General features: G+C 33.8%; 1 protein-coding gene across 1 annotated transcript; it reads left to right on the top strand.

Annotated features, from left to right (window-relative positions):
* The first annotated feature begins 36,932 nt into the window (after nucleotides 1-36,932).
* LOC140438602 (uncharacterized) lies at nucleotides 36,933-60,023 on the top strand. Its single transcript, XM_072528262.1, has 3 exons — nucleotides 36,933-37,360; nucleotides 37,646-38,225; nucleotides 59,937-60,023. Exons 1-3 carry the CDS (start codon nucleotides 36,933-36,935, stop codon nucleotides 60,021-60,023), a joined length of 1,095 nt encoding a protein of 364 aa, XP_072384363.1.
* The last annotated feature ends 12,066 nt before the right edge of the window (nucleotides 60,024-72,089 follow it).

The following is a 72,089-nucleotide window of genomic DNA, read 5'->3' as shown; positions in this document are numbered from 1 at the left end:
AGATAAATACTTACTTGAACATTTAGACTAATCTCTATGATCCAACGTCCATATATTATCCTAATGTATATCCTAATATCCCATCCTAATATCCTAATTTAAACGTCCATTATCCTAATTTAATAACCATGATCCAACGTCCAGAATATGTATATCCTAATATCCTAATTTAAACGTCCATTTAATTAAAATAAACCGTGAATAGAAACATAAACACATAAAAAAACTAAAAACGCACTTTTCGGCCTTTCGTCTCGGAAAACTTTTTGACAATATTTTTAATGTCCAATGTCGTACACACTTCTATGTTATTCTATAGATAACATTGCAGAAAGCAGAAACACATCTTACTACAATTGTTATTTGTTCTACATACGCCCCAATGTTTTTTCTCCATTTCATATAAGTTTTGAAGAGTTAATCCTTTTTTTAATGTTGTAGATAGTTTAAACAGCTTTTGAGAATATTTTATATGAGCTGCACCGGATTCATGTCTTTTTAAAATAATAGCTAAATGTTGCCAGTCACTTACCCCATTAATTTCACTAAGTAATTGTCGGCTGCTTTCATCACAACGGTAGCTGCTTTCAAAAGAAACGGGTACACTACTATATTTTACAAACAAAATCTTTTATTAAAAGGGTGTCTAAATTCATCGAATTCTCAACTAAGATTGAACATAAGACATAATAACCCATCTATAAACATAACCATAGGAACAATATTATAACAGAAACTTTACAACCACTTGCCTAAATTCTTGTAAAGTATCTACGTGTGAAATCTCAAATAACTGAAGTCCGAAAGCCGCCAGCCGCTTTGAATTAAAAAGTATTCCCGAAACTGCTTTATGACTGTACCTGCAAAAGGGCGGCAGTTCATAAAATAAATAATATTTTCTGACATTTTTTTTTAGATTAGGATGAAAAAAAGAATTATACATGATAAATGAAACGCATTTAAGTATTATCACGTACTGAATAATTATTATTGTTTAGAATATTAACGTTCACAGAATTATCTGAATCATCACTATTTAATTATTTTCGTTTTAAAAAAGTATTATCATCAGTGGACTGCTTTTGCCGCCCCTATTGTTGGCTGCCCATGTGCGATGCACACTTGGCACACATGGTAGCGGCGGCCCTGGATAACGTCAACGTCTAGGGTTGAGTCTCGTTAGGCTTGTTAAAATTCTTTAGCACAAAAAATCAAAGAAATCAAAATTATATAAAATAAAATTTTCTACATTTTTGTTTATGTACATTTATGCCGTAAAGTTAATAATAAAAGAGATAATTCAATAATTATTATACTTAGTCACTATTTTCCCCCTTAACTGGGAAAATATCGACCTCGGGAAAATAATTGCAAAGAAGAGATTGTGGGAAATCGCAATTGCAATAATTTAATTCGTTACCATTTTGTCGAAAAGTTGAAAATGGCGAAAATGATGAAAAAACGTCCTGTAAAACCAATCCCAGCAAGGTCTTACGCCCGCGCCTTTACCGCATGCGTAATACCTCAAATACTGATTTTAGCAGAAAAATGAAAGAGATCAAAAATGTTTAAAATATAATTCTCTACATTTCTGTTTATGTACATTCATGTTGTAAAGTTAATGATAAACGAGATAATTCAATAATTATGCTTCTCCCCTACTTCCACTGTTTTCCCCTTACGTTGGAAAATATCGACCACACGAAAAAAATTGTAGAAATTGTAGGAAATCGCATTTACAACAATTTCAGTCCGTAGTATTTTTGTGGAAAAGTTGAATATAGTAGAGATATTGAGCAAAAACGGTTCTCATGTAAATTCAAAATGCCAGCTACAAATAACTCGACGGCGGCGTGGAATTCAACGGCGATTTTAAATGTGCACTACTATTGACCCCCTAGGTTAGAATAATAAAACTTGGGGTAGCTTGGCATGCAATGTTAGGGCTTTATCTTTGTCTATCCCGACTAGACTATACAAATAAGTTAGGTGGACAGAGTAACAAATGTTGAGATGCTGAGAAGAAATGATAAAAAAGAAGGTAAATAATGAAGTTGCAAATACAATTAAGACCAGAACATTATAGTTGTCGTTCTAATATTTCAGATGATAATACAAAATAAAACAAGGAGCAGTATTTGAAGAATCTTTCCTGGTTGAATAATTTGAAAAAGCATTTAAAAGCAGCTTCAGAGCAGCGGTGTCAAAAGAATATGTAGTGTTCTTTTTTCTCTCTCTCATAAATACGATATCTTACGTTTGATAACTGTATTGTATATCAATTGGATTACCTTCTATACACGTGTGTACCTCGTACACTATCAATAATAAAGCAATTTCATTAAAATTGATTTTACACCACATTTTCAAAAATTCCTAAACACATACATAATATCAATTCCGTTTATTTTTCCAAATCAACAAATAATTCAAGTGACCCAATAAACCACGAAACATACCCGAATCCCCTCACAGTCTCCACCACTCGCAAGAATAATTCTCTTATATTTTCTTGTCCCTTTGCTCTAGAAAGCGATTAGACTGTGACGATCCTTTATCGATCGACGAAAATAAAGAGCGGTCTAAGAGTCTCGCGGTTTTTAATCTGATGCATGGAGAAATTAGAATGTGACCGAAGTAGGTTGCGTGATAGAAGGGCTTTGGGACACGGAGTCGATCGATCCATGGCAAGTGCGATGCCGGTTTATAACTAGCAGTTGTAAGGGTAGTTGTAAAAGTGAGCTTCTAGAGCAGTGGGTCCAGGTAAGTTCGATGTATTAGATAGGGCTTAAAGGCTAAAAAATCGCCGGACCCTTTCTGTTTGCTCTTGTCTAGGTGTCAAAATTATATAAACGTAAGATACATAAATATTATCTCTCAAACTCAAACAAATTAAAGCATGTCAAATTTAATATCTAGCTATCTAGAGTTAAAATGGTAAAAAATATATATAAAACAGGTAATTTGATAAAAAATATATCACATACTAATCAGATTAGATTAAGACAATACCGTAGGGTAAACTCTTGATTTAAAACAACTTTAGTAATTTAGGATAGATTAAAATTGCTTATTGGTCATTTATGACCAGATTGTAATCGTAAATAGACAGAAAAAAACATACTCAGCGTTTATTGAATTAGATAGTTGATTTAATTATTGTATGTATTCATTAATAGGGAGCTATAGATGTAAGAACATATTATGTTGTAGATTTTTGTTACCTTCTATCGTTTCATTATTATTATTCATTGTGCATCATTATACTTTACCTTTTTGACTAATACATGTTGATAATTCACATGTCATAACTTGAACAAAGAATGAAATCTTCTTCTTCTTTTTATATACACATGGCTGTCTGTTTTTTAATGTCCCTCCAGTAAGTTGTCGTTTCATCGTTTTCGTAATCTTCCTACTGATCGTCTTCCTATTGGGGAACCGTCTCTTGCCGTCTTTACTACTCTGTTTATTGTCATTCGGCTTATATGATCGTTCCATTCTACTCTTCTATTTCGTACCCAGTTCTTGATGTTCTCCACCTTGCATCTACGTCGGCGTCATATATCTGTACTTCTAGCTCTGTCCCATAGTGTCTTACCATCAATTTTTCTAAATATTTTCATATCTGCTGTTTCTAACATCCTTTTTGTCCTCTCTGTGCCAGGTCTTGTTTGTGCTGCGTATGTCATTATTGGTCTGATGACTGTTTTGTAAATTCTGCCTTTCGTTTCTTTCCCGATTTTTTTATTTCTCCATAGTGTTTCATTCAGGCAGCATGCGGCTCTGTTTGCTCTATTCACTTGATCTTCCACTTCAGATCTTCTCGACCTAAAATCTTGTTGTTCTTTTGCTAGTGTTATAATATAATTCAGTTTATTTGTTATCACTTTGGTTGTTAATTATAGTGTTGTGTTTAATAAATTAATTCCTCTGTAATTTTCCGAGTCCGATTTGTCTCCCTTTTTGAAGAGAGGTATTAAAGATGCTTGATCTCCATTCTTGAGAAATTCTATTTTGTTCTATAATTTTTTGGATTAGTTTTAAGAGTTGTTTGGTCAGATCTGGTCCTCCGTACTTTAGGTGTTGTTTGGGTATTCTGTCCTCTCCTGGTGATTTTCTATTTTTTAATTTCTTTAATGCTTCCTTTACCTCGTCCTCCTCAATATTTATTTCTTCGTTTGTCGTCATCTCTGGTGTTGGTGGTTCATTATCGTCAACTTTAGTAAATAGGGATCGAAATTAGTCTACCCATGTTTCCTTATGAATGTGTTTCATTTTTATTAGTTTGTTCATCTATTTTCTTTGTCCTCTGATCGTTCTCCATATTTCTTTTTGTGTTCCATAGAAGTCGTGTTCCATTTGTTTTAAGAAGCTCTGCAAGTGTTCCCTTTTTATTTGTATAACTAAAGTATTCGTTTCATTTCTGATTCGTTTATAGTGGTTGTATGCCTGTTGTGTTGTGTTCTGTATTAAAAGGTTTTTTTCTTTTCTTTACATTTTGTTTTCACTTCCTCTCTAAACCATGGTGTTTTATTTTTTGATATGTTAGTGTTCGTTACTTTCCTCTCTCCAATTGATTCTGTTGCTGCGGAAAATTATGTTATTTTTGAGTTTTTCCCAGCTTTCCTCGATGTTATCGTTTTCTAATATTTCATTCCCAGCGATCTTCTCTGATATTCTTTTCTTGTATAAGTATTCCGTCGATTCCGTATTTAGTCCTTCGACTTTGATTTATGTTTGTGTTGGCGCCGCTCTCTTGGGTGGGAAGTATTTCATAAGACTTATCCTGAAAGAATGAAATAATAAGCAGAACTATTTTGGCTGAGGCAAGAAGAATCAACTACGGGAAAATTAAGGACACGAAAAACATGGTAAGAAATAGAATATAATCAGCAGAAGCACGAATACAAATCCATTAGCACGAATAAAAAAAGGATATTTACACAAAGAACATTGCATCTGTCTCATTTTCAAATACCAGGCAGGTAGGTATTCAACAGAGATAGACACATTTTCTAGAATTATTATTGGAAGTCAATATTAGTAAAAACACAGATTTTTGTTTTTTTGTAGGTGCGTTACAAATCATTATGTTATTATGTTTGGAATCTTTTAGCGAAACAGATTGATATCCATCTTGTGAATGTAGATTTCGGTTGTTTACCATAGTAGTCCTTTCCATTTTAAACATTTGTCAGCGGTTTTCTATGCATTTTCAAAGAATTAGCGCCGCGCGCCGTAATGAAAGCTGATCAATGTTATAAAAAGTTGTTAAAAAAAGTTTTCTTATAAAACACATGTAGTGCAAATTCACAAAACTGGTACAAAAACAACCAAAAAGTGTTTTCTTTTATGCATTGGACTGAAATAAGTCCTGGTTGTGTCCAGTTGGTCTGTGTCGTCTTAACTGACAAGAACCACGTGTTAAAAACCGAGCAGAGAGACATGTAGTTCCTCAAGTATTAATTTATCCATTGTCATTGACCTAGAGTCAACACATAATTTAAGTTTGGAAAGATGTAACCCATATATGGATGTCATAGAAATCTAATTTCATTGTTAGCTTCAAGTACATAAGGCACTGAAGATGATCTGATTAGATCGAAAACGGTATGCTGCTACTGTATAAGTTTTGACTACACTTGTAAAAGTTTTAAAAAGTTTTAACTACATGTTTATTTTATATACCTAAATACAATGGTGAAGTGTTTTAACTTCTGTATGTTTTTTTAAATATGATGGTATACAGCCAACTACTGGGATTTTCCCATTAATTTTTACATTTCAATCTTGTTTATTCTTTTCTTTCACTACTAATTTGCACTCATCATCAAACCAATTATTTCTTCTTTTATTTTACATTTTGCCAACGACATTCTCGGCTGCATTGTTTATTCCTTGTTTAATTTTTTCCACTGTTCCTTTATTTTCTCCTTCATTTCCATGTTCTTTCATTCTTCGTTGTTTTTATTTTACATTTTCTAATCACTGGCATATGATCCGAATCGATGTTGGCCCCTCTGTGAGATCTAACGTCATTTTTCGATTATTTGTGTGTCTTTTTAATCAGTACACGGTCTATTTGATTTCCCTCCAGACTTCGTGATCTCATCTATGTTATTTTGTGTATGTCTTTATGTTTATATCTCGTGCTACTTATGTCCATGTTTAATGCCGCTGTTAAATTACATTCAACCTCTCTGAAACAATTTTCTTTGTCTATTTGGGCGTTGAAATCTCCTATAATGATAAATATATCTTCTTTCGGGATTTTCTCGTCGTTTTATTCTAATATTTCATAGAACTTCTGTTTTGTTGAGTCATCACTGTTTTCTGTGGGTAGTTATTATGGACAATTTGTTCGGTTTGCTATTTACTCTTATGTATGATATTCTTTCACTTATGGGATTCAATTCCATAACTGTATGTATCATTTCTCCTATCACCATAAAAGCCGTTCCTCCATATCCATCCATATCTCCATATCCTGTTTTTTTTTTCGCCAAAGTAGTTTCTATGTTTGCAACTGTTTACAAGTCTTTTAAAAGCCGCCAACTTTTGTTTCCCTTTCCTCTACACCAGATTAAAATAAGTTACCAATAGTTTGGGTAACTTTTTAGTTTGCAACTAGCTGTCTTTATAAAAGATCACTTAAATTGACAGAATGTCCTCAACCAACGAAGATATTATGCTGGTAATGCAAAATTGTAAATTTTGTTTTATCTTTCTCTGTATATATACAGATTTATTATATATTCTATATAATAAATACAGAGTATATGTAATATACTCTGTATATTACAGACTATAATTTATCTTTCTCTGTATTTCTAGTTCGTATAGCCACACTATCATTTTTCTTATTTTTTTTTATAAATTCTGTCAGTTGATTCCCATAAAATACTTTAGGAGTGATATAAATTCATTAAAGTCTCCGTTAATTCGCTCTTCCACACTGCCTCCATGTTTTTGAATGTTTCCAACTGACTAAGCATACACACCGATCGTGTCAATAACTTGCATTGACAACACAAAAATTTGTAATTTTTCTTTGGTGGATATTTAGCTTAACGGTTCGTGTATTCCAAAATATAATAAATTAAGTAATATACTGTTTTGTCTCATCCATGTGTTCCATAGTTTCGCATTTCTTCAAGAAGCACTGCTGTAAGGTAGCAACGTAAACTATGAATACTAATAAATATTGAGAGAGTAAACATTAATGGTACCTATTCAAAAAGATATCAATATGTGCGTTGGTAAGGATACCCTTGAAAGCTCTTCCGTTTATTAAAGATATAAGCGAGATACTGTTTTATAGCTTCTTGAGTATAAATTTATTTAATTTGTGTCAGTTTACCAAATTTATATTAAGGTTATCGATGTTTAAGGTTTGTGATATTTACTTCTTTTCGTATGTATTTAAAATCTTTGGTAGAAGCATATCATCATCATTGGTGCTACAGCCCTATAAAAGAGCCTCGATCTTCCCAAGTCTATTACGCCAGGCAGTTTTATCCATTGCCAACTGCTGCCAGTTTGCTGCGCCTATTTGTCTACCATCCTCATCTACACCCTCCCTTCATCTGAGTTTTGACCTACCCCTACTTCTATTTCCCACATAAGGATTCTTCTAGGAGGGTTGTTCCGCTGTGATCTTGCCAGATGTCCTGCCCGTCTTAGTCTTCCTTATATATACTCAGTCGTATACTGTATACATTAAACTATATGTTATATACATGTTTAAATTATTACTGTTAATCCAAAATTTAACACAAGAATAAAAATAACAAATAATGTTTATAAAAGGATCATTTAATTTTTTACTTTTAACATTTTTAATAATAAAAATTTGGGATTCACATTTCAATCGACTTTTAGCAAATGGCTAACAATACTGCAATAACAGCTTTCACTCTTTTAGTTAACTACTCATTTATCGTTTATCGTTCAAGACGGGAACATCAGAATATCAGAAATCTGAAATGAAGAAAAACGGTCAGCTCAACTGGCATTTAAAGCTGGTACCCCACACATATCTCTCTCACTCTCTCACTTCACTGCCTTCCTGCCTCTTGTCTGCTCTTGTCTTTCCGCAGCCAAAAGTAAAAGATGGCTGATTCCTCTTCTGGTTTATTCCTGCGAAATTTCCTCTACTAGTATTTTTCATATATATATTTAGGGATTCTACAGTATTCACTGCCTTCCCTCGCTCAACCGTTTCCATCTCTCTCTGTTGTTCCATTCTCCATCGTTTAGTCCTCTCATATTCATGGCGTCGTCTACTTCGTTCCTCCAGGATTTTCGGGGTCGTCCTCTTTTCCTCCTTCCTATGGGGCTCCATTCGGTTATTCTCTTTATCCATCTACTGTCGCTAGTTCTTCTTACATGTCCATACCACTTTAGTCTTTTTTGTTCTATATATGTTAGTATATCTGTTTCTATTGATGTTCTTTGCTTTATTTCGTCATTACTTCTCCTATCCATTCTTGTTACTCTGCAGCATCTTCGCAGGCATTCCATCTCTGTTGCTACTATCTTACTGCTGTTTTTCTTGTTTATGATCCAATTTTCAGCCCCATATGTCATAATACTTCGCACTAATGTTTTATAAATCTGCGTTTTTGTCTTCATATTTAGGTGTCTATCCCACCATACTGAGTTAAGTTGTCGGATTGCTGTTCTTGTTTGTCCTAATCTTTGTGTAATTTCTTCCTCTGTTGTTGCCTTTTTCGTGATTATAAACCCCAGGTATTTGAATTTATCCTTTCCTTTGATTGTTACGTTGTCATCAATCTGTAGATCTTCTATGTCTTCTTCACTTGTAGATAGGTACTCTGTTTTCGCGAGGTTAATATCTAGGCCAGCCTTGGTATATTCTTTTTGTAGTTTCTTCATCATGTAGCTGAGGTCGTCTTGGTCTTGTATAATCACTACTTGATCGTCTGTAAAACTTAACGTATATAGGTATTCGTTCCGTACCGGTACTCCCATGCCTTCGCATTTTCTATTCCATGTAGTCAAGGCTTTCTCTAAGTATATTTTGAATAGGGTTGGAGATGTGGAACAACCCTGTAGGAGCCCTTTTGTTGTGGTGAAGTCTCCTATGATTCTTGTTCCCATTTTAATGGACACTTTATTTTCTTTATACAGAGCTTTTGTAGCTTCTATGAGTTCCGTCTGTATTTCTAATTTGTACATTGCCTCACATAGTTCTGACCTTGGTACAGAGTCATACGCCTTTCTCGGGTCCACAAATGCCAAGTGTATATCTCTATTTTTAGCTTTTTTCTAAAAAAAAAACAGCTATTATCCGGTGTTCCTCTTCTTTTTCTTCCGTCTGGTTGGTATTCAAGTGCCTGTCTGGTTATATTATTTGGTCTTTCCTTAGTGGCATACAATCCATTTTCATTTCCATTTTTTAATAGGAGACCGACAGAAACGACTCATTTGTCAGATTCCTAATACAGAAATAAATTTTTAAGGGAAAATGAATATGTGTTTTTAGGTAAAAATATTAATAGAAAAACCGTATCACCCACTATTTACATTTTAATATTTAATATTTTTGGATGGGAGTAAACCAGACTTAACTGTAATGACAATTACATTTTTTATGTGATTTTGACTTTTCGATTTAAAATCCGAAAATAGTTTTCCGTCAAATACGTATATCATAATGTATTTTGCGATATATGTATACGATATATTTATTCTATACAGATCGAAGTTGTATCGTCTTTTTAGTACTTTTCCGTTCTGTGCAAATTAATTTTTCGGGAGTGTCTTTTAAAATAGTATTAATTTGTTTCAAAATACAGGTCGATATCCCAACAGCATCTTGACTTTCCGGATTTGAAAAACCTCAAAAACGCTCATGTATTTTCCGGTCAAAAAATAAAGAAGGACTAATACTGTCCGAGTTTGTATAGAAATATCTATTGTATTATCTGCCATTAGTGGAAAATGTCGACTCTTTTACTTCACTTAAAACTTGATCCAATCCCTATATATCTGAAACATACAATTTTTTTTATTGTATAATGGCTTTGGCATAGCCAATTAGCCATTATACAATATACAATATACAATTTAAGAGCTCATTTTATTTGTCATACAACTTCAAAATATTGATCAATTTTGATAGGACGTCACGGCTTTTTGATACCATTTCGTTGTGCATACGAATATTTTTGGCATATGCACCACTTAAAGCAGAAGCGATATTGTTTGTACGTAATAGGTGGAAGCTTAAAATATTGCTCATAAATTTAGCCGAGTTTTCGTCTTTTTTACCTTTTCGCCCAGATGTTTCGCAACCAAGTTACACTTGTCTTAAACTCAATACCGGCATAGGTCGGTAATTTTTTTTAATGGTAATCTTGTCTTCCAAACTCAAAGAACTTCTTCTTCTTCTTCTTCTAATGGCGCTACAACCCTTTGTGAGTCTTGGCCTGCTTAACAATGTTCTTCCATTCTGCCCTGTCGGATACTTTCCTTCGCCACTGCCTGATGTTCATGGTTTTAAGATCCCTCTCTACGTCGTCTATCCATCTTTTACGGGGCCTTCCTCTTGTTCTGTTTTCTTGGGGCTTCCATCTCTGGACTACTTTTACAGCTCGATTATCTGGCATTCTTTCTAGGTGACCAAGCCAGTTTAGTCTTTGTGACTTTACAAATCTGACAATATCTGCGCTCTGCATACGCGTCCAAATATCTTCCTTAGTATTTTGCGCTCAAATATTCTCAGTTGATTTTCTCAAAGAACTAAAGTTCAGTTTTATTATTAATTAACACACCTTCATTGTCTTACTTAATATTTCGTACCTAAGATTTCAACTTAACTTAATCAACACAAAACAATCATGTAGTACATATCTTGTTGTAATACTTCCAATAACCAATCGAATTGTGAATTTTATCTCGGGGCTGGTTTCTGAACGCCCGAATACACCCCGTAGCTCCGCGCCTGTGGAGCGATGTAGTCACCTGTGGTATGGAAATGTCAACACTAAAGTGAATGAAGTTTCAACAGTAAAGTAAAGTGTAAATATGAAATACCATTAATTATTTCTACATCATATTTCTGGGGAAGGCGGCGCCACTGTAATCCTCCCTTACCAGCCGTCACTGGTCCAGGTGTATATTAAAAATAAATTGAAATTTCTCTTATAGTGTTGGTCTCCGAACTTATTAACCTTGATTTCAACTATAGAAATTTCCGGTTTGTCTTTTAATCTATAGTTTATGATCCTCTTGGATAAGTATTTGCATATGTCACTTTTTTTACTAGAATTATAGTTCGCCATAACAATTCTTAACAATAGTTATTTATCTCCGAAACAAAAACGCCGTAACAGCAGGAAATAGAAAAAATAAAAATTCGAAGAAATAAAAAAGACTGGCAAACATAACCAAACAAACAATATCAAATAACAATTTATAAACGTTATTGCTTAAAAAGATTTTATAAATTTTTTTTTTGGTTACTTGTGTTAACGGATTGGAGTGGATTCAGAATCAATCAGTTAAATACAATTTTTTGTTTATTTTATATTTCGTCTACTAAATTGGACTTAATTTAAAAACAGAATCATTCCTCCAATGAGACATATTTTACGAGTTTTTAATCATATATCTAGTTAATGAAGTTTTGTAAAAAATTTGAACTCTGAATCCCTAAATAATAATTTAACATACATACAATAATTACAGAGCATTTTTTTACACAGAACTAATGTCACTCTTAAATTTAGGCAACACTGCCATTTGTAGCTCTCATGCCGGAGGTGACAGAACTTAAATACTGTGCCTGTTTCCCTCTATTCCATTACCTCGCATTTTTCTATGTAACACAAATGTATCACAAACTTAATAGTGGCTAACAAAATTATACTAAGTACATCTTGGCCACCCAATATTCGATAATATCCGATGAAATTAATTTTGTTACGGGGAATCCTTCTCATTAAACTAAAAAAGTATCAAATCATACCTTATACAGTCGATCTAATTTACATACCGTTGCACGTCATTATCATTGACAGAGATCAAAGTTGACATAGTTGCCAAAGTATAAAAAAATCCTGAATCGATTTTAAATCAAATAGTTCACATAATTTTTGCAAAAGAGCCTACCATCTCTTTACAACGACTATTTAAATTCTTACGTGTCATTTTTGAAATAAAACACACTAATTTTGTTCTAAAAAGAACAGATTTTATTAAATAGTATAAAATATAAAACAAGAGGTATTCACTTTAAAATTCAAAATAATAAAGTACAAAAAGTGTCAACACCGCAACTGTCAAATAAGTGTTACCAATTTATGCCAAAATGTCACCTTCGTTCGATTACAGTTACAGTGTGTTCCGAACAACGTTATAATGCATTTATACAAATTAAATGAAACATACCTATTATTGTGTAATTCTTTAAGTTAACATTAATAGAAATCTTTAAATATTATTTCTACGCATATATAATAAAATATGCCTAGTGGCTGTAATGCCAGTGTACTCGGCAAAGTGAATCTAAAAAGAACACACCTACCGCCTAAATATTTCCTGTTGGTATCCTGTTACCTCACGGGCTATGACGCGGATGACGTGAAACGGTAACTAAATTAGATGAAGTATATGCTTAACTTGAGCAATATGTCAACCATTCAATCTATTTCTTGCTGCTGGTTTTCATCTCTATTTAGGTTAAGTATTTGAGTTACCTTGATGAATTGAAGCCTCCGGTCGTAAAACTTGTCAAAGTGTCAAAATTATATAATGCAGAAACTATTGATTTAATTTAAAGTTAGAATGATAAAGCATGAGTAAGCACTCTTTTAATGTAATAACAATCATTTTGTGTGTTTAAAGGAGGTGAAATAAATAAATAAATAAATAATTTAAACATTAGATGTTTTAAAAATAAAATTTTGAATAAAACGGATATTATGCACATTAATTTTAAAACAATAGCCATTACTCAATTGATTTTTTTAACAAATTATGGAAAGAAAACTTGTCACTTAACAGGTTTTTCATGACTGTTGGTAAAGAAAAGTTATACTTAACAGGTTCAAATGGACTCTGAGTGAAAATAGAAAAACTATTTAAATTGACAAAAGTTGAATAACAGCAAAGGATTAGTATATAAGTAATATTGAACAAACGAACTTACAAATAGTTGTTCTGAAGCTATTTTCTTGTGGCATGTTAAAGTACATGGTACAAAATATTGTAAGTACCTATTGAAGATTTGCTTTTCAATGTATGTAATATGAAATTCTGATTTTGATCAAATTATTTTTAGTTTACATATAGTATATGAAAATGAATATCAGAAACAAAGAAATATACATTTAAATAAATTTAATATTCTTTTAGAACAAAAGGGTTAGATAACTTAAATAGAAATAATGACATATTAGCGATAGTTGTCAATCTATCAAATAGACATTTAAATGATGATTTAAATGCAACAGAGAGTTTAATACTGTCAAAGGGTCTAAATTTTGCTGTTACTCATCCATCAATTCCAAAATTAGACATAATAAGCTCAGTGGAGAAAATATCTCAATGTTTAGAGGTAATAGATTTTGACAAGAGCTATGAGTCATGCCGATACAGTACACAAGTTTACCTGTTCTTTACAAGGTCATAGCGCTTGTCAAAATCATAGCACACTACCACCTAGCATTGAAACTTCCGTGTTAGGGAATAAAACAATGATTGGCGCATCACCTAGTGATCGGGCGCATAACTATATATACATGGCGCTAAATTCAAAAGTTTAGTAATATTACCTAGGATTGTGAACTCATTTTAAAGTAAAGGAAAATCGATATAATCCTAAAATAACAAGAAAAATCCTTATCCTATACGATAATAAATATTTTTCGTATACTTTTTGGGTTTTCTTGTTATGTTGGGACTATATTTATTTTCCATTACATTAAAATGCCAAAGTGGTTAAATAAATTACAGAATAAAATATAGAATAAAATCTTTATTTATAAAAATGTTACAAGAAATGTTATATGTGTTACAAGAAATATTAATAATACAAGCCATGTGTAGTATAATTTAGTTTTCTTAATGTTGTGACAAGAACGGGTCAGTATTTAAATAATTGTTTTGTCATTCTTATCAAGTTTTATGTGAATAAAAGCCTAATTCTGCAAAAGACATTTTACTACAATTTTATTCGCATAAATTTACAATGGGGAAGTACTTTAGACCAGATAAACTAGAGGTTGGTCCAAACTGTCAAACTTCCACCAAAGAATTCAAACATTAGTAAGTATATAACATTCAAGAATTTTTTAGAAAGCAATGAATCTAAAGATAAATCCCTAGAAGGTAAAGATAAGTACATGCTTTTAAAAAATTAATCTACGATTACATAAGCGAAGCAATCAATCTGGAAAACCAATTGCTTTTTTCACACATACCCTCACAGATTCCGAATAAAAACATGCAATTGAAAAAAAAGCAAATGAGTTGAAGTATTTAAAAAAATGCAGACATTATCTGGTAGAAAAGCAATTCTAACCAATTACAGATTCAATCACTATTTGGTTTATATAGAATGACGGTATATATCAAATCTAACAAGGAGAACTAGCTTTACTTCACAAGAATTTATTAATTATCTACACTCTAAAGGAATATATTCAAGTAGAACAACACCATATAATCATGAAGAAAATGGTTAAGTCGAAAAATACAATGAGTTATATGGAAATTGGTGAATCTAGCATAGAAAACCAAAAATTTAGAATTCACTTAATGGAAAACTGCTTTACCATGTGCTCTGCACTATATAAGAAGTTTACTGTTGAATTGTTATATTACTGAATCAAGATAATGATGAAGGTCCAAATAACACACTAGAGAATTCCACTACTAAATAAATACCAGATGAGACAGAAAATTTACCTGTTCAAAAACCTGATGATAATGATGAACCAAGATTGGAAAATTCAGATTTTCATTCTAGCTGTAAATCAGCTGGAGCTAAAAATAAACCAAAATAGTTGCAATATTTTGTTCAAAAATAGGGACGGGTGAATGTAGTATAATTTAGTGTTCTAAATGTTGTGACAGGAACTTGTCAGTATTTAAATATTTTTTTTGTAATTCTAATGTCAAATTAAAGCCTAATAAGCAACAGACAGCCATCAGACATTCTGAGTTTTTTGTAGTACTTTCATCCTAATGCAATAACACACACTATCAGTGGTCAGTGAAAACTCATACAGTCTGGCGTTCTACTCACAGAAAGAGAGAACTCAAGGACCCTGCTAAGTTGGAAACAGAACAATTAAATGATTTAGTTCTAGAAAGAAGTTTATATACATTTATACTCATACTATATGTTATATATTTATATGATAATACTTTTATTCTTATAATCAGAATCATAATATGAGTTCCAGAAAAATATTCTGGTTATCAACAAAATTATGATTTTGATTAGATTAGCAAAATATTGCTTCTTGCAAAAAGAAAACCCAAGAATGAGGAATAACCGAATGATAGCAAATAGAAAAAACGAACAAAAAAAAAGAACAATGGATAAGGTAAATAATTTATTTCTAAGGTATGCTTAAAGTTTTCACCCAGAATGTAAGCTTTGCTAAAACCTGATATAGTAACTTTATTTGCTCAGTATAAACTCCAAACAACAGAGGATAATAATGTTTTTATGCCTGAAATGACAAACACAATTACAATCAACAGATTTTTTCACCAGTATGTCATCTTAAGATCAGACATCCCATCCCTGTCATCAACAGAATAGGAAAGATCCCTGTCAACACATTCAAATTTATTTATTCATAACTCTGAACGCCTTACCGCTGTCTATGTGGATGCAGGCTAATATACGGGACAAGCCGATTAAGTGTTACAACTTAGTGGTTAAGTACACAGTATTTTAAGATAATAAAATTAAATAATGTGAAATAAAAATATATTATGTACACAAACACATGCATGTACACATACATATATATATATATATATATATATATATATATATATATATATATATATATATATATATATATATATATATATATATAAATATATATATATATATATATATATATATATATATATATAATTAAAGATGTAATGACATTTTAAAACCTATAAACCCAACAGTTAGTTCTATGATTCTAAAATCCAGCACAAACAATAAAGATGGAAAAATAACATAACAAAAATAAAAAAATATGTAAAGTATTACCTAGTTACAATAAAAACATGAAGTATTTTACACAGTTAAGTTTCCAAACTCTATGGTACCAGTAACTCTTCTACTAATATTTATATATTTATTGAGGGACATATTAAATACATTTACATTTAGGTTGTTTAACAAAGATAAGTATCTATTCAGTGGGCTATTAGCACCATAGGTTGTTTTACAAAATGGAACATTAAAAGTACATAGATGAGGCAAACCATGGTATTATAATATGGTACTCTAAGACCAATCTCACTCACAAGAGAGGGACAGATCCCTCCTCATACTTAAAGCAGGCAAGCTCATAGACCTCTCCATGATAGTGTAGTCATGGTCTGCTAATCTAATCCAACTTTGAAAGGCGCACACCTGTAGAAATTTATGCCGAACCCTCTCTAAGGTGATGCTTTTTAAGATAGTTGTTGAACCACCACCTACAAATAATTCAAATACTAAGCTAAGTAAGACTGGTTTTATAATATATAATTTTAGGTTAAATTTATAAACTAATTTTATAGTAAAAGGTCAGATATAATGTGAATAAGAATATAGGTCAGTGGTATAATAGTTCTTACATGGTCCTGGTAAAAACAAACTCGGAACGGCTGTTCTCGTAATACCGCTATTTCCAACATTGACTAGGTATATCTTCCTCTTTAAAATGACTAGCGCATACACGAAAATTGTTATAAATAGTTTCTTTTGCAGCATTCTCTAATTAGGGCTCTTAACAGCATTCACCCATTTATCAAACATATCCATATAATGTCCTGGACTTAAAAAAGTAGTATCAAAGAATATACAATAGACGCTTAAGCGTCTATATTCTTTGGTAGTATCCATGCAATCTGGAACACATCTTTTTTGTTCAGTTCTTCGTGTCTACATTGTTATTCCATGTAATGTGTTCGATTCCATAATAAAAAATCGTCGAAAATTGTACGATTTTGCACTATTTATACAAAAAATTTTAAATTATAAAATAAATTATAAAAAATAAAACAAATACAAATATGGCGCCGTATTTGTCTAAACTCAACTTTGACTTGATCACAGCAAACTCACTCCGTGCAGGAACGAGACTAGCAGCGCCACCAAGCGAATGGGCGCCTAATCCGAACATGATTTGACCTTGGCTATCCCTGTTACCAATCTAGGTGTAATTTATCTATGGTCAAAATCCATTACCTATACCAACCCACGAAGAGGAAGAATACAGAGTATTATGTCGGTGATTATGTCAACTTGAATTGCAAAAGTCTATTAAAATTGAACAAAACATAAGCAAAGAGGAACTAAAGGCTATAACAACTTTAAAAAATGACGACTCCATAATAATCCTACCAGCAGACAAGGGGAATGCAACTCTGATAATGGATAAAAATCAATATGAAAACAAAATTAAAGATCTAATAATAAACGGACCTTATACAAAATTAACAAAGGATCCAACAAAGCCTTTGGAAAACAGAGTATATAGAACTTTATTAAAGTTTGATGGTTTAACAAATTATCAGAGAAGATTAATTACACCTCGTTACAGTAAGACTCCTCATTTTTATGGAGTACCTAAAGTTCATAAAACGAATATACCACTTAGACCCATTTGTAGTACCATGAATTCTCCTTGTAGTGAACTATTAAAATTTTTATTAAAAATTATACAACCATTTGCAAATAAAAATGACAGGTTTATAAAAAATACACTACATTTTTTAAATAAATTATCCAATATTGAATTTAATTCAAATTAAGACTTTAAAAATAGTCAAGAAAAAATTAGAGAGTGATGATACATTGGCAACTAGAACAAGACTAAACATATCAGCTATAATAGAGTTATTAACATTATGTATTGATAATACATATATTTTCAACTACATAACGAATTCTATAAACAAAATTTTGGTCTAGCAATGGGCTCTAGTATATCTGTATTATTAGCCGATATATTTATGGAAAATTTATGTCTTCCCTCTTTAGACTCGTTAAAACCAAAGGTCTTTTCTTTTTGGCTCCCTTTAGATTATATTCCCAATCACTAGGAGAACAGACTGCAGTATTCGTTTTTGAATGTTTTTCCATGAGGGCAAAATCCCTATCATAGGTAACATAGTAGGAGCTACCTGTGGAAAAACATGAAAAATTGTTTTGATCTTCAAGGAGCTAAAGCCGGAGATACACATGCCTGTTACTCTCACAATGGTATACCAATAGCTAGCAAGCACCAGCTACTGTCCACAAACTGACAAGTGTGTACGTTAACTGGGATGCAATCGCAAAGAATTTGATTTTTCTTGCTAGTAGCATGCTGTAAGATGCAAGGCGCATGCGTGAAGAGTCTTACTGGTATGTGTGAACGCACATTTCCGCTACGGGTATGCCAGTTGCCAGTAGCTATAGAGAATTGTCGGATTTGATATTTTGGTGACAAAAATCAATCGTTTTATTTTTAAACTTGTTGATTTAAAAAATGTTTCTATGAGGTGATGAAAAAACCATCAAATTTATTGCTATATATAGAGAATTGGAGTGTCTTTGGAATTCTAAATCATCTCTATATAAAAATAAAATAGCCCGTGACAATACTTACACACGCAAATCCCAAATTTTTCTCTTTTTTGAGTTCTGCTTCGGATTCATTATTAAATTTCTAAAAATATCTGTCGACATCAGCAAAATATTTGCTTGTTTAATTCATTCATTCAAGTACTTATGAAAACCTTGCCAGTATAGACAATCGAGCTATTGACATGCAAATTACTAGCAAATGTGTTTTGTGCTTGCCAGTTACTGGCCTATGTCAGCAACTGGCATGCTAGCTACTTTCCCAATTTACTGGCATGTGTGTATCCGGCTTAATAGATGTCACCAAGATCCCACGACTGTTCAATTTTTATTTTGGCAACAACACTTATCTGATATGACATAAAGTGTTTCTCGGAGGACATCAAATTTTTCAAAATACTTGTGACAACTGGCAACTTCATCCGACCCTCGTTTGGCAATTCCTTCGTGCCAAAGGAAAAAATACCCTTCTTCAGGTTGATTGCAGCAATGGATACTAAAATTATACCATCAAAGTTTTTTTGTAAAAGCAAAATCCAGTAGTCAATTTCGGAGTGGGCAAAGCCCGGTGGAAGGTCGAAGGTACAGCAAATTTACTAAGATGTAAATTGGAGCTGGAAGGTTAGATAATACAAGTGATGGAGTTTAAATATCTAGGCATCACATTATCTAGATACGGAAAGCTCGAAACAAAAGTTGAAGATTAAGTGAATAGGGCAGAGTCGCAAGTTGCCTGAATGAAACAATATGGAGAAATAAAAATATCGGGAAAGAAATGAAAGGCAGAATTTACAAAACAGTCACCAGACCAATAATGACATACGCGGCAGAAACACGACCTGGCACAGAGAGGACAAAAAGAATGTTAGAAACAGCAGAGATTGAAAAATTAATGATAAATCACTATGGGACAGAGCTAGAAGTACAGATATACGACGTAGATGGAAGGTAAAGAACATTGAGGAATGCGTAAGAAATATAAAAATAGAATGGAACGATCATATAAGCCGAATGACAACAAATAGAGTGGAAAAGACGACAAGAGACGGTTCCCCAATAGGAAGACGATTAGCAGGAAGACCACGAAAACGATGGAACGACAACTTACTGAAGTCACATTGAAAAACAGAGTCATGTCTACAAAGAAAGAAGCAGAAGAGAAAACTACTACATTTACCCATTCGCATGCCACTTACTTTCCATATAGGCAATTCCGGCATTAACGTACTCATCACACCAGGATGGGCTGTTTAGATACCTGGAATCTCAATGAATCAGTTTCAATCACATTCCACCCCAGAGGTGACGTTGATCTTTGTGCAACTTATTGAAACGATTACATTATCTTCTTAATTCTTAACCTTCGGTTTTTAAATTCTATTTGCGTTTAGGTATATTCATCCTTTTTTTAAGTTTGTCCAAAGTATAATTATATTTGATCATGTAGAAGAGAGTATCTTTGCCCTTTGCATTTCCTATATTTTGTTGGATCATTTCTTGTACTTACTCTCTTCTCATATCGAAAGAAACAAACAGATAAGATTAACAGAACATTCTCTCTCTCTCTCTACTGCCAAAAGTGAAAGATAGCTAATTGGCTGGATAAACGCAAGATTAACAGAACTAGTATACACCTAATTATATTTATAAAGGATCTTATGATTATATAATAAGATCCTTTATATATATATATATATATATATATATATATATATATATATATATAATTTCCAATACCACCCGGTACATACCCACTAGCATACTAGTAGTATTGAACAACAAAACATTTATCATCATCACGTAATTCAAGGTAGTTGTTTTTTTTTTCAAATTACAGAGGCAGGTAATTTATTCTTACCTTGGAATTTTGTTTTGATAGATATAATTTGTAATGATTACATGTATACGATAATGTATCAGCTGAACGTCGGTTAGATGTATTTATTTGGTAGTTCGTGTATCATTTGGTATTAACAACAATTGGGTCAACAATTCGTTTATCATAAATAAAATTTATACGATTGTGATATGGTATATTCCTAAAGTAGATATTATAAAATTGATCACATGTTATTTCTCTTCTTCTCTTCTTTTTCTTAATATTTTTGTTTCCTTTTTCCGTCTTTTATTTCTTTATTTTTTCTTTTTCCTTAGTTTTTTTTCCTTGTTTTCCTTGTTTTTCACTTTTCCCTATCCGTTTCTCTTTTTCTACATATGCTGCATCCTGCTCATCATCTTTCCTTTATTCCTTCCAATATTACAACAAAGAGTCATATAAAAAGTTAGTTTTTAATTCCCTTAACATGTATTTCTTATAGTTTGTTCTATTTTTCAAGTAGCATTGATATATTTCACATTACTCCCATGATCTTCTTGATCTTTCCCTCTTTTATCTTTCTTCATACTGTTACCTTATTCATCAATTTATTTTCTACTGTTTTGTGTATACTGTATTATTTTTCGCTCTTTCAAGTTATTTCCTAACACTGCATTTTCTGCTATAACCATGTTTTTCTTGCAGTGTGTTCTATTTTTCAAATAGCCTTGGTATACCAGAAGACAGTCCTAACAACATAGAACACTCGTTTCACTCTTAGGAATCCTTTAAGGCATTTTTACGGAGTTAATTACAAATTGGTTAAAAACATAGGTAACAAAATGTATACCTAACCTAGAAAACATTATGAAAATCAATGTGTTTGCGTGATAAGCGTCAATTAGCATTTTTTAAGATCATTATTAAGGCTGTCGCTCGCGGTCAATTTAGGAATAGTGTTATTAAGATTTTACGCAGCTTGTACATGAAGTTTAATAAGTTATTGATAAGATAGATCTCTTATATATTTTTAATTCTAATATTTGATGGAAATGAGGTCTGTCTCCTTCTTCGTTACATGTGTATACAGACTTGGATGCAGAACTTTTATTTTACACAAATCACTAGGATAGCAAGTCAAATCTCAATCTCATAATAGAACCTTTATAACTGATTTAATTTTTTTTATATTCAGTGTTCTTATAGTGCTTGTGTTTTTTAACATAGTCATTCTAATTAAGTCACATCTTATTTATCGTTTCGTTTCTTTTGCTAGTTCTTTTACCTTTGTACCTATTGTGTACTATTTACATATGGAACATTTACATATGGACATATATAACTGAAACATGGGCTTTAAAAGAAAATAGTCTACATGATGCAAAACTCCAAATGACTCAAAGAGCTATGGAACAGACAATGTTCTACATTAAGCTCAGCGGTCGCAGGCCCAATGAAGGAATAAGAAGACGAACAAAAGTTACAGATGTAATACAAAAGATTGCCATACTAAAATGGAACTGGGTACGACACATAGGAAAAATGGAAGACAACCGTTGGACGAAGCGAATTATTGAATGGCGACCAAGAGCAAACAAGAGAAGAAGAGCCAGATCTCAAACCAGATGGACTCATGACATTAAGCGAATAGCTGGTCACGAATGGATGCAAAAAATAACAAACACAATTGAATGGACACATCCAAGGGAGGCTTACAGCTGACGATGGATGGAATAGCTGCTGATGATGATACTGTATTATTTAACAAAATATCACGTTCATTGTTAATTTGGACGTAGATATAGCAAGCCACCGAGACATATATGAAGAAACATCCGAGGAAGCCGGAAAAGCTACAAACTCTGTAGGTGCATTAAGAAACATTGTATATTAGAAACAAGAATCTAGGATTGAAAACAAAACAAGAATTTATAAAATATGCACATAAAATAAGTACATACTCGATAGAAATAAGAGCTGATACAAAAAAAATAACAAAGGACCTATGAACAGCTCTGAGATGAAACCATTGATGTCCAAGATCTAGTGAGATAGGGAAAGAATGAAGAAGAAATTGGTGTAACTGCAGTTGCCAGTGGTAAAAGTGGACGTAAACTTAATTTCAAGATTCTCATCTACTCGAACCAAAATTTCATTTTCTTAATTAGGTATGATTTGTTTTAGACGATCACCCCGATTTTTAGTGAGAAATGACCCTGTTTTTGCTAAGCAATCAAAAATTTAAGTTTTATGATTTGTTTGCTTTCTGTCCACATACAATCCAGCCGAGTTGTCTGCCGTACAAAAATGATTGCTACTGATTTACAACATTTACAAACATTATTTCTCACATATCTTCTTTCGTTAATTAATTTTTGACGACGCATTTTAATCGAAAAAGTAATGACAGATTTAAAAAATATAAAAATAAACAAGCAATATTATTTCACTCGTAAGAAATGAAACAATTATCTATCTGAGAGCTCAAAGCTCACTTTTCATCTTAAACGATATAATATTTAAAATCTGCTGAGAATACAATTCATTATTATGATATATGTTTTTTTGATTATATTTCATGAAAAAATACAATTACTATTTAAATGGGAATAAGTCACAATTAAAGGTTAATATTAAAAAATATGTTTCTTAACCTTTGCGCTGCTCACTTTTAAATTGAGAATGGTTTGTCAGGAAGAAATGTTAATGATTTTTTAGCGAATGTGATTGCAGTTTAAGGCCAGAATTTCATTTTATGTGTGGCGTAAAAAAAATCATGACGAATATGTATTTAGGACGCCTAATTCCAATCGGCGTCGAGTTCAAAATTCAAAACTCACCGACGCCGATCAGAGTCATAGAGATTTTAGGCTATTTTATAAGAAATAGAGATGCTGCGTATAGGATATACCTGTACATTGTACTCGGTACGCTGATGTCATTCCCAACTGTCTTCTTTCTTCTTAGAGTGCCGTCTTCCTACGGAGGTTGGCAATCATAATGGCTATTTTTATTTTTGAGCTTGCTGCTCTAAACAAATCAATCGATCTGCATTGATACCAATCACGTCTTCAACGATGAGTTCTGCCTTCGGCTGTCTATAGTTCATAGATGAAGGGGATTTTTTATTTTCTAAAGCAGTGAATAGTCCAATAAGTGATAGTACAAGCTCCCACTGCAAGATCACTACGTTCATAACGTAGTTAATCAAACTCACATGTTTTCATACATTTTAAATTAGGAAAATATATTGATAGTAGGTTGCCAGTCAAAAAGGGGCCGCAAATATTTTCAATTCAATTAATAGTAATTAATTTTTTAACACATTCGCGAACAACCTATTTTTAGGTCTATCCAGTCAAACTGATTGTGGTTATACATGAAAGAAACATGCCAAATCCACAATTTTTGCGGGGGAGTATTATGATTGAACAAGGATTATAAAAAAAATTGTTTTGGATAATGTCACACATGTGTGACACTGATTTATAGTAATAAAAATTTAAGCATAACCCAAATGTCACAAATATGTGACATAAAAATGTTTACCTACTACTTATAAAAAATAATTTATTTCTTTAACATTAACAAAAATTAAAATTCCTTCCAATAAAAAATGAAACATAAGTTCTCCACACAAAGTGACGGTTGGTCATGAATAATTTTATATCGTTCATTTATTTTTTAAATAAAATACGCTGCCCAAGACGTATATACAATGTTTTTTATATCAAATTAAAGCTATTTTTTTCTTAATATGATGATATAAGGTTGCCTGAGAAAAATGGTCGTAAATTAGGGTTGTCAGCTATTAAAAACGCGAGGTATAGAAAAAAAAGATATAGTAAAATAGAGTTAGCGCACAACGACACTGGTTTGACAAGTGATAATATGTATATAATTATATATCTATCGATGCATGCTTTAAAAACTCACACAACTGACAGTCCAATCCAGTGGCGTTACTTGCTAGCTCTCGTTTAATTTATCTTTGATACTTGGCATTTTTAACAGCTAGCAACCGTAATTTGCGACCATTATTTTCTCAGGTAACTTTATATCATCATATTAAGAAATTAGCTTTAATTCAATATAAAAACATGCAAATAAATATTTCATGAACAGGGTATTTTATTAAAAAAAAAATTAACGAAATGAATTTTTTGTTCAAAAATTAATTGAATTAAAAATATTTGTAGCCACTTTTTGATTAGCAACCCATTATCAATGTATTCTCCTAATTTTAAACGTATGTAAAATGTGAGTTTGATTAAGTAGATTATGAACGTAGTGGTCGTAGTGATCTTGCAGTGGTATCTAAGTAAGTGTTGCAGGGTTTATAAACGTAAATTTTACAGACGAACCTGGCTTCGTGCACAGTATGCATTCAACCACTACGACTCCGCTATGCGTTATTACCACTGAACGTGTTAAAGCGAAACACCTATTTTTGGCTTAATTGTTTTTTTAATGTCAATTTTGTAAATATTAAAAGTTAAAATAAATATACAGTTTGATTGTTGAGGACAAAAAGTAGCATGATTTTCAAACTACTTGGTTTGGTCTAACTGAAAATAGAGTTTTTAAAAATCTTAGATGTACTTTTAAAATGTACACTTCTTATACCTATAATATTATACCTATCATAATATTATGTTGTTATTTTACAGTTGAGTTCCGATTTCTATGCTTACCTGTGACGGAGCTACTTTCATTGCGGAAATACAATAAAGTAGGTAACTGTAATTTGTATTAAATGTACATTAAATTACATAAAAATAATCATAGTTGAAGCAAGCCAGCGGCAACGCTGTTCCTTTGTGTTATCATAATCAAAAACATGTAAGCCAAGGCCGAGTAGAGACACGTGTATCCTTATAGTGACCCACTTTCGAGCTATCTAACGTTCCGAGTATTGCCGAACGGAGCTGATCAATACTTGAAAGCGAGTCTCAAACGCTACCCCTCCCCCCCCTCTAACGCGATCTGCGCTGTGCGTTCCGTTTGCTGCTCTCTTGGTTCTTTGTCCTTCCTTTGTTCATTTCGTTCGCTCTGCTTTAGCCGGACGCTGCTGTATTTGCTCGCTCATCAATGGTGTGAGGTCAACTCTGCAGAGCTTTAGTGTATCGGGAATGTTTTTAGGACTGTGACTTCAGTTTTTGTGCTTTTTGTTTTTTCTCTATTTTTTATTCTCCTAGAATTGGTAAGTACTCTAGTATTTTTTGCTTTTTTAATGAAACTAAGAGAGACGCTATTACATAACTTGAAATACTATTTATTCTAAAAAAGTTTCTACGTATTGAGTAACCAACGGTAAAACTGGTTTTTAAAGGCCAACGGAAATTGCTAATTTTTTGTCAGCAGTGCCGTGCAAAATTAAATTCTACAGATACGTTTGTTTCTTATTATTTTTAATTTTGTCAGATGCATGAAACAAAAAAATATAATTGTTTTCCATTTAAAATTTCTTTACTATCTCTCATTCTACTACTATTTTATTAGTTATTTCAGTGCACCGCTAAAAATTTGCAGAATACAATGTAATTTCGATCGTATTACTAATTACACATAAGCTTTCCTTATTTTGGTTCAGAAATTCTAAGCTTGGAAGAATTAACAGCTGAAATAATACCCAAATGTAAACGGAAACAATTATTATTGTGGTGAAGTGCACTTTTAATATGAAATAGACCAATTGCACTAATTAATAATATTTGCAAGTCATACTTCCTACTCGTTATTAATGGTATTTCTTTGTGCCGATGTTTATGCAAAGTGTAAATGGGAGCTTTACTAATTACATTAATAGATATTATCAGTAGGTAACCTTGTATGTATAGAACAAAGAACCAACATTTTGAAACTGTAGATGGTGACCTTAATAGACAATTATAACTCATTAAAGTAAAATTCTAAATTTAATTTGTTGCTAATTCCAAAGTATACATGTTTTTGAAGTTTGTACCCTCATTGTGTATTGTGTCAAATGTTTAATTAGTTTAATAAAATATTTTATCTTGTGTAAGGAGGACAAAGATTTAGTTATACTGGAATGATGCATATTTCTCATAAATAAATAGCAAGAAATAATCTATAATATATGATAATAAAGTAAAAATTCCATCTATATTAAAATCCATATTTTGATATATATGTTTGTAATTGTACAGGGCATCAGAATATTATATACACACAATAGAGGTTTATTTCCTTTTTTTATTATTAACGTTTTTTTTTATACTTGTGTAATTTTCAGTAATTATATTTACATTATATAATCACCCGAAAAGAGTATTTTTGGAAGTTAAGGTGGAAAGATTTTAATCGTATAATTATTTCATATTACACTTGTCTTCTTATCTTGTATCCAGTCTTGATCATCTTTGCGCTAGATTTATGGATGTAATTCATTATTGCAGTGCAGAAACATCTTCCGGAAATTGTCTATATGTTACGTCTGTGTGATAATCGAGTTTTGGAGCTGAAGAAGCTAAAATATGTATTGGTGGAATTTTATCCTTTGTTGTTTGTCTACTTTTGGAATCTTTGTTAGCCCTTTTTTCTTATTATGTACAAATTATGATTCCTTTGTAGTTTTTATCTACATCCAGTCTCACAGCTATTAAAACTTTCAAATATTCCCTTACCTACACACTTCATATTTTTTAACTCATTTATTTGTAATGAGGTTGTATCTTCAATTTAAAGCGGTACTGGACAGTAGGTACATATTCGTATCAAACTAACCTCTTTCAGCTGCTAGTCGATCGAATGTATAGATAACTTGCCGTTAATTGCCAAGTACTAAGTGGACGTAATTTTTATCGGTTGAATATCTCCTTCAATTGAATTACAGATAACGGAATACGGCATCATTGGCGGTGTACTAAAGCGACAGACGCTCCAACATCTTATTTTACAACCAGAAATTCGAATATATTTCGGGAGATTGTGTAAAAGGATACAGTAGAAAAATCAATTTTATTTTCTGTAACTTAAGTCTAATGTACCAAAACTCTTGAGAGTTGTTTGTACATATGTTGCTCTTTGTCCAAAAAGAACTATGGACTTTCGGGTCAATAGGCCAAGGGTCACGTAGTTAAAAGGGGATGTAGTCTTATATATTTAGGACATAAATACATGGCGTGTCATGTCACATTTGGGCCCTAAAGGTACAGAATTTGCAAGAATGCACGCCAGATAACGCCGAACTGCATGAGATCCACAGACATGGATACTGCTTGAGTACAATATACTATAGATTATTAGTTTCTGCCTAGTAAGTTAGTTTGTGTTTAATTGAATCCGAAATTATGATTAATTGGGGATCATCTTCCGTTGGAGACCTATCCTCCACTCTCCGTTTTGATAAGTTGTTGGCTCGATACTTTGTTTTGACAATTTTAGTTTAAAATACGTTAATTTTTCCGACGTGGAAATAGAAACGCCAAAATAAACTTATTTTGAACTAAAATTACGGTTAATTTTCATTAAAGATGGTAAGAAAATAGCTTCAGAACAATATAAACGATACCTGTATCAGCGGAAAGTCTGTAGGTATATCAAAATCCATTTTATTAAAATATACCAGTCGATGAAATTAACTAAATTTAAGACGTAAAGAACACAGGTCTATTAAAAATTGACCTTAGAAAATTGCAAAGTCAGTTCAGCAATTTTATTAATAAATATTGTTCCAAGATTGTAAGATTCGGTTTAATAAGAGAAGCAGTAGAATGATTTGTTGTTTCCAAGCACACAAATCTTAATATCTTAACATTGTGTATTAATTATGTAAACCTTGTTTGTATTTGCTTGCCTTGCATTTTTTTATTATTCAGAATGGTGCCAGTAGAAAGATAATTAGAATAATTACCATTGTGGAGTGTTACAGTTTTACCTTGAAAGTTTTCCAAAATATTAAATAAATGTCTAGCAATTACTATTCCAGTCTATATCTAGCATACTGCTTCGAATATGTATACCAGGTTGAAGGTTACTATATCCTGCCATGGATTTTTGTTGTTTTAATTAAATTTTCAACTTAGAGTGAAAATTACAATAGCATTGTTTAGATCTTTCAGTATTTCTAACTGCTGAATTACATTTTTTTTAATTTTGCTAGTATATTTCCATTGCAGAGTTAAATATACATACAACTACTTTTTTTAACTATTAGGAATATTTAGTGAATAATCCCTGGCTTGTATTGGATGTTTCTTTTATTTCTTTTGTGTTGGCACCAGAATAATATAAAAGTAGCAATAAATATACCCGATAAAGTTAAATATTTCTTACAAAATTTGTACCAACCTAGTTTCGAAAACTCTTTCTGTGTTTTGAAAATTCTTTGCCAATTTCAATTGAAAAATGATATAAAAAGAAGTATCGTTCGTACCTTTGTAAATATCCTTGTTGTTGGCACTTTTCCGATTACGCCATTCTAATTTTTTCCAGAATTCATATTCATGGTCGAGTCTAAACTAATTAACTAATTAAACGGACTTACCGTTGTAAGATGGTTACTAAAAACAAACAATAAGTTAGCAAAGTACGAGAAAGTTTGTTTAAATAGAATACTTTCCTAGAAATTTTGCTAAAAGTCAAAAACTGTAAATCAGTAAAGCCTCAAAAAAAGTTAAACTTAGTATATAAAACTAGGTACATCTAGTACATAAGATACATAAAGTAAACTCTACCAAGGAAATAAGAAATAAATATTATCGTTTCCCGCTACCTATCGAATTTGGGCTCAATTAGGAAATTCGTCAAGAGGGCAATGTACTCTGAGAAGCTTTGTTGCCAACGGTTTACGAGTTTCCGGCTCTTCTGGGAAATGAAAATCTGATCTACACCTGTTTTTACTTGTATTATTTTTGATTTAGAAGTATTATATCTTAATAGGTACTATATGTTTTGTTATGTACATAAAATGTACAAAAATCTTGTGTTTAAACCCTTTTATTGTGCAAATTATTTTTAATATTTTCTCGTATTTTCTCGATTCACTTGTTTTTTGTTATATTGTTATATACTCAATTTGAAAATTATTGATGGCAATTTTTAGGAGAGCTCATTTGCATTTTATGTTTTATTTGAAGTTTGTCTTCGAACTGTAATCATAATTTCTTCGTGATTAACTACTGGTTAATGCAAAGCAGAACAAGATTAACGTTTGGTTAAAAATGAACAAAACAGTGTCGTAAATTGACAGGTGGCAGGTGACGTAAAAAGAATATCTCTGGAGTTGGCGTGGTTGTTGTAACTTCGGGATAAACTTTTTTTTGTTAATTTTTAGGCAGATGTCAAGCATAGAAGTTGAACAAGGTTATCCGTTATTGTTCTTAGCACATTATGGCATTATTTCGAATAATTTTTTTAAGTGAATACTTCTTATTTACGTTTATCAAGGAATTTTAAGTTTTGATAAGGTCAAAAATGACAATGTCGTTGCTATAAATATTTTTGGTTTTTCTTAAATTTTTAATTCATTTTCGTGCCTTCAAGTTCTAATTGTTTCAAAAAGAATTCTAATGGCTAGCAATTAGGTACCTTGAGTGTTTGATTTCGTGGGTAAGTACATATTTTTAAGCTGATAATGAGTATAATATCCTTATCTATGATTAATATTCTAACACCTCATTAATTTGATAATGAATTAATTCTCACGTCGACGACACAAGTTTCACTAAAATGTTAAGATTAATTCATATAAATTAAATGATACGTATGTATGTGCAAAGGTCCTTAAAGGTAAAATAGAGGGCCGTAGAGGTGTAGGAAGAAAACAAGTTTTTTGTTGTTCTGAAGCTATTTTCTTGTGGCATTTTAAATTAATTACTATTTAAATGGGAATAAGCCACAATTAAAGGTTAAAATACGTTTATTGACGTTTCAATTTCCACTTCGGAAATCGTTCTCAAAATACAAACATTAGTAAATTGTGGCTTATTCCCATTTTAATAGTAATTAACAAGTTTTTTGGTTAAAAAACATTCGTGAATGGACACAGATAACAAATGCAGGACAATTATTCCATATTGCAGAAGATCGAGAAGCCTTCGCGATGGTGATCGCTAACGTCGGATAATTCTGTTATGTCACGCGAAGAAGAAGTATGTGCAAAGATTCATCGGACCAATTATATCAATCTCCTCCCACCGAAGTGCTTTTTCCTTTACTAAGAATTTGGCACGAGTCGTGCATTTTGTTTTCATAAGAATATTTTCACTCTATAGGTATCTACTTTTCTATTGTTTCAAACATGAACCTAATTTAGGATGCTTTTCCGCTAATATACTCATGTTTATGTGCAGTTTTTGATTGATAAAGCTATTAATTTAAAATGAGCAACAAATACAGATGCTTATAAAGTGTAAACTATTTGACAGGGGATATGTGTTTGTGGGTATATTTAACATTCTCAAGATTATCTGTAATTTTTAATTCGCTTCACTTTCTTTACAATGAAAAAATATGTGTCGGGGTCATTTTTAGGACCTATTCATTTTTAACCTTTAATTCATGCGTTTTAAAATGTAATGGTTGATGGAATTCTCTTGAAACATTTTCGATCCTCGAGATAAATACTTCTTGGAGGTTGTAGAAGAATCGATCGTGCATGTCAATTACCTATTGCGATTTACATAATTTTAAGTATTTTTCATATTTCTTGTGTAAATAAACTGGATGTATTTATAAGTGTTTGTATGTATTTTAGATTTTAGAGCATGAAGTAGTTCGTGATACATTCTCATTCTTCTGAAAACTAAGTATTTTAAATTTTTGTAATGTGGGTATTATTTGTATTTTATCGGGTTTAAGAAACAAGTGCAAGATGCGAACAAAAAAAAGTAAGCGATTCGGAATTTGAGCACAGCATCATTGCCGCATTCCAACAAATAGCATTGCGCAACACTGCAGCTGAAACAAAAGTGCCTCCACGTGTAACGGGGTCACTGAACTGCCACGTGTCGCAGAACAAGTGAGAAAGAACTAGGCCGTAACTCGTTCTCCATTCTAACCCGAATTAAAATCGGTAGATTCGGAGGGGAAATAAGGTGGCGAGTTGTGCGCACTGCGTCACAGCGTACTGCGCCGTATAGGGGACTCTGCCGACGAATCGCAGTGCGGGATAGCTATCCCTTCCATACGCGAAGCCTAGTCTCTGCTTGATATCCCCTCGTTTCTTAATCTTACGCGAGTAGTTGTGGCGAGTACTACGGTTTAGAGAGCGGTTGTGTAAACATTTTTAAATCTCAAGTAGTGTGGTAGTTTTACTGGTTTTAGTATATTCATAACTACTTTCACTATTGCAGCGTTTCGAGTTAAACTTTCGCGTTGTTAGAATTGTTTTTTTATTTAATTTGCATCTCGACCTACTTTCGCCACTTCCGCATTAGTCATTAGGCCGCCATTTTATTTCAACATTTTTGCTCGGTTATTATAGCGCGCTTTCTTTTTTTCGTTCCAGTGAAGATGTGATGAAACGGAATACTGCGAATTGTCTTGAGCAACTTTTAGTGGAACTTTGAATATTTTGTGTGGATTCGCAGCGGTTTTTCCAGTGACGTCATTACGTAACATTTCGTCATTCCAGTGTATCAAAGTTCGAGAAGATTCTATTCAATATGGGTGAACAGGGGAAAGATCTAGGCTTACTTTTTTTTAATATAGTCAGTCTTTTTCTCTCTCCTATTAATCCATGTTTTTCTACTGAAAATCAACACAAGAACTACCAACCAACCAACTTTGGACTTAACAACTTAGTGTAAATTTTGAAATATTTTAGGAATTCAATACAGGTTTAAGTTTTTTATATTGTAAATTATTATTTAAATAAGAGAAATGATTAAATAAAAGTAATTAATTGCTTTGACCTAGTTCTAAATTTCGATACCTTTTTCATTATGCATGTCTTATATTTGTATATTAAAAATTAGTTATTTTATAAAAGGTAATAAACATCACATGTCTAAAAAGTTTGTTAAATCACATTTCAAAAAATAAAAAAAGTTTTCAAATTAATTTAAGTTTCTAGTTTTTATATGGGCGGGTCGTTAAGATCTCCCTATCGTTAGGGGTTGGGCCTCAAAAATTATCTTACCCTGATCAACCAGTCCCCTACATTTCATCCCACATTTTTTTTTAATATACCTACCTGAACTGTGATTTACATTTTTTTTGCCGGTTTCTGGTTTTAGCTTTGTCATGAATTCGCAAAGAATGTGAGAAGTTCCGGTTGAACATTTTCACATCGGGTGATATAATAAGTTTCAAGGTTATATGTTGTAATTTTCTAGCTAACAGACACAGCAGGCCACGTATTAGGTTTGTGCACATTTAGGGTAACTGAGATGTTCGAGGCAAGTTTTTGTGACCAATGAGGAACCAGCGTTCGCGATTCTGGCACTCCCAAACTTTGCCATGGCAACAGCGATGACACGCACTAGAAACCATGGGCGCGCGAGTTTTTTTTATTGCTGTTTCGTTATCTCTGTAACCTTGAATTTATTTCTTTGTGGCTAGTAAAGCGTTACATCCTTTTTTGATTATTTTAAAAATTATTCCTTGTAAGAAATATAAAATTATATTGTTACTAAGAGTGTGAATATCAATAAATCACCATTTTGCCACATGCTTAAACAATATTTTTCCAAGAATATTTAAGTAAAGCAAAAAGTTAGATTTTTGGAATAATTGTGATTATATATTTTCTTATTAATTAAAAAAAATTTTGAAAAAGCATTTTTAATTATTACAACGCTGACATGTCATTGTTTTCACATTTCAATATATATTTTTATTTATAATTTGAAATATGAGGTTAAAAACGTGCATGTTTTTAGAATTATTTGTTCTTAATTTGGAAATACACGACTTGTTTTGTGGCAGACGATTAAAACGATCTTTATAAAGGAACACGAATACGGTACCATTCAAAACAAATATGTTTCGTACAAGAATTTAGACATTAAAATATTTGGAAAAATAGAGTACATAAAAAAGCTTTCTTTTTCCAGTTATTGTTGGATAACGGGTTTTTGACCAATTATCATTTGATTAAAACAATCTTTGAACATATCTGTTCACGCCTCTATCTAATTCAAGTTTACTTTATGCATTTTTACAATCCGGCAACATAGTAGCGTAGGAAGATATATTATGCCATATGTGAAGATAAGGCGAGTCCCTTAAGGCACCCCAAAGACGACAGACAGCACTCAAGTACGAGACGGGATACGGTGATACAGCATTCAGAGCGAGCGGACATAATACTTAATAAGCGTTTATATATTGTATTGTGTAATTCAAAATAAAATCAGTTTTGTTTTCGCACGGAGTTTGATTATTAACCAGCGGCACAAGCGAAGTGCATATCAAGCAAATCCATGGTCTATTCGAGCCGAATCATCAAATTTTTGTGTTGAAACAGTGTAAATTCACCGAATTCCGAACTCATATTTGTGTCATCAAATTAGCGGGCGAAATAGTGCATTCATAGTGGCCCGAGCGCGTTATAGACTGTCGAACGTTAATCTTAAGACAGTTACATAATTGGACAACTGTGGGTTTAAAATCTGTGAAGACCTATTATACGGTTTGAGGCATATCCTTGGCGCCAGGAGGCCAGCTGTTAGAAGAATAAACATACAATATTTTGGTGAGCATTATCCATTTCACATTCCCTTATTTATCAGTCTTTGTACCTTTATTCTGCACATGTGATAATTCTGAGAACGTTAGGGTCGAATATCAAGCGATTTATAATCTGTTTCTGTTTACTGTATAATTCATTATAAAATTATGGAGAATTTAAAGCGAAAAAGGGGCGGTTTTAAATGCAAACTCACAATATTTTCGAAATTTATATTAGCGTTAAATGATAAAATAACTAAGGGTGAAACGATTTCAGATTTAGAAGTATTACAGGCTATTGAAATGGTAAATAATATAGAACATTTACAGGGCGAATTCGATGAAGTTCAAGGGCAAATAGAAAATACGGTTCAATTTGAATTATTAGAGGATGAATATACGGAACGCGAAGAATTCTATAACAAATATTATTCACAATTAGCGGTAGCGCGAAAAATCATTCGCGATAATCAACAAGTAGCTTGTATAGAAAGCGATAAAGCAAGTGAGCGCTCTAAGAATTCATATACAGGGCATTGTATTGAGCTTAAACCTATCGAGTTACCAAAATTTGATGGTAATTATAATAATTGGTTAGATTTTGCAGATCTTTTTGAATCTTTAGTTAACAGAAATGAGTACTTAGACAATATAAGGCGTTTTCATTATTTACGAAGTTCATTACAGGGCGGTGCGGCGCAGGTCATACGAACATTAGAGTTTACCGCCGAAAATTATGCAGTTGCGTGGAAATTAATTAGGGAAAGGTACGATAATAAGAGATTATTAATTTCCAATCATATTAATGCCTTATTTGATATAGAGCCAATACATAAAGAGTCATCTAATAGATTGCGGCAATTAGTTGACATTTTTTCGAAGCATTTATACGCGTTAAAGCAGCTAGGGCTACCTACTGATTCGTGGGACATACTCCTTATTCATATTATTTCTTGTAAGTTCGATACATCGACTTTACGCGCATGGGAGAATAGCAAAACCCATAATGAAATTCCTAGTTTTGATGATTTCAAAACGTTTTTAAAATCAAGGGCGGACCTTTTAGAATCTCTTGAGGTAAATCAAGCTGAAAGGCAAAATACACGAAATATTTCTCAGGCGGGCGCATATTCACGGAATACGAAATATTCACATAACATTCGCGGTCTATATTCATCACAGGGAACTTTAAATAAATCGGATAACACACAGTGTTGCCCTATTTGCAAAAGGGAACACAACATTTATCAATGCGGCGAATTTTCAAAACTTTCATCTAGGGACAGGTTTAATAAAGTAAGACAGGTCAATCTTTGCACGAATTGTCTTAAACCTGGACATTTCTATAAGCGGTGTAGACAATCAACATGCAAGAAATGCGCGTCAAAACACCATACGTTATTGCATCCAGATAGATCAAGCGAACAGAACGCAGCTTTAGTTCATCAACCGGTAGAAAACGCGAGCGATATACGATCTGCAGATAATATACAAGGTAGTTTAAACACTACCAATTTGTCAGTTTCGGCAGTTAGCGCTGCAGATCAAACTATACTGTCCACAGTATTAGTTAATATTTTTGACGGCCAAGGTAAGGCATACATAGTGCGAGCTTTGTTAGATTGCGGTTCACAAAGCTCATTCATAACCGAAAATTTATGCGATAAACTTAGATTAAAAACGACAAGCGCGAACATATCAGTCATGGGCATAAATAATATTGCATCTCCCGTTCGATTCAAATGCGAAATAAATATACAGTCGCGTAGCGATATAACTTTTCATAGAACTTTAAATTGTTTCGTAATACCAGAAATTACGGGGTGCGTGCCGGCATCTGAAATAAACATTAGCGATTTGCAGATACCTAAACATTTAAAATTAGCGGATAATCATTTTCATAAACCACAAAAGGTCGAATTGTTAATAGGAAGTGATCTATTTTGGCAAATACTGGGCACAAACAGAATTAGTTTAGGTAAAAACAAACCATTCATGCAAGAAACAATGTTTGGCTGGATCATAGCAGGGCCGTATATCAGCCAAAACAAAGCATCAGAAAAGCGAATAACTAAGTGTAATTTCACAAACACAATCGAAGTTACAGAACAGCTAAGTAAGTTCTGGGAACTTGAAGAGATTTTCAATGGAAAACCTGCACTCTCGGGCGAAGAAATTGCATGCGAAAAACATTTCGAAGATACGGTGAAACGCGACGCGACAGGCAAATTCATAGTATCATTGCCATTCAAAGAACCGATAAGTTCACTCGGTGATTCATTTCGTCAAGCAAAAAATAGATTTTTAAATCTCGAGCGTAAATTGAATAAAGATGCCAATCTTAAAACTCTTTATAGCGAATTCATCCAGGAATATAAAGAGTTAGGACATATGAAAGGTTTATGCAGAATTACGGAAGCGGCAACAGACTTTAGGGTAAATACTACATTTTATTTTATGCCACATCATCCAGTATTAAAGGAAAATTCTTTGACGACGCGTTTGCGTGTTGTGTTCGATTGTAGTGCGCCAACTACAAACGGCATTTCATTAAATAGTATTCAAATGGCCGGACCAACCTTACAAAATGATTTACTCTCCATTTTATTGCGTTTTAGAACACACTTATATGTAGTTAGTGCGGATATAGAAAAAATGTACCGTCAGGTATTGGTTGCAGATGATCAAAAATCCTTACAATGTATCTTATGGCGAAATAATCCGGAAGAACCGATTGAAATATTTCAGTTACAGACAGTTACATACGGTATGAAATGCTCTTCTTACTTAGCGATTAAATGTCTAATGACATTGGCAGAGGAGCAAGAAGCTAAAAATCCTAACATTGCTAGCATTATTAAATCCGATTTTTATGTGGACGACCTTTTGACAGGTTTTGATTCAAAACAGAAAGCGCGCGAAGCATGTAAACAACTTTTTGAGGTCCTCAAAGGCGGAGGATTTACATTGCGTAAATTCTATTCAAATGATCCTGAAATATTGAGAGATATACCGGATAATTCAACTACGGGTTCCGTTATTCAATTCGGTGAAAACGAGAAGGCGAAAACTTTGGGATTATTGTACTCACCGCAATCAGATACTATGTTTTATAGCATAAGTTCATCTCTAGGCCATCTAATCACAAAGCGAACTTTATTATCGGACATAGCTCAAATTTTTGATCCCTTGGGTCTATTAAGTGCGTGTACCATCATAGCGAAAATTATGTTACAACAACTATGGCTCGAGCGTCTTTCATGGGATGATCCCATACCGGAGCATTTAGCAAATAATTATTTACAGTTTAGGAATAAATTAGGAAGCTTGAACAATTTAAAAATACCTCGGCATGTTATATGTTTTAGTAAGGTCAAACTAGAACTTCATGGATTTTGCGACTCCTCAGAAAAGGCGTACGGTGCTTGCATATTCATTAAATCTACCGATTCGTTAGGCAGGTCGTATTCATTCTTATTATGTGCAAAAAGCAAGGTTGCGCCCTTAAAGCCAGTTACTTTGCCGCGTTTAGAGCTCTGTGGAGCAGTCATTTTATCGCGTTTGACCAATAAGGTCAAAAATTCATTAAATGTGCAATTTGATACGTGTTACCTCTGGACAGATTCATCGATAGTACTTAGTTGGTTGAAAACAGCAGCCAATACATTGAAGACGTTTGTTAGTAACCGCGTAGCAGAGATCCAGGAAACCACTTCGTTTGCGCAGTGGCGTCATGTGCCAGGCAAGGATAATCCTGCAGATCTAGTGTCCAGAGGCGTGGAACCAGATAAAATAATGGAGTGCAACTTATGGTGGCACGGACCGGAGTGGATCATGCAAGATTCAGATAAATGGCCAAATTTACAAGTTGTCCCTACTGAAACAAGCGAAACAAGGAAAAACATAAAGGTTTTTACGAATAAACTTGATGAAACACAGAATACGAAAGTATTTTCATTTGAGCGCTTCTCTAATATTTTACGTTTAAAAAGAACCGCTGCATATGTGTTCAGATTCATCCGCATGTGTAAAAATAAGGAAAGAACTTCTGAACCCCTTTCTTTGGATGAAATACATTCTGCATCTAATCGTATTCTAAAGCTGTGTCAATCACAGTCATTTTCTAATGAAATAAAGCATTTGAACCAAAAGGGATCTTTAGATAAAAACAGCAAACTTATAAATTTATCTCCATTTCTTGATGATCAGGGCATCATGAGAGTAGGCGGGCGTTTAAAGCATTCCGAGTTTACGTATGACAAAAAACATCCCATCATTTTAGCGGCAGATCATATAGTTACATCGTTAATATTTAATCATTTGCACAAGGATCTTATGCATGCTGGTCCTCAGCTTTTACTTGCAACTATAAGAGAAACTTTCTGGCCGTTATCAGGAAGAAATTTAGCGCGACGTACCGTACACAAATGTGTAAAATGTTTTAGATTAAAATCTAAATCCATTCAGCCAATAATGGGTGACCTACCTGCCCAGCGTCTCGCAGGTGGCCCACCGTTTATTGTAACAGGTGTAGATTATGCGGGCCCTTTCTTAATTCGCGATAGAAAGGGTCGAGGTTGTAAACTAATAAAGAGTTACATGTGTCTTTTTATTTGTTTTTGTACGAAGGCCATACATTTAGAATTAGTTACAGAACTGTCTAAGGAATCATTTCTGTTGGCCTTTAAAAGATTTATTGCGCGAAGAGGCAAGCCTCAAAAGATGGTCTCCGACAATGGAACCAATTTTATAGCAGCTAGTTCGGAGTTAAAATTGTTAAGCAAATTTTTAGAGCAGCACACTCCCGCGATAAGAGAATCCTTGCTAAAGAATAATATTTCGTGGTCCTTCATACCTCCCTATTCTCCACATTTTGGCGGACTGTGGGAAAGCGGAGTAAGAACAGTTAAGCATCATTTGCATAGGGTTTTGGGAAACGCGCACTTAACGTTCGAGGAATTTTATTCGTTGCTTGTGCAGATTGAAGCTATAATAAATTCCCGACCGATTCATCCTTTATCCTGTGATCCAAATGATCTCTCCCCATTAACTCCTGCACATTTTCTCATCGGAAGACCACTTATTACCAATCCAGATCCAGATTTGCGTCATGTTCCAGTTAATCGGCTCTCAAAATTCCAGCATATTCAGCAGCTTTCTCAGCATATATGGGAACGATGGAACAAAGAATACATCTCCGAACTACAAAAACGCACGAAATGGACTACTACTAACGGTGAAGTTGCGGAAAACACGTTAGTGCTCATAAAAGAGGACAATTTACCTCCATTAAGGTGGAAGTTAGGTCGCGTGATCGAACTTTTACGCGGCAGTGATGGTGTAGCCAGAGTTTTTAGGATAAAGACAGACAATGGTATCATAACTCGTTCTTTTTCCAAGGTGTGTCCGCTACCCGTTTCGGACTAAGTGTAGTTTAAACATTTGAACATTTAGCATTAGCAGACGATTTTGTTGGCAGTGTTTGCCAAGGCGGGGGCCATGTTCACGCCTCTATCTAATTCAAGTTTACTTTATGCATTTTTACAATCCGGCAACATAGTAGCGTAGGAAGATATATTATGCCATATGTGAAGATAAGGCGAGTCCCTTAAGGCACCCCAAAGACGACAGACAGCACTCAAGTACGAGACGGGATACGGTGATACAGCATTCAGAGCGAGCGGACATAATACTTAATAAGCGTTTATATATTGTATTGTGTAATTCAAAATAAAATCAGTTTTGTTTTCGCACGGAGTTTGATTATTAACCAGCGGCACAAGCGAAGTGCATATCAAGCAAATCCATATCTATACTGTAATTCAGTGTGGTTTTAAATTGCAAGCGGGTTTGCCAGCTTATATTTGTTTGATCTACCCAACGGCTTGGAGATCTTCCCCTAGGTCTCTTTCCTTCAAGTCTACCCTCGACTATCAGTTTTTCCATCGTACCTGTTCTTCTAGCTATGTGTCCAAAGTACTGAAAATATCTCTGTTGTATTTGTTTAAGCAATCTATCCTTTACTTCAAGTTGTTCTAATATCGATCCGTTAGTGCGATGATCAATCCAGGATATTCTTAACATGCGGTGGTATACCCACATTTCAAAAGCGTCTAGTTTATTTTTAACCGCTTTCTTTAAGGTCCACGTTTCGGATGCATATGTGGCTATGGGAAAAATGAGTGCCCTTACCAGCCTTAGTTTTGTGTGTATTGTTAAGCTAGAATTTTTCCAAATTGTTACCAGTTTCATCATAGCTGTTCTAGCAATAGTCAACCTTCTACGTATCTCTCTGTCACATCCTCCATCATTTGTTATTAGGGACCCCAGGTATATGAAACTATTTACTACTTCAAAGTCCCCAATTTCTTTAATGTGTTGAAGATTATTCCGAGCTCTGTCTTCTATCATGATCTTTGTCTTACTCCTATTTAGCTTTAGTCCATATGTTTTGCTTTTCTCCTCCAGACATCTCATTATGTCTTCCATTGCCGCGTTTATTAAAGTGTCATCAGCATATCTCAAGTTACTGATTTTTTGACCTCCTACTGATATTCCACCCTTCCATCCATCTAATACCTTTCTCATAATGTGTTCGCTGTAGATATTAAACAGAGTTGGCGAGATTATGCATCCCTGCCTGACACCTGCCTCTGTTCTGAAATAATCGGAATGGGTGTTGTGTATTTTTACTGTGCATTTATTATTTTCATATAGACTTCTAATTAGTTGAATGAAGTGGTGGGGTGTTCCCATTTCCGCTAGTATGGACCGTTTTTTCGATTAGCTGTCTTGACATTAAGGATGTGTTCTGTTGTGCATTTTCCTAGGACAAACCCCGCTTGTTCTTCTGATATCTGAGGCAATAGAAAAGCTTTTAGTCTTTCAGGTATTACAAGAAGTAGAACCTTGCTTGCATGGGATATTAGAGTTACCGTTCTGTAGTTGCTGCAATCTAATACCTTTCTCATAATGTGTTCGCTGTAGATATTAAACAGAGTTGGCGAGATTATGCATCCCTGCCTGACACCTGCCTCTGTTCTGAAATAATCGGAATGGGTGTTGTGTATTTTTACTGTGCATTTATTATTTTCATATAGACTTCTAATTAGTTGAATGAAGTGGTGGGGTGTTCCCATTTCCGCTAGTATGGACCGTTTTTTCGATTAGCTGTCTTGACATTAAGGATGTGTTCTGTTGTGCATTTTCCTAGGACAAACCCCGCTTGTTCTTCTGATATCTGAGGCAATAGAAAAGCTTTTTAGTCTTTCAGGTATTACAAGAAGTAGAACCTTGCTTGCATGGGATATTAGAGTTACCGTTCTGTAGTTGCTGCAATCTAGCGCAGTTCCTTTTTTGAAAATAGGGATGAAAGTGGATGTTGATCAGTCGTTGGGCCACTCTCCGGTTTCCCAAATCTTTTTGCAGATCATATGCATAATATTTACTCCAACATCTCCAGTCGCTTTTAAAACTTCTGCGGTGATCTGGTCTGCACCAGGTGATTTTCTATTTTTTAACTTTTTGATTGCTTTTTCTACCTCTGACTTTAGAATGTTTTGTTCTCTCTCTGCAGTGAACTCGTCGTGATTTGCATTCTGGGGATCATCTGCATATAGACTTTTGACAATATTTTCTTTATACCTCCGCAATCCCTTTCTCGTCATTTAAGTATATTATGTTTGTTGTGATCCATTCTTGTTTTTGTGATTGGTTTAATAAATTCCCTGGATAGATATCGGACTTTGTTATATAATTCATGGGATCCAAACCGGTTTTCATGTCTATCTAGTTCTTCGCATTCTTCATTTATATGTTTCTTTTTATCATCCCTACATGCTCCCACGTCGCAGCGTTTACTGTAGCCAAAACAGAGGTGATTGTCGGTGGTCTATTTTCCCGAAAGAATTGGTACACTATTGTACTGATAACGCTCTTTTCTGTCTCATCGTATTTATTTTCAAAAGATGATAAAATTTTACCGATTTCAGGCTTTTTCTTTCGTTGTTGAAGACCAGCAGGTGGATGCATACTCCTGGCGCACTTTGTAAATACTCCTTTCAGAAACACCACTCATTTCGGATACAAGCGTTATTATATTTGATAATGAATCATTACTACAGCGATCCAAATGACAATTTGTAAGATTAATGATTATCTGCTATTCTGAAGTGTAGCCCACGTTTTCGAGGAACAGTTACGTGTTCCCTTATAATTTATCCAAACTTGACGGAATTGTTGAGATTTTCTGATTCTATGTTGTTCCTACGGTTGCTGCCGTGAAGAGCGGCAACGGCGTCAAAAAAATTCTCATTTAGTTTGCATGACCGTATCATTCGTACACTGCATCGCATGTCTGAAATACGCTATGTAAAGTCATGTCTTCGTGGTAGTTACATAGAGTTTGAAACCAATTCTTAACAAAAAATCCTTTCTCGTTCTCCAGAACGAATGATAAACGATGACCTTCATCATCATTTTGGCTTTACAACCCTGTGTGGGTCCTAGCCTCCCCAAGAATTTTTCTCCAGTCGTCCCTATCCATCGCCTTCCTCCGCCAAGCACGTATTTCCATATTTCTCATGTCTTCATCGATGTTATCTAGGAATCTTGTTCTGGGTCTTCCTCTTCTTCTTTGACCAATAGGTCTATCAAGGAGCGTTTTTCTAGCTGGGTCGGTTTGCTCCATCCGCATTACATGGCCTACCCACCTCAGACGTCCTATCTGTATGTGTTTTACGATATCTGGTTCCTGGTATATCCTATAGAGTTCGAAGTTGTATCGTCTTCTCCAGACACCATTTTCATTTACCGCTCCATAGATGCGCCTTAGTATTTTTCTTTCGAAACATCCTAACATGTTTTCATTGCTTTTTGTTAAAGTCCAGGTTTCTGAACCATATGTTAGGACGGGGCGTATTATTGTTTTGTAGAGTTTTACTTTTGTATTTCTTGATATAACTGTAGATTTAAAAAGGAGATTAAGCCCAAAATAGCATCTATTAGCCGTGCAAATTCTGCGGTTTATCTCTGCGGTAGTGTCATTTTCAGTATTGACGAGCGTTCCCAGGTATACAAATTCGTTAACTGCTTCGATGACGTCATTTTCTATAACAAGTGGCCGTAGTGTTTGTGGTTGCGTACCTATTTTCATGTATTTAAAAAACGATGACCTTACAAGTTTTAAATTTTGATCCAGTGGACAAAGCTTCGGTAGACGTATGACGAACATTAGTAACACATGTTTATCTTGCCAAACTTTTCTTAATGTTTCATACAAACAAAAAATAGTGGTGCCTTCTCTTCTAAGTTTTCTAATCCGACTTTAGTCTCCTCCAACAAATTATTTCTCTAAGCACAGATTTTCTATCGTGCTTTTTCCAAACAGTCTTAATTCGTGCAAAATTTTCCACCATTTGACTCTCGTTATATTTGAAAAAGTTTTGTTACGTACCTCTTAATGATAATATTTTATACCTAAATAGATAATACTCACATTATTGATTTATTAAAATTACTTCGAAACTATTACTTAAGTTTTTGAATATTCTATGATAATAACAGAACAGAAGTACTGATAACGTTGAGCCAACAATAACAGGATGGGAACGCAAAATATTGCTGAAACTGAACTGATCGATAATTTTATACATCTGGATAGCGCCTTTAAAAATAAAGTAAACTGAAGACAGCAAATTCGACGTCATATTCAGAATGTTAAAATTAAAGCTGACGAAAATACAGAAAATTCCAAATAAAATAAAAATACTAAAATAAATTTAGATCGATATTTGTTTTCCCAATATTCACTTAAGCCACTGCATACCAGCACCATTCGAACACCAGATATAAGAAGAATTAACGTACTTGAGATTTGGTGTTAAAGAATAATACTTTGAATCTGACAGCTAGGATAAACATATCAGTTCTTTAGTCACATCGCCCGTCCTGACAATGTAGGGGCTAATGGTCCAAGAAAAACCGGAAGGGAAAGAGAAGTAGAGGGCAATCTGGAGAAACTACTAAATACAAACTTCGCAAGTGTGGTACAAGCAACACCGAACAGAGAAATCTAAAAGACGAGTAAAAAGAAGTAATAAGAATTGTGAAAGAACGTCAACATTCATCATAACAACACTACATATAAGTAGAGTCTAGGTTGTATATGGCGTCGTAAACCTTTCCACAATGATATATGAAAAATCTTTTGTGTATACGTTATATTGTCCAAAAATCTTGACTTCTATGATTTTAAGTTTTCTGAAGCTCGTAGGAATATTTTCGCTTGCCTTTGTTGTCTTTTTTATGGTAAATCTTAAATGTACCTACCATGTTTGTGTGTTGGATTCAGAGTAGAAGGGCCCATCCGCATGTAGTCCCCCAGAGGGGTCGTGCTCCCATAGCTCCCTGTCACTCCAGTCTGTGCAGTTTCCATCCGAAACCTTCGCTATCTTTTCCAGGTAGACCCTGAAGGAGCCGTGCCATATTAGGCGAAAATTAGGTAACTTAGTGAAAAAGTAATTGTTATCTCTGTCACCGCACTTCATTCATTCTGCGATATTTGGAATTAATACTCTTGTCCAGGCGGCCCTATGCTCATTTGTCCAGTCTTCCTGCCACTTCGTTATTTGCCACTTCCTGCCATTTTCTTCACCATTAGGTGGATGGGTAATACACCCGCGATTACTTGTATGACCACCGTTGATGTTGTTCTGTATGCACGTGCTACCCTTAGTAGTCCTTTTCCTTGGGATTTTTATAGCATCTTCCTGTATTTCTTGAGGTGAAGCATTTGTTATATCGCTTCAGTATTCTGCAAGTGTATCCCAGCACTTTCCACCCAGGTCGTGTTTTCTCCTGTTACACAGTGGAGATGTTGCTCCCTCTTTCTACATTATTACTATACTATGTACGTTAATTCCCGATCGAGCTCGAAAACACACCTATCGGTGGGTGTGTCGTGTCGTGGCAGCTTATCATCGATTAGAAATTAATTTCTAACCAATGACAAGCTGCTACGTCACGACACGCAAGCTTATAGGTATGATCTCGAGCTTATCTTGGGAATGAATGTAGTATAACAATAATTCCCGCCGGCATTTATAAAGTTCTTGGACTGTGCCAGTTGCGTAAGAGACTGTTTTCAGTTCCAAGCTGTTATAGAAAGTTATAAGCTTTGGTTGGGTGTATTGTTTGGTTCTGTATTGTAAAATGCAAAAATTGGATACGAAAGCTGCACTCTTTACCCTTGAAACGCATACGCATTTCGATTTTTGTCGATAGGACACTCTAATCAAAAGATATCGAATTTTTACCGTGGAGTTGATTCAAATTTTATTTAAAAAATATATTTCGCTCGCGTAACTGACATTTAAAATCGCCGGTCGCTTCAAGCGTTGTTTTTGAGAGAACGGTTCGTTCTACAGAAAAAGGGCAAATTATGTAATATTTTTGTTCAAAATTATCTCGGCTTAAATTTTGGTTTAAAATATTTTTTTCTATGGCGCTGCGTACAGATTCTTGGTAAATCAATGTTTTCGTTTTCCGTTTCCCCCTATGGTTGGGTTTTAGGGGGAAGCCCGTGAATAGAAGTGGCAAAATGTTTTGCACCTTTTTTGGGTCCTAAAATTGACATTCTCAGCAAAATTCAGCTTGTTCGCATTATTTTTAGAGGTCAAATCTCTGACAACTGGACTATATAGGAAAAATAAATAGAAATGTTCAAGTTGTTACATAACACATTTACGAATTTGTTTCATAAATGTCTTATTTGTGAATTAGCGACATTTCTTTTACATGATCCCTGTATATTTCAGTGGAATATTTTGGAATAAATTAAAGGCACCTCGTGAGTCATGAATACATAAATAACATTTCAATAAGTAGTTTCGCCAGGTTTATTCGATAATAAGAATTTAATTTTACGTTGAAAAGCGGTTTTATTATATCACAACAATTATTCAAATACAAATAAAAAAAATATAAGATATAGAAATATATATTTAGCTAGACAAGAAATAATCTAAAATTTTCATTTATTACAACTCTATCTGATCCTGAAGTGACCCTTGATTCAAAGAAATATTCACAAACAAACTTTTATTAAAACTCCAGGATCAGTATTTCACAAAACTATTACAACAAGCATTGAAAATGAAATTGCATCTGCATTTGATATAATTTGTTCAACGGAAGGTTTGACAGCGATAATATTGAGTAAAACAGGATAATTTTATTCCAGTAAATGTAAAAAAAAAAATTGAAGAGAATAAAAAGATACATGATTAGATTTACATTATTAGACAGCTGAATAAAAATTAAATGATATCTTTTCTTTGAGTAAAGTTGAAACAGCTATTTCAGTAATGTATAAAATGATACCAAATCATAAATTATTGAAAAATAATACATGTCAGAAAGGAATTCACGGCCTGCGGCCTAGTGTATCCGCTTTTGGTGTCGAATGATGTGGGTTCGATTCTCACTACAAAATCAAAAAGTATTACTTGGTTCTTCGTATCAAAAGATATGCAGTTTCGAAGGCCATGATAAACCAAGAAGTCATAATCTGTCTAGTATAGCTCCTCTATATTGAGGCTGTGGTCGCCAAACCTCGCGTCTGAATGCTTTAAAAAATAAATAATAGATGCTGTCTCTGATTGTACGCTGAACGCAGCATGCAGTTGTACAATCATGCAGACGCGACCTATGACATAACGCTATATGCTGCGTACATCGTTACGCCATACGTCTTTTTTGTATGCCATTATATAATACATAATGCGTGCGGTCTCTTATTGCCAGCTGAACGCAGTGTGTAACTGTTGTAGAAGTATACAGATACAACATATGGCGTAATGCTGTACGCAGCGTACGGCGTTTATTGGAGACCACTGCCTTTAGACAAGGCGAAAAGTTCGGGTTCGTTCGGAAAAATATTCCCATGAGATTTTTTTACATCATCACTTTCATGAGATACCTCAAAATAAAGTTCAAGAGGTCACCAGGCGAAAAGTTGTTCAATTTTTTTTTTTAAACAAATTGTAATAATCAATTTTTTCGACCGTGCATTTTTTTTTAAATTTTTTGGATCATTCTGAACAAAATAAGTATCTTGTAGTTTTTTTGTAAACTTGATCGTTTTCAGTTACTAAGTTACAAGTTACAAATAATTTAAAACAGAAGAGCGCAAAATTGCGATTTTCACAGCTTAAAAACATAAGTAAAAACTTAATTTTTGATTTCACCAAGAACCTAAATTTAAGTTCAAACCTTGTTCTATCATTTCCTGATATATATTTTGGGCCTATTTTATTTTAAAACTTTGTTTTTTAATCGTTAATGAAGTGCTTATGCAAGTACGGGCGCTCGGTCTGCGGCGTGTATTAGCTAAAAAACTAAAATTGAGAGGCCGTCTGGCTAGATTATGTTGCTTTTCGGGCGTAGTCATCTTAATAACACCTTTTATGCATAAAACTATTAAATCTTGTTTTTAATTGACAATGAAGCGTGTATGGCAGGGTGGGCGCTCATTGTTCTGGTTCTTGAACTCCTAAGTGGAGCATAGAGCTTCAGTGAAAACGCGCCATCGGGTTCTATTTTGCGCTAATGCCTTCAGCTCATGCCAAGACTTACCAGGTCCAAGGTTTTTCTCAGTTTTAAATTATTTATAACTCGAAAACGATCAAGTTTACAGAAAAACTATAAGAGACCTATTTTGTTCAGATGAAACCGTACTGTAAATCCCAAATAGATGTACACTTACTTAATAATATCCGACTCAGATATACGCAGAGGAGTTGTCTACGCTCCAAATTGGGTATGCCACATTAAGGAGAAGAGGAATTTACCTTTAATCACAGCAGCTATTTACTTGTCTGTCTATTCTACACGTATTTATTTTAAAAATAGGTGTAAAGGATAGTTATTAATATTTCCAGTAGATTATTTGTTTCGCTATATGTGTATTTAGTTTTTGACTCATTTCGATAATGTATGTTATTTGTTCTTGTTATTAATTCCGCCGTTTATAATTTATTTCTATAAATTTTATCACCTCCATTAGCTTTGTTGGTTTGCTTTACTATTTGTTTCACTCTTTCTTTATGGGATCCTTTACTTTTTATTTTCACTATGTTTCCCTGACCTGCTCTAATATTTTTTCTATTATTGGTTTGCATTTAACTGGGTGCTTAAATATAAACATGGTTTTAATCTTTATGACTACGATTTCCAATTTCATATACATATTAATTTTTATTATTGCGGTGTTGAATTCCTGCAACGACCTTCTTTATTCGAGATTATGACCGATTACCATTGTAGTTTACTTTTACCTCAATAATTCTTACAAGGATGAACAAAAACATTATATGCAGCAGAACTTTATATTGTTTTGACAAGTATTAAGGGAAAATTAAGAACAGCAGCAGACTACCTACCATCATAAAACATCAATGAGATGAAGAAAAATAATCCAAAAAAAGGCGGAAGAAGGCATAAGAAAGTTCGAGATAATACGCATACACAAGAATGTTAAGCATTGGAAGAAGTGATAAACTCTAAAATAAACCAGAAGTTTAAAAAAAATGTCACAATAGACTGATCCATTTAATATAGATCTTCAGAACAATGTAGATCTCCCAGTGAATATCTGTTTCATTGGAAAACATTAAAGTCTTTTTCCAGAAGTACTCAAACGTTCTGTTATGAGTTTAACTTAACCCTGAGCAAAGTACCATTGCAACATTTGCTGACTGTTATGCTGGCTATTGGAAAAAACAACGAAGAAGCTAACCAAAATTGCAAATGTCTATGGTCACAACTTGGGTCGAAAAAGTAGTATTAAGTTATGAAAGTATCCGGAAAAGTAGAGGTGAAGAGGAAAAGATGCGATTTCGGCCAATTTGCCTTCTTTAGTTCGATAGCTAAATTGTACGAGCAGCTTGTAAAAGGCCGCCTTGAGCGAGAGCTAGAAGAAAAGCATGCACTGAGCGACCACCAATATGGTTTTAGGGCAAAAAGGTCCACCATAGATGCGGTCACAGAAGTAACCTCTTTAGTTACGCAGGATACAAAGAGATAGGTGGCTCTCATCCTGCTTGACGTCAAGAATGCCTTTAATATGGCATTATGGGTAAAAATCATATCCAGGCTGAGAGCATTGGGCGTTAGTGAGTCAACGTAATTGACAGATACTTTACTGACAGGTCCATAAGAGAAAAAGATACCAGCATCAGTTTGTCGCAGGGTGTTCCGCAGGGTTCAGTACTAGGTCCCATCCTGTGGAATGTCCGGTATGACGGGGTGTTGAGGCTACAGATATCAAGGGGATGCACTCTTGTAGCTTATGTCGATGATCTCGCACTGGTTGCGAAGGCGAGTCAGAAAACGGACATGGCTAATGCGGCTAACACAGCCCTGAGTCGCATTAGTAGGTGGATCAGAGAAAACGGTCTACAGCTAGCGCCTCGGAAAACTGAGGTGTTAGTTCTCAAAGGGAGCCGGGAAAAATCATCTCTTCGCTTTGTAGTGGAAGGTGTGAAGATTGCACCGGTTAAATCGAAGTATCTGGAAATCTGGTTGTCGGAAGGACTAAGGTTCGGAGTATACATAGAAAAGACGGTAGAGAAGACGAACCGAAATCTGGAGGCGTTGATACGGCTGATGCCAAACATTGGAGGCCCAGGTAGCACCAAAAGAAAGGTGCTAAATGGAATTTTCCAGTCGGTGATAACCTACGCTGCCCCCTTGTGGTGTAGCGTACTGAACACTGCGAAATACGCCAAGCTGATGGAGACTTCGCAAAGGCGAATGCTCCTCAGGGTATCTAGCGCATATAAGACGGTTTCAAATGAGGCTCTATATGTCATTGGAGTGGTAATACCGATCTTTTTGTTGTGCAAAGAGCGAGCGAGGGTGTATGCGAGGAGGATAAATGTAAATATAGATGAGAATGAGAGAGAAAGAACGATAGTAGAGTAGCAGAGAGAATGGGCGAATGATAGCAGAAAGGCAAGATGGACGAAGGAGCTTATTCCCGATCTGAGGCCATGGTTGGAATGTAAGTTCAGGAAACTAGACTACTTCCTGACGCAGTTTCCGACCGGACATGGTAGTTTTGGCACCTTCACAAATAGAATAGGCAAATGTGCCTCGGCAGACTGTACTGTTGGGCAAATGGGAGGGGATATTTCGAGAGGCGAATGGGTTTTGGGCTGGATGAAAGAAACATGGTAAACATAATGTTGAGAGGAGAGAAAGAATGGAGAGAAGTACCCTTTCTGATTTCTGGGGTAATGAAGAAAAATGAGCAGGAGGACAGAGGAGGAAATTGAACCAGGGATCTGAAATTTATGGTTAATATTATTTATTAGTTTATGGTCTAACGTCTGAAATATTTTCTGATTTACGGTAATAGGTATGGTTATTTAAGTTTTTAGTTTTTTATTTTAGTTGTTCATTGAATGGCAAGACCACCTCTCTGGAACGGTGTTTAAGGTTTTATCCGGAACACGGTTAATACGGCACTACCATGGGGTCTTCTTGACTAGTATCCTACTCGGCCTAAAGATCCCAGGGTGTGTTGCTCCGTGACGAAAATGTCCAAAAAAGATTTCCCCCACCGTTGCCTGTCAGAATTCAATGAATACCTTCTTAGGCTCTTACTGGCTACTTATCTGGTAATACGGCAATTAAAAAAAAAGTTATGAAAGGAACTATGTCTATGCCAATTTTACTAATAAAAAACACAACACATACACATAAAAATAAATATCGCTCAGATTTTCTATGCTAATAGACCAAAATATCTGGGAATGACAAAGCTTATTTAGATCTTGTGTTGCATCATCATACCATCTCTTCTTTGGTCGTACTTTTTTCTTGATATTTGTATTTCTGTTTTCATCATTTATTTTTGTACCCAGTGTTTATATATTATTTCCACGTTCACCTACTATCTTATTCTAGTGTTCCCAACTATAGAGAGTGGAATTATTGTGCCAAAGCCATAAAATTATCGTAAATTTGAAAAAATTATAATCGATGAGAAAAAATAATTGTGAAATTCAATTCGATCGCATTAAATAACGGATAATGGTTATTAATTGTTTTTATGAGACTATTGAATTGAAAATTCTTATAATTCAATACACATCATCTTCTTCTTCGAACCCATGGTTATGAAAATAAATATGATAATGTCTTGTAAATGTACAAAAAGGAAAAAAAAAGGCGAACCCAACTTATCAAAAATGGTTCGAAAACGAAGGAAAAAAGCAGACGGACTGATGTCTATAATAAAAATTCAGACTAAGACTGCAGTACAGCTAAGAGAGGGCAATGCTATTCTTACGGAGAATGAATGCACAGGGTTGTCAGCCTTTGCCAACTGTTGATTGCTCACTCAAGAGATACAATTTTAAAGTAAATCTAATGTCTCTCTATTTTATTCTAATTTGCATTATAAATTAAAATAATAAAAAGGTAGTATTACTCCCAAGGTAGAGCCCCCAACTCGTAATGTAGTGTGCAATTCCTCGTATCTCAAATCTTGCTCTCATCTCAAAGCAAAATATCGCTCGCTCGGCGATTCGTATCTCAAAACGCTCATATTTTAGGGCACTCGTATATCGAGGTACTACTGTACAAACCAACACTCTAGAAAGTTTTCATTTAATTAAAAATATTTATATTCTAGTAAAAATTGTAACCTTCACAAAGCTTTTATGATGATAATATCGTCATACAAGCTCTGTGCAACCATTAGATATTGTTACATTCACAATTTTCTATATAATTTAGCTCTCCAGGCCTAGAAGGCCCATGGCTTCACAATATTCTACTAATAGTTGTAGTTGTCTGAGTTCACAACTCGCTGGTAATTTTTGCAATTACTTGCTTATTTTAAGTTGTAAGCAAGCAAGCAATGTTCACCCCTAAGAATGACGTTCGAGTGTAACAATTCATTGGAGCAAGGTGTGTTAACTCGAGTAAAAACAGGAGTCACCCCACCGCGCTCCAATGCTCCAGACCATCCCTTTCCCCCCTATAGCACTCTAATGCGCGATAGGGGCACAACTATCAGCCAAATGCTCTTCATGTGGAGGTCCTGGGTAATAGAACCCCAACATGGTTTCCTAACTGAATGCAAAACTCAGGACAGCGCATTGTGGCTATAATCCTGTTATCTTAATGTGGGTTATCCGCGAACTAAAATTGCTTACTTTGGCCTCAAGTCTCCGCTCTGAGCCCCGGCTCAGTTCGGCGACTTGGTGCTCAAGGGGTTGGGCACTACGTGCGCGGGTTTTGGGGTTTTTGTTAATTTTTTTTGTTGGCTTGCGCCGGTTTTTGTTAGCATTTTTTCATTTTTTTGGTGGCCGAGGCCGGTTTTTTGTGTTTTTTGTAGGTGGCCCTGAAACAAAAAATCTGAATTAGTGTAAAATCTATACTATAATACTGAAAAATATATAAATATAAGACAATATGACAATATAGAGTTTATCTTCTTTAAGGCAACCGGGCCCACTTTGTGTTTGGCGATAGTCCTTGAGTGTTTTTGAGCTACGAACTGTCTTCTGTGATTGTAAGTTGTACATAACATATACTTATGAGATAACTCATTGATAATTTCGTGTAAAAAATACGTTTGTATTGGTACTCTGTCGAAAGTTATCGAGTCAATCGACATAAAAATGCTTAATTGAATTATAAGGATTTTTCTTTCGCCTACTTAGTATGAACAAAATTTTAAGATTTCAGTTTGGAATCCTTTCTGCTTATAATTAGTTAGATTAATCCTTTTTCTTTTATTTTATCTAAATATCTTTGTGATTAATGAGTAATTTATTGTTTTCTCGTCCGTAAATGAGTAAGTCCGTATCTCAGTCATCTTGTATTTTATTGGACCTGTAATTTGTTCGACTGCACTCGTATCTTTCATATTGGAGTGGTTGCTTGTTATTTGATTCTGGTATGTTAACTCTAAATATTTTTTAGTCTACGAAGATTAACCTCAACATATTTATACCGTTATCATAATTTCTTCATAAGATACTGTATCTGGCATTTGGCATCTGGCGGACGGAAAAGAATTCTTAGCTTAGATGATTAAAAATATTGTAGAAACTTATATATTCATTATGGACTAAAATTTTCCTACATAGGTATAAGTTATAAGGGAATTATACTCTCATTTTGCTTTTAGTAGTAGTCTCGTAGACTTTTAGACTAAATATCATTTATAACTGGTTATGTAAAGCTGAAACAAAACGTAAAGATAATGACAAATATGTAATATTCTGAAATATCTACGAATCTTATACCTCTGCCTGATGTCTTGTTCTCTGGCCAAAATATTCTTCATATCTCTTGAACTGCTATATACAGTTCATCCTCTGGATCTTTGCACAGGTATGACATTATTCACGAACTATTTTTTATATTACGTTTCTTTAATACTCCCAGAAATTAAATGGATGACCTTAAGCCGCCTGTTTAAACACAACAGCATACATCCAAGTAATTGTAAGTTTTGATTTGACAGCGTTTGTAGTGTGTTTATAAATTATTTTCGTTTGATTTAAACATTTAATGCTTTTTGAATAGTACTTTGAATATACATATTTTTTAACAAACAGTTGTTATAACGACTAACCTTTACTTTTGTGTTCGATTTATTAGGGTAAGAATTTTCTTTTTCATGGTGAATTTGATTAATTCTGTTTTAAAATTAATGTCCATTAAAAATCTATTCACTACTTCTGGGCCATGACGCCATATAGGAGACACATCATTTACGTATATCCACCGTACTGTGAGTTTTTGGTGATGTGTTGACACATAATATGCTAATAATGGATAAGATCAAATAAGGACAAAAAACTTAGAAGAAGAAGAAGACATTAAATAACTATGGGCAAATCTACGAGATATTGTGCTACAGAAATCGGTTGAAATATTGGGCAAAAACAAGTAAAAATTGGTTTGATCATGAATGTGAAATGGTCACAAATAGAAAGAACGCAGCATATCAAAAAACCATCGACGCAGGTTGTGCACGGAGAAAAAAAGAATAGTATAGACATCTTAGAAGAAAGGAAAAACGTATCCATCGACGTAAGAAAAGAAAATACGAACAGAACACTCTCAATGAGATACAAAGTATATTCGATAAAAATGAAAGTAGGAAATACTACAAATCTTTAAATAATAGCCGTCGAGAATTTAAACCACGATTTAAAATTTGTAAAGATACTAACGGTGAAATTCTACATGATAAAAACTCAGTTTTTAACAGATGGGCACAACATTTCAGCGAACATCTAAATATATACGATGTTGAAGGAGGTTACAACATAGACAATCAACAAAATCTACAACGTCAACTACACAGTGAAGACTCAACAAGAGAAGAATTGTCAAACGCCATCCTAAAACTCAAAGACAAAAAAGCCCCAGGAATCGATGAAATCTGTTCGAAAATGTATAAAAAAGCTGGTGTTCAACTTTTTGCAGCAATCCATAAACTAATAGTACTTATATGGCAGCAATGATAGACTTTGGGATCCTACCTAAGTTAAGTTGACCCAACTAACAATGCAAACGTAAGCTCATGCGTTAGAACTGAAGGAGAAAATTCTACGTTCTTTGACATTAATAATGTTCTAAGACAGGGGGACGCGCTCCTCTTTAATATTGCCTTGGAAAAGGCAATCAGACAATTAAATATTAGAATGAATGGAACTATTTTTAATAGATCGACGCAAATTCTCGCATTCGCTGACAATATAGTTATAGTGGGCAGAAGTATGAGAAACATGGTGTAGTGTTTTACAAGGCTTGCGGACGCGTCAAGTGAATTAAGACTTGTGGTAAACGAGGAAAAAACCAAATATATGTTGATTTCTAAAAACCCTCGAAATATCCAACAGAGATTTCTAATTAACAACCATACCTTTGAGGAAGTCAAAGAATTCACATATCTTGGATCGCTAGTAAACGCAACAAACACGACAAGCTACGAAATAAAAAGACGCATAGCAATAGCAAACAGAACTGTTCACAATTTCCAGAAACATTTAAAAAATAAAAATATAAAACGTGCAGTAAAGCTCAATATATATAAGAACTTAATAAGACCGGTTTTGATATATGGGGCTGAAACGTGGACCTTATCTCAAAATGATGAAAGACTTCTTGGTATTTTTGAGAGAAAAGATATTTGGGGCCGTAAATAAAAATGGGCTATGGTGTCGAAGATACAACTTTGAACTATATCAGTTTTACACCGATCCAGATATTGTGAAATTCGTGAAAGTGCAGAGACTTAGATCGGCTGGACACATTGCTAGGATGTCAAATCACGAATACACGAAGAATTAATATTTTAAAAACCAGAGGGCACAAGAAGCAGAGGACGACCACGAAGGAGATGGATTGATGATGTGAAAGAAGACCTACAGATTCTAAGGGTCAGAAGATGGAGGGAAGTTGCCAGGAATCGACAGGAGCGGCGACTTCTTTGTGAGCAGACCAAGATCCACAACGAATTGTCGAGCCACTTATAACGATCATGATGATGTTAATAATGGAGATAACGAAGAATCCTTGGCTAAGCCAAAGTCTTGTTTGTAAAAATCATGTTCTACTTGAAAATAGATGATATCAGTTAATATGTTAATACCTCCATTACAGCTCATACATTCAGTTTTATTCTTTGTAATCCAGGAAAACTAAAATATTTAACTTTAAATATTAGCGTCAATGACTGGACACTTTCAATTCCACATTACAATATAACAATGAATGATGTAACGGAAGGAAACGTCATCACAGCGTCCACAAAACTAAAAGACTAGTTAATCTCCGGATGTGATCATATTCCTAACTTTTTGATTAAAGACTGTATCAGTGTATTAGCAAAACCACTAACGACATTATTTAACTTGATAATCAAGCAACGCCAATTCATAAAAGCGGTCATTCTAAAAATATAGCCAACTATAGACCTATTACCATAATTTGCAACTTTGTAATATTACTGTAAATAATTATATATGATGTGATTTACAACTCAGTGTGTCATAGTATTAATTTCTACCAATTTTGTTTTAAGAAATAGCTCTACTGTGTACTGTGAATAATTTGACATGTTTAATCCGCTTTATTTTGGAATTATTTGTGTACCCCTTCTAAATACCGTCCGTTAGCTTATTTATTTTGTAGTAAATTTGTTCAGTTTTGTTCTAAATTTTATAATTTCATTATTGGAGTTAAAATTTTATTTGGGCTGTATTAGAAATTTTTAAAATAAATTCATTCTCAAAAATAGTCATTGCTTCTCCACAAACACTAATCGCATGACTGGAATTCTCGATTCTAAGTACTTTTAATTTTTTTAACACATTTTACATGATTTTTCTTGTGTATTTGTTCTTTGATCTAATGGCAGAGATCAGCTTCTTTTAGTCTTCTTATATTAATTCTAGGTGTTTTGTTTTCTTTAGTTTGATTTTCATGTCTGCTAAAAGAAGGTTGTGGTACAAAAGTTAGGTAATGTATATTTATTTTAAATTTTTTGTGTAGGAGTTACCAAGCATCGAAAATGAGGAAGGCTTTAAATAATATATCATTTAAGTTCAAAATATGAAAAAAACTTTTTTCTCCCGTAGATGTTATGTATGTACAGTAAAACCTCGATATAAAGGACCTCTATTTAACGGACTTCGGATATAACGGACAAAAAATCCGGTCAAATGCAAAAAAATAAAAACATACTGTTAATATTACACATGTGTCTCATATATGTAATCAATATGGCATAAAAAAGCAAACTTTCGGACATAAAAAAAAACAAATACAAAATAAATAAATTTGCATTTATGTGTGATGTAGGAGAGCATAGCAATCTAGGAAAACGAATGAAATTGGCTCGTGAAACTTCACTGGAAGAAGCAATCTTAAAATGGTATGGGTAACAACGTTCTAGTGGGATCCTGGTCAGTGGGAATTGAAATTCGCTGCAATTAAGTTAGCAAATCATATGGACATACCATTCAGAGCAAGTGATGGATGGCTCTGGCGCTTTCGTAAAAGGCACGGAATCATGAATAAAAGAATTTACGGCGAAGCTTCAGCTGCACCAAAAGAAGAAACAGAACCTTTTAGGCAAAAATTAGTAGCAAATATAGCAAGTAAGTAACGAAATGCTATTAGAATCTCAGATTTACAATTTTGACGAAACTGGTTTGTTATGGCGTACTTTGCCTGAAAGCGCACAAGCCTCCAAATGTGAAAAATTGGATTCTGGAAGAAAAATCAGCAAGGACAGGATCTTGGCACTGCTTTGTGCTAACGCTGATGGATCGCATAGATTGACACCTGTAGTGGTTGGCAAATCTCGCAAACATAGAGTTTTAAAAGACATAATGCATCATATGCCCCTTTCATACTATAGCTCTAAGAAGGCATGGTTCACCTCAGATATTTTCAAAAATTGGTTTTTCAAAGAAATTGTACCTTCAGTGAGAAAATTTCAAAAGAAGAAATTGGGCATACCGTCAGAAGAGGTAAAATGTTTATTGCTTTTAGACAACGGTCCTGCTCACCCCTCTGAAAATATTCTACGTTCAGAAGATGGAAACTTCAGGTGTATGTTTTTGTCAAAAATACAACATTGCTTATTTAACCCATGGATCAGGGAATAATTTTGACAGCCAAACGAATATCGCAGAAAGTTTTTAGACGAAGTAATGGTTGTATTGTACGATGGAGATAATGCAGAAGATACAAGAGCGCAACGTACCTTGCAAAACTTAAGGTCTTACAATTTAAAATCAACAATTTTTAATTTTGCTGCAGCATGGGAGGAGGTGAAAAAGCAAACATTAAAAAATGGTTGGAAGAATTTGTTTGATGGCCAAGATGCAGACATGGATTTAGAAGGGTTGAAAGTTACTAATTTCTGTAGGACAATACATAATAATGCCGGAGAACATGTAGCTGAGGAAGATGTTTTACAATCGCTAGAAGTAGATGAAGGTGACCCTGGGTATAACATCATGACTGAAAGTGAAATAGCAGATGAAGTTATGAACCTTAAAAATGAGGACGGAAGTAAAGATAGCAAACAAGACGACAAAGCAAGACTGTTAAAAATGAAGTTATCAAAGGTAAGATCGCATCTCGACGATCTAACAACATTTATTAATTATTCATCCAATAGTTAAACTGTTTTTAGGGAGTTGATCATAGAAAAGCAGCAAACATGGAAAGTGCAAACGAAACTTGTTCAAAACGGGATTACCAACAGCAAGCGCGTCGATATTTCTTCAGCAACGTCACTTCACGACGAATGTCCGAAGACAATTACTTAAATAGAATTTTGTTTGTATGTTGTATTTTTTATATATATCTAATTACAGTGTACATATATATTTTCAAAAAAAAGTATTTTGATTTATTTTAACCATATTTTTATATAACGGACTTTCGGCTTTAACGGACACCGCCTCCCCCCAAGTAGTCCGTTATATCGAGGTTTTACTGTATATATATATATGTGTTTCTATTTTGTTTTTTTTTTCTTTTCTGTTGTAAATACATACCATATATTTTTCAAAATTACTCTGCCTTTTTCCAATTTTTGCCTGTATGGATATTAAATACTTACCGCAGTTTCACTTGTTTGTAAGCAGATTTAAATAATAAAATGCTCAACTGACCCAGTTAGTAAGAAGCGCCGTAGTGCGCCTATGCATCCACGTGGTCATAGTCCAGCGAGCCCTGTCCCGGAGTGGAGTAGGTCCATAAGGCCAGAAAACCATAAATTTTAATTTCGCTCCGCCCCTGGCCTCGGCGAGGCCAACTGCAAATTTCAGCCATACTTCCTGCTGCTGTTAGAACGGCTTCTCTTATCTAAGAAACGCTAAAACCGTTACGAGCCAGTTTTGGCGGTTGAAACTCAGATTGCGAAATTCTTGATAGATACGAGTTTTTATCGTTAGATTTGAAAAAATAGATTTATCGCTTATCTCGCTTAGTTAGTAGCTATATTATCTTTTCAAATTAACTTCCTTGACGAAATAATTGATGAACGAGAAGTTTTGGAATGTGTATGACGTTCGTTACTCATTATTATTATATACTTATTTGTAAAATCTGCTATTTCGAAATAACGTATGTCACGAAAGATTTAAGAAAAATTTAGTATAGTATATAAATGATATGAATTAAATTTATATAAATTTCCTATAAGAGACGCTACACTACAACCACAAAATACTTTGAAACTAAACTAATGTCTATTCCAGATGTTTTTTATTAACACGTCGTTTCAATTATTACTCATTATGGATTTCCCAATTATGACCGTAGACTTTTCTACATTTTCGAGATTGTGGACTTTCGATACGTAGAGTATAATCATTTTCTTCTATAGTGTGTTTAGAAAAGAACACTTTTATGGTAGAGGATTACAACGGTCTTTACAAAGGACCGTTCAAAGCTGAAAAATTCTTGTCAGGGTAGTTTTGTAAAAGAATTTAGAGAGAATAGCCAGCTATTTGGAATGCTCGTATAATGCCAATCCCAATAAATGCGACAAACACATTGCTTGATCGTTAGCGATAAATCTTTGACAAACATCTCTTCGTGTAGATAGATGTTAGCGTCAATCGTTTCATCTCTGAGGGGCGCTACATTGAGCCTAGAAACACCGGCCAACAGCAAATTACACATTACTAAATTGATTTTTATAAATATTTTTACACGAAAGTAAACAAGTGAAAGTTTAAGTGAATATTTTTGAAACTGAAATAACTTTTTTTAATTGTAAATTTAGTCTACTTTTAAATGACACTCTTAGTGTTTTGATAATATAAACTTTTTGAGTCTACACAGGTCTCAGAACTTTGAAGCCTCCCAGTTGCGTCATTGTTCTTCCAATATTTTTAAAATAGTTTCTGAATCGGTTTGAGTTTGTCTACAATAGTAACATTAATAAAACTTAAAAAAAGGTTTAGGTATATAATTTTATTGTCAGTAAATAATACAAACTACTCAAAATGATAAAAAATAACAAAAACACTACTCAGAATTACTAAAAAGTAACATTTGTTTTTTGAACACCTTTAAAAAATTAACAAAAATGGTTCGTAATATTTGGGACTTATATCACTTGATAATAAATTTTCTAGGTCCTATTTTCAGAGATCGGAATTTTTGAAATGTGTGCAGGTCTTTTTCTAACATCTTCTACATTTCTTGTTGCTGTCACTCGTCTACTTTTTACGGTTATAGCATAGGCCTGATTCCAATCCACCTGTTTGTAGCTGGTTTTCTAAAAGAACCTATCACTTTCCTTCTCAAATCGAATCATTTTAATATCTGACAACTTTATTTGTTCGCCGTGTATATTTTTGTGACAGTTGAAGCCGATGTCGTTAGCAAGCGTTTTCAAATCCATGAAGTCATTGTAACTTAATTCTTTTACTATAAGAGGGTTTCCTTTTTTCTTTGCGTTTCTAATAGTCGACACAATTTGATCGGAAACGTATATTGGTCCTGACTTTTTAGCTCTTTTCGTAGCTTTTTCGATGATACTGTGGACTACATCACCTTCGCTCTGTGTATGACCTCGGATGAGGTACTTGTGTGCTATGGAATTTAACTGAAACTTAGTAATTGCGTAGTAATACATTGCAAGAACAAATCTGTTTTTTGCTGACCACAGCAGTTATCGGAATAAAAAATTATGTCAGATTGAGGATGTGTATTAGCGATTTCTTCAAGAAATGTCAGGACACATGAACCGATTTCGACTGCTTCTCTTTGTCCCAGACCTTCATGCCAGAAGTAACAGGATGTCTTGTCATTGCTTATTTCTGATATCGTAAAATTAAAACAATTTAATCTTGATTTATAGTAAAAAGCTGATGTTTGTCCCATAGGTACTGGCAGGACAGCTTGTAGGTCGTACATTACCAAAACTGTATTTGATCCTCCTTCTTTTGCTTTTACTTTGTCTGAAGCTTTCTCAGTTCTACTTAGTTCTTTTTCCTCTTGATGTGACTTATACTGACATTGTAATTTTTCTTTTTCTTCGTCAGGTGCGTTTTTAAAAGATTCACACAAGTCGCATTGGTCTTTCTTTGAAAAAAAAAAACTAATATTGAATTGTGTATTAAATATGTGGACGTAGGCGTCATAGTTTGCAGCAGGCTGGCTCAAATCGCCTTGTTTCTTTTTATAGTGTCTGTGCATTTGATTGGATAATTATTGTTCTCCCCTTAATGCCAAAAGTGTTAGGTATGTTTTGCATACACGCATTCGATTTCCATTGTGAAGCAGATAGAAAACACAGTTCTGTCTTCTAGGTGTTTGGATAGTTTTTATGCGGCGATAACTCAACTGAAGTGGTTCAATACACGAAGACAAATAATCACGTTGTCTCTGCGGTGATCCTAGATTCCAATAGTGCTGAAAAAAATCAGCTCTATGAACATCTTCTTCTTCTTCGCTAAACTTCTCTAAACACTTCTGAATGCAATGATTAGAGCAAGTAGGTCCCATTGTTTTTTTATTCATAACTTGAAATTCCAGTTCTTGAAATATAGCTTTCCTGAATTCTTAGGGAGTCTAGCTTTATTTTTTCGCCATTCTTCTGGATTTTTTACTCTCTTCTTATCTTGTTTGATGAGCGTATAATTTTCTGTATGCGATATGTCGTTGTTTATGATGAGGTTTTTGTTACCTGGAAAATTATATGAAGGAGTTCTTGATAATAACGAAAAACCAGTGTAACAATCAAAACATCAAACCAAAATTGGACCACCCATTACAGAGGCAGAAATAAGAAATACGGTATATAAATAGACCTAGAAATATAGGAAACCACCAGATAATAATTCTCACTTGTAATTCCTTAAATTTGCCGTTAAATTTGCTCCTAAGGTCAAATATATAAAGCTAATAATTTCAATAATTGAAATAGGACTCAGTATTTCTGATAAAACGTATGATGATGATGAGAATGATCTTGGATATCCGCCTAGTTCGAAGGACTTTGGTTATTTAGTGCTTCTGAAAACTTTTTTTTCGAAAGTTTTCATTTTTTCTTTAGGTTATGCAGATAGATGTTTTCATTTCAAATGTTTTAAAACATTTGTCCTTACAACCTTGGGATCTCTTATCAATTTATATGCTGGCGAACAAATTTGGTACTGAGCTTCAATAATATTTTAATATTATTTGTGATTTTAAAATATTTATTTTCCATTAAATACAGTAGGTTCAATGACAGTTAGTATCGGCACTTTTTTCACTTTATATATTATTGCAACAACTTCTTAACAACACAGGTTTGTTGTTGAGAATCTTGTGTCAAAAATCTGAGAATAATTTTTTGCTTTTAATGTTTTTCTTGGGCAATACTGGGAAAGTGAAAGTATTCGATATCTTCATCTAAAGAATTGCGAAATGTATCTGTATCATCAATATTTATCAAATATGCCATGATGTTTTTATCTGTAAACATTAGTATTTAGATTGTTGTAAATCTATCGTTGCTTAAACAAGCTACGATTTGCTTTAAAAATATTTTAAAAGGTGGATGGCAAATTGGACGTTTTAAAAGAATGGCAATTTCGATCAAATTTGAAAATAGAAACTTTGAAGGGCACCAAAGATCTATATTTTAAAATATAACTTCGTTTAAAATTTTTAATAATATACAAGTATTACACTTAAAATCCGATTTTTTTTCGTATTTTTTTTTCAATCGTATTTTTTTTTTAATCACGTTATTCAGTTTTCGGCATTTTGTGGCATTGTTTCCACAAAAAGGGTAAATTTCGTTTAAAAAAAAAATAAACGAGCAGACTGTTTCCAAAACACGAGAATTTTTAATTCAAAATAAGGTTTTTTTGTTTAGAATCAAAATAGAATCAAAATAAGTAGATATAAACAAATACTTTATTATATAATAATGTAATAAAAAAATACAGCTAGTTTGAAACACAAAAAGCTAAGTTTGCACAAGAGTCCATGGAAAATAATTTCTTTCGGGAATAAACAATTACAAAGAAAAAAACCGGTTTATTTTACATTTTTCTCGGAAAACTCTGGGTTTATACCAACAGTTGTTTTCCAGTATTCAGTTTTCTACAGTTGTAGATTTATATATTTATTCCATTGTATCGTCAGTGGGATTGAGTTAAATTTATTCTTCCCGATTTATCTATCTAAACAGCCTAAATCGTCCACTGCTGCACGTACGCATTCATAAGTTTTTGTCACTTACCTCTTTCTTGTGTATCTTTCATCCAGTTTCCAGCAGTTCTCTTGTCGTCGGTCCATGTCTGTGCGCTTCGTGCCTCGGATGCCATTCCACTTTGGAACTCGGTCCTTTTTAAATATGTTCCACACGTCTTCTATATTCTCGTTTGCTGTTTTTGAATCTAACAACGTTTCTATGTGGTCCTTGCATCGGTTTTGTTATTTTTAGTCAGCACAGTAGCACTTTTTTAGCATTTAACCTTCCTGCGGCTTCTTTGGAATCCCTACTTCATCTTAATGTGCCTATCCTTGACAAATGTTGGCGATCATCATGGCAATCTTTATCTTGTCTGTATCAACGCGGAAAAGCTGCATAGATGTTGTGTTAAAAGTTCTGAACCTCTCGGATCCTCTTCATTTTTCTGAGGACCTCTTCATTTGTGACTAGGTCAGTCCACGGGATCTTAAATATTCTCCGATATAGCCTCATCTCAATTGCTTCCAATCTCCTGCAAATGTCTTCGTTTAAGGTCTACGATTCAACATCATAAAAAAGGACAGAGATGACGTAGCATTGCAGCATTCTTACATTTATACCAAGAGAGAGGTTGTGGCTCTTGAAGAATTTACCCATCCGGTTGAAGGTGGATCTAGCTTTTCAATTGAGCGCTCTTATCTCCTGGTTGTTGGTCCATTCTTTATTTATTATGATGCTAAGGTAGTTGTCGAGCGTCACTCTTTTTAGTGGGGTTAGGTTGACGTAGAGTTGACCTTTGTTATTTTTTTCTTGCTAATTATCCTGAGATTTGTCTTTTGTTCATAAGAACTTGTCTACATAAAAAGAAGAAGAATAATCTCGCTATAATTATGTTGATGTACGATTATATGTAATTTTGATTTTATGTTGCTCTTAACTCAATATATTATTTGGGATTAACTTTTATTTCTTTTGAGAAGCTCCGACTCGAACATACTGAACAAAATAAAAGCATCAGTTTTGCTGTGAAGCTTTTATCAGCCAGTTTGTTCTCGTCAAAGGTCAAAGCCATTAAGTATTCGTAAAAAATTAAAAGTTTCTCCGATAAAATAAAATCTGTTGTGGTATTACCCTGATAACTTTTATGAATTAAGTATGTAAACCCTCGGTTTTTAGGTAATCAAAAATTTATATTTTCGTTGCTAATTATAATTCGCAGTTGTACTGGCGTTTCCGTTACAAAATAATTAAGTCAACATAAGGGGTACCTAATTTAAAATTCGGCAATAAACATCCCGAGCAGATTGGTCGGATATACAGACACACGGTTGGTAGGTATGAGTAGAGGAGCTGAAATGAAATGGTGCAGTGAATTTAAGTGTTGAATTATTCGCAACATTTTGGATGGTGCATTTAATTATTACTACAGGGGGAACACAGAAATTTATGTAGAATGATTTTATCTTTTTGTTTTTATTTGGTAATACTATTGAGTGAGCACCGATACATGAAAAATATTGATATATGAGAATAAATACTACACAAAAAAAGATCATCGGTCATAAAATAACAGAGGCACTGGTGGTCATCTTCATTGATGATTTAAAAAAAAAGTTAAATGGTTAACTACGTCTACATGCGTTTGCCTTAATCTAATCTAGATATTTACTCAAATAAAAGGCAGATATCGAGCACAGTTTTTTATTAAATCTTGCCCAAGTACTTTCGCTCTCAGATCATATTCAGAGGCATCTGAAATAAGCCAAGAAACGTTTTTTTAAGTGAAGGAAGATAAGTTAACTAAAAGTCAGTTCTTCTTCTTCTCGTGCCACTCCTAGCGGAGATTGGAAATCATCATGGCCACTGCGACTTTGTTAGCAGCGCGCCTAAAAAGTTCAATCGAACTACACCCGAACCATTCACGTAGATTACGAAGCCACGATATTTTTCTTCTTCCCACACTTCTTTTGCCCTTAATTTTGCCCTGCATGATATTTCTTAAAAGTTCGTACTTTTCACCTCTCACAATGTGCCCCAAGTATTCCATCTTTCTTTCTTTCTAAAGTCAGTTAATGGTTGCTTATTGCTTCTTTGCTTGGTCTCTACTCTAAAATACGTTTTGTCCATCGGTTGTCTGATAATCTGGCGACAATGTCTTGCCCAATTCCATTTTAGCGACTGTTGTTTTTGTTCTACGGCGTATTTCTTCGTTTGGGATTCGGTCTCTCAGAGAGACACCCAACATCTGGCGCTCCATAGCCATCTGAGTCACGCGAATCTTATTAACTACCTTTTTTGTGAGTGTTAATGTTTCCGCTCCATAAGTGTGTAACACACATTGGTCAAAGATTTTTCTTTTGAGGCATATGGTTAGATCTGATTTAAATACATAGTTTAATTTACCAAACGCTGCCCAGGCTAATCCTATGCGACGTGGGAGCTCACATGTTTGGTTATCTCTGCCCAACCGAATTTCATGTCCTACGTACTTATACAATGTAGTCTGCACAATATCCCTTCCACCAACAGAAATATTTCGATTTAGCACCAGATTAGTCGTTATTTGTATCTTGTTCATATTAATCTTTAGTCCGACCTCCAAGGAAGCGTGATAATTTTTCAAACATTATTATAACATCATCCATACGATCATAAGTCATCTGCAAATCTCAAATGACTGATCTTCTCTCCATTTATGTTGATACCATGCTAGTTCAGATGTGCCTTCTTACAAGTATGTTCTAAAAGCGTCGTGAATAGCTTTGAAGAGATTGTGTCTCCTTGCCGTACTCCTCGCTGTATACAGAATTTATTTGTTTCTTGTTCAGATAGTCTTACGCTAGCTGTGGCATTTTGGTAGATATATTTGATTATGTTAGTGTAGTAGCGATGGTCTATTCGGAATTCTGTCAATGCTTTTAACATTTCTGACGGCTTATGGTATCGAATGCTTTCTCGTAGTCGACAAGTACCAGTGCCAATGGTTTGTTGTATTCTGTATATTATATTTATATCTTATTATATGTATGTTATATTTCTGTTTGGTGTATTGTTAATATACATTAAATAAATTTACACAAAACTAACACCAGACAAAAGACAAACAGTTTAAAACTTTTCGAAGCTACATTGAGGGTAACAGCAGGAAGTTCCTGGTCTTAACCGAAATGTTAAAGTGACATCTGACATATGACAACTTGGATGAGCAGTCACAATCATGGTGATCTGCACATTTCAAAATTCTATGGTAAACTGAATATTGACCAAAAATCCAACTGACCACTAATGTAGGAAAAGCCAATTGATGAAATATGAAATTATATTAATTACTGTATGTAGATTGCATAATCCAGATCTCACACTTAAACCTCTCTGTGATAATTTAGGTAATAATTTGGGGGCAAATGAAGTGGACATAGAGTGTAAGAACTAGACTAAACAATCAGTTAGATAGTGGTTGGTTGACTACACTAAAAAGGTCTACCAAGCACTACCAATACTTGAAAACCACCAAAAGTGTGCAAACTAAAGTATAATGCCACTGGTTCAGTCAAACTTACAGTCAATGAGAAAATTATAAAATTTAAAATGTCAAAGTACTTAGCTAACAAACGTCTGTCTCAAAAAACTCGTATAAGGCTGTATAGAACACTGATAGTCCCCGTTCTCACATATGGATCAGAGGCATGGACGCTAACGAAAACAGATGAATACGCTCTATCCATTTTTGAAAGAAAGGTGTTACGCAAGATATTCGGAGCGGTCTGTGAGAACGGAATATGGAGGCGTAGATATAACTTTGAACTGCAGAATATCTACAAGCGTACGTTTGGTGGTAAAAATATTACCACTATAATTAAGCGAAACCGCCTGCAGTGGGCAGAACATGTAGCCCGGGCCCCTGAGTCAACCCCCCCCCCCCCAACAAAAAATTTCTGGGGATCAGCCACTGAAAGGTGCAAAAATCTAAATCCTATATCAAAATCACTGTTTTTTTTTGCTGTTTCTGTTCAAAAATGTCCCCTTTAAACAAAATCAGAAAATATTTAAACAATTTTTTTAATCAACTTTCAAAAATTACCTTTTTTGCTTCTAAAGAAGCAAAAAACACATAATTAACAATTATAAAACAACGGTCTAAATTCAAATAAGCCACTCTCTAGAATCTTGAAACTGAATGTTTAGACTTCAATTTAGGCACTTATCAACATCAAAAACAATCATTTACATAGAGATTTCAAGTCACAAAAATGCGTCTTTTCGCATTTTTCAGATTTTAAATCGCTTATAATTCGAAAACTATCAACTTTAGAGAAAAATGACACAAGAGTTTTTTGTTCAAAGTGATCCAAAAATATTAAAAAAATGTTTTTCTGAGCAAAAAGAAGTAATTTTTGGAATTTGTTTAAACAATCTGTGCCCAAAAATTTCTGATTTGTTTAAAGGGGAAATTTTTGCTAAGCAGTATTACCGCTCACAATGTTTTTGTGCTTTTTACTTGCTTTCAGGCATATTACTTGTTATGTTCTTCATATTAAATACTTCCAATTTATATTATTTTTACAGCTTCTACATTGGATCTCTTTTTGATCTTTTATATGCCTTCTTCATTTAGTCATTTTCCTTATTTAGGTATCTACAGATTTATTTTCTAATAGTTTATCTATTTTAGTTATTTCGTATTTAGTTTTTTCTTTTTGACGTGACAACGTCTTAAATTAGGTTGTGGCTCGGAGTCATTCATGAAAAAGTGTAACGCCCGCTCACGTCTGTTCTCACGGTCTCTCTCCCACTCAAACATGATCGGCCCGCTGCGCGCGCAGCACTAGAGAATTAGGCGCGTTGAATCAGTGCTTGTGTCTCTGTCTTTCTCGAGCGTTCTTGGCGTTCAAGACACATTACAGCAGAAACACTTCCTTTCATTTCATATTTCTCCTATCATCGTCCTATCCTCAACAAAATCACTCAAATAGAAATTAGTTAAGTTTAAGTTTACATGTACAATGTTTTAGTAAACAAAATATATTTCTATAGTTAAAATTTGTGCAATTCTTATTTTCATTCAATTCCTTGTTCCTATTGTGCAATTTAATAATATTCATATCAATAAATATTCTACCGAGAAAAAGACGTTGTCACGTAAAATTTTCGCCCGTAAAACCGACTTTACAGGCAACCGATTTTTTGTTGTAGTTTTTTGAAATATCGAGTGTTTCACTTTTATCATCAAGACCACGTTTGTCAAATATAGATCACCATAGGCTTACTACTTGTTTCTCACCTTTCATGATCGTTATCTAAAACATAAAAACAGCTAATACTGAGTGGAAATCAAGTGAATACAATGGAGAAGGAAAGCCACAACAAGAGAGTATCCATGAGAAGCACTAAATAAAGATTGGAAAAGCCAGAAAGCGATGAAGTAGCACCAGAAATGATGAAATATATAAGAGCAAAAGGAAAAGAAAAATTGTTATACATATATAACCTAATATGGAAGAGAAAAGTAATACCCAGAGAATGGACAAATGCAGTAATTATACCTATATACAAGAAAGGAAACTCAAGAGACTGTAGGAACTATAGAGGTATATCACTACTATGTGTAGCAGCAAAAGTATACGAAACCATAATAGAAAGGAAAATTAGAAAAGAAATAGAACATAAATTAGAGGACGTACAAAGTGGATTCAGGAAAGGACACAACACACAAGACCATATATTCACCATGCAACAAGTAATAGAAAAAGCCTTAAAGAAAAATAAAGAAATATATCTGAGCTTTATAGACATGGAAAAAGCATTCGACTCAGTCAAAAGAAAAGATATATGGGAAAGCCTAAAGAAGAAACAAGTAAGTGAAGAACTGATAGAAGCAACAAAGAGTATATACATGAAAACCACAAAAGAATGTTAAATATACAGTCAGAACTATTTGAAACAACTCAAGGAGTTAGTCAAGCGGGAAGTCTCAGCCCAGTGCTATTCATAAATGTAATAGATGAGATAGTGAAAGAATGTAAGAAAACATTCAAGAAATACTGTATCGGTTGGAACAGAATGCAAATGATAAATGCTGAGATGTGTATATTTGCAGACGACATAGTAATAATTGCGGAAACTGCAGAAAAACTGAAATACAACTTAGAGAAATGGAACCTAGAAGCAAGCAAATACAACTTATACGTAAACAAAGAGAAGACTCAGATAATGAAAATATCAAGGAAACAAGGGACGGAAGATCAAATAGAAGTAATGATAGACCAACAAAAAATAATACAGACAAATTCATACAAATACTTAGGAATAGTAATCAACAACAAAGGAGACATCGAGGACGATCTTAACAACAGAATGGAAAACACAGGAAAACTATTCCAAGCACTAAATAGAGGATTCCTTAATAACAAAGAAATATCAACAAAGACCAAGATGACAATATACAAAACAATATATTGGATATTAAACCAAAAACATCAGAGCAGAATTCAGGCAGCAGAGATGAAATACCTCAGAAGAACGATAGGAGTAAAAAGAACTGATAGAATCAGAAATGAAAAAATAAGAGAAAGACTCAAAATTAAACCGATACTCGAGTCAATCAAGGAGAAAAAATTGGCATGGTTCGGACATCTAACTCGGATGGACAATAATAGACAAGTAAAAAGAGTGTGGGACGCCAAACCAATAGGGAAGAACAGAAGAGGAAGACCCATTAAAGAATGGAACAGTGACATCTCGCAGATACTGCAGAGTAATGTTAAGACTTGGCAGGAAGCAACACAAATGGCATCCAATAGGAAGGAATGGAGAAAGTTCGTTAAGAGCTAGGACACCTCAGAAGACTGTCAAATATTGTAATTTAATGAATTGTATTTTAAACCGCCCAACACCGAAAGGTACAAATGGGTATACTGATTAAGTAAGTAAGTAAAGTTATCTAAAACAACAATATGTCTTTTATGTATATCTTATATTTATTTTATATTTGAAATTCATGGCTTCTGATTTTGTTAATGTTTACGAAGCCTCTTGATATTCTTCCTTATATTTTTATTTCGTGCATTTGATTGTTAAATACAGATCCCACATTAAAAATTATCTGCGTTTCGTGAACTCGAAATATTGTTACCGTTAGTTCAACGCCTACTATCATATTCCAGCAGAACATAATTATCCTAGTTTGTTGCACCCGAGTGATTTTTTAAAATGAAACAGGAAGTACGTTGAAATAAAATTTTCCCAAATTTATTTATATTTTTGTTGTTATTTACATTTTAGTTTAATTAATTCCAAACCATTGTGTACTTATTACAAGAGTAAATAAGCTTTTTATTATTCTAATGCAAAATGTGTTACTTTTTCAAAGGTTTTATATTTCAAGATATACTTTCAAGAGATATCAGCATCCTGAAGACAGGCTTTTGGAACTAATGCGGTTTAAGAACAAACGCGTTTGCGTTTGCTGGACGATTTTTAAACAGATATGGATGTCGTAGCATTACAAGAAACTAAACTAACTCATACTATGAATATCAAGCTTTCGGGATATGACATCTACAGGAATGACCACAGAGCAAATTCAGGAGAAATGTTATCTTAGTGAGAAAAGGAATAAATCATACATTACAACAGAGGCCAGCACTAAACACTATGGAAGTAACAACAATAAAAGTCTAGATGAGTAAGTTGAAATAATGATCACTTCAACATATGTAAACCAACAGATCCTTTAAACGACGACGACTAAATATACTTACATTGAACAGTCCATAATAATAGGAGACCTAAGCGCCAGAACCCTTAACTGGAACGAGAGGGCTACAAAAAGAAACGGAAGAATATTAAACTATTATCTAATGAACAACAAACTTTCCAGGAAATGCTCTACGATCCTATTTGGATATGATAGTGACTAAAGACTTAAGATTAAAAACAGAGATCTGAACATTAAACGAAGGATCATGAGACCACAAACTCACATTCCTGGAAATAGGCAAATGGAAAAAGATATAATATAGTGTTGCCCAAAATCGGTCTTGGTCTTGCAGTCTTGTTCTTGTTCTTGCGTTTTCGCAATACCAAGACCAAGATCGCCTAATTTTAGCAAGACCAAGACCAAGACTGACCGTGCAAGATTTACGCAAGAACAAGACTAAGCCTGCGAGACTCTTGCGTCTTGCAGTTAGGACGGAGTGTCGTTTTAGCGAGTATTGTAGTTCGGGTATATGCTTAAAGACTTTATGAGACGCAAAAAAATATGTAATAAAAATTTGAAAAACTGGACTTATGCGCATTACGAACAATACCATAAACATACATCAAAATCATCAATCAAAATATTCATTAAAAACAACACATTTGACACGTGCTCAGAGGTCATAATTACAATGTAAAAATAAAATATTTTTACATTCTTTTCCAGCATACGACTTCTTCGCTCTGTCGTATCGTATCGAAATTTTTTAAAAATATGTCACCTTAGCTAATAAAAAATATAACACTTATTATTAGGGACACCCACTTAATAGTTCAATTTTTTCCCATTATAATTTAGT

The sequence above is a fragment of the Diabrotica undecimpunctata genome, chromosome 4 (genome assembly GCF_040954645.1).
Source record: "Diabrotica undecimpunctata isolate CICGRU chromosome 4, icDiaUnde3, whole genome shotgun sequence".
NCBI classification, from domain to species: Eukaryota; Metazoa; Arthropoda; class Insecta; order Coleoptera; family Chrysomelidae; genus Diabrotica; species Diabrotica undecimpunctata.
Note: the sequence above shows the minus strand (reverse complement) of the source record. Positions and strands in the feature narration are given on the sequence as shown.

Bases quoted from the DNA above. Each gene is read 5' to 3' on its own strand.
- LOC140438602 (XM_072528262.1), top strand. From the start codon at position 36,933: ATGTACCGTCAGGTATTGGTTGCAGATGATCAAAAATCCTTACAATGT. The intron at 37,361-37,645 runs GTACTCACCGCA...TATATGTTTTAG, and splicing joins GCGAAAACTTTGGGATTATT to TAAGGTCAAACTAGAACTTC. The intron at 38,226-59,936 runs GTATTTTCATTT...CTCTTCGTGTAG, and splicing joins ATGAAACACAGAATACGAAA to ATAGATGTTAGCGTCAATCG.